The following is a 72,089-nucleotide window of genomic DNA, read 5'->3' on the forward strand; positions in this document are numbered from 1 at the left end:
TTTGACAATTTTAAAGACAACAGTAATCAGCATAAATAAAGTAAAGAAATCTTGCACACACCCCTGCCAGGCTGCCACGGTGAAGGCCGTCCTCATCTTCATCCCGTCCATGCCCTCTGTTGCTACAAACAATACAGAAGAATAAAAAAATACAATCTAATGTCCCCTACCCCCTTAATCATCCTAGCGGTTAGTAACCCCTATAGTAGTTAAGGGGTTAACCCACCCTCTCCCGCTACCCACAATAAAAACAATACACACAATGGGGGGTCTCCATGGGTTTCTGGGGGGCCTCTTGTGGCCCTCACGGTTGTCTGGTGGTCTCAGTGTGTTGCTAAGAATATTTCTGTGTCTCCCGGGGTACATGGAGATCATTCACATTAATTTAATTGAAGGAGAACCCATTATTGAATCACAATTAAGTACAATTGAATGACATCCATCTTCATAACTTCTAGTCTAACCACAAACGTTAGGAGGGGGTTAATATAAATTGCAGTGGTCCTGTGATCATAAAACAACCTGACAATAATCAAGGCTTCTGCCACACCTCTCTAGAAACAAAAAAAAATATTCTTGTGATTTAACACCTTCATGACTGAACATGTTGCATCCAAATGTCATGATTGTGTGATTTTTAACAACAATTAGTCATATTGGCTCAAATCATCGCTTTCACTGTGTATTAATGAAAGGTGTTTTTTTATGATTACAACATTTTATATTATGTGTGCAACACATCTCATTCAAACTATAATGACTGCTTTGATTAATACAATACACATGTTATAGATACTATACAACACATGTGTTTTCATTAACAGTTATGTGGTTGATTTGACTGCCTATTTAAAGGATACATGGAAACACTTACCTTGGAGGGTGAAATGGAGGTCATGGGCAATTACAGTATGCAGTGATTGAGTTCATATTGAGGAGGAGGAGGAGAGAGATTCTTTTGCAATGGAGGGAGAGGAGGGAGAGGCAAGAGAGGCAATTACAAGTAAGGCGTACATTGGCACCACGTAACTTCAAAACAAGATGCTCCCTAGAGGGGTTAAGTGAGGCTGAGGGGATCAGCCGCTATCGCTTGAGCTCAGCGGCTATCTTGGAACTCTATGGAGAGTTTAGAGAAGATTTAGAGCCAACAACAGACAGCAGTCATGCAGTGCCTGGCCTTGCTAAATTGCTGAGCTCATTACATTTTCTTGCTTCTGCGTCTTTTCAGAGAACTGTGGGCACAGTAGGCGGGGTCTCACAGACAACATTCTCGCATGTCCTTAGCCAATTTATATGTGCACTGACTAGATGCGCTAGGAATTATAGACATTTTCCTAGTGAGCAGACAGAGTGACAGGCACAGAAGACTCCATTTTATAATGTAGCAGGGCTACCCAATGTAATGGGTACTATAGATTGCACACATGTTGTGTTTACCCCGCTATGTGCAATTGAGAGGCGTTTCTGTAACAGGAAACATTACCACTCGCTGAATGTGCAAGTTGTATGTGACGCAAACATGAAAATTCTGAGTGTGGTAGCCCTTTTCCCAGGTGCCTGCCACGATTCCCATATCCTGCAGAACTCTTTAGTCTTCCATGCATGTGAAGCGGGGGAATTTGCGGAAGGTTGTCTATTGGGTCAGTCAATGTAATACAAACAGCACTTGTATCTAAAGTTCATGTAAAGGTTAATGTTTCATTCTGTTTTGATAATGTATAATGTAACAAAGAATCTTTTCAGATAGGTTTTTTTTATAAATACCAAAAATATAATCCATGTTAGGCAGCTTGAAATTTTCATAAATTATTAATCACCCAAGAATAGTGAATTAGTGGCAAAAACAGTCATTGCTTACATATTGCAGCATTCATACTATAACCATCAGGTTTGTCATGTTTAGAATGTTCAAGAGATGTCCTCGTGACACTACAGTATGTCAAAGCTAAAAAATTATTAACAGCAGCAGAAGTTCCATGAAGGAGGCACCGGAGCACAGCAATGAAAAGGAGGGGGCTACACACCGAATAAAATTAAAAATCCTTTATTCCATGATTGACATCATGGTAGTGGATGAGTTAGTGAAAATAAAGGTGAACAATAGCGCTTATGCAAACAATGAATTACAATGAATTACAAAAAACCTGTGATATAGAGTCCAAGGTAGTCCTGGAGCTGCCCAAAGAAGTGAATCTGGAATCTCCTACCCAGATTTGGTAATGTAGGGGAAAGACACCTCCTGTGGCGCTGAGGAATGGTTAAACCATGGTAGGGGATGAGTAAAAGGACTCTCTTACGCGTTTTGGGCCATCGTCCTTTGTCAAATTTTATTCGGTGTGTAGCCCCCTCCTTTTCATTGCTGTGCTCCGGTGCCTCCTTCATGGAACTTCTGCTGCTGTTATCTACACACGTGATGCACGCTGTACTGGGCTACACCAGCTCCCAACTGTGAGTTATCCATTCCACTCATTGTGTTTTGGAATTATACCTCTTTATTTTCTGTCTTTCTCCAGGGGGACGGCAATTTACTGTGCAAGGGGGCCAGATATTATTTACTGAGCCTCACCTTTAGTACACAGGTCCCCCACATATTGGAGCATATTTGGAGACAGATTTTTTAGAGAGGGGTGTTATTCAATCCAGTATAACAAGTCTGTTATATCATCCATGAGTACAATATACAATTTGGACACTGACTCTCTACAGCTGAGCTTTGGATTTTGGAATTTCTTTTTCCTGTTTGCTAAAAAATTATTAATATTGACATTAAATACGTGTGGAACATTCTTCAATCACTTTCAGGTACTATAACAAGTCAATAGGCAATGTTTGGAATATTTATTACTTATTATATCCACATTTGTGTTTTAACTGTCTTATAGGGGATTCGGGATATGGAAGCTAGCCCTGGCTCCTGACACCACTGGTTAATACTCAAACCCCTGCAGAGGAACGTTATAATGCGGCCCACGTCTCCACATGCTCAGTGATTGTGAGGACATTTGGACTGTTAAAAAGTCGATTCAGATGTCTTGACAGATCTGGTGGGGCCCTACAGTATTTGCCATATAAGGTTGCTGACATTGTGATTTCTTGTTGCATTCTGCACAACATTGCACTACGTCACAATCTTGAAGGCAACATTCGAGAGAATCTAGAGGAGGATCCTCCCGTGCCTACTGCAAGGGTTAGGGAGCATACAGCCAGTGGGGTGGAGACCCGGCAGACTGTTATCGAAAATTATTTTACATGTAAGATTTTCATTTACATATAAGATAATCTATACTCATCTCATGATGTGTGTCACATTTCATTGTGTTTATCTAATCATAGGATCCTGCTCTCTAAATTGGAATGCACATTTTCGAATGAATTAAAACAAGTTCACGTGAGAATGTTATGTGAGTGTTTAACACATTTGTCCTTCTCTAAATCATGTTTCCCCCTTCAAATGTGTGCATCATACAATGCAGAATGTTGTTCAAGAAGATTAGAGATATTGCTGTACTGATGAATATGCAGAGAATGTTATATTTAGACTTACTGTACCAAGTACTGTACATTTAAATATATGTAATGTTTATCACCTTTTCATGTAATAATTACTAATGGAAATATTTTTTTAATGGTTGAGGATTTGTGATCGCAAATATTTAGTTAATTGTTATTGTTCACATTCCTTACTTAAATGTATAATTGTCAATTAATGAACATTTACAAGATACATTATTTTAATATGCCTGCAGGAGTCTGAGCTGCTTACATGGGGTTATCTTGTATCAGAAACATGGTATGTGTCCCTAACAATAGTATTGTATTGTATGACTTTACAATAGTGAGATTACTTTGATGGCAACTTGACACACTGCAATGGGCATTTCATGTGAATGATTCATACAATTACTCCTGTTTAAGTTTCATGAATACAGTACTTGACATTTAGACCATAACACATTGTGTAGTCCTTCACACAATGTAAGAAAATATATTAGAGTATTTAAAGGATTTGACTGGTGTAAAGGGGAATGAACATGAGCTATCCGTAAAATGGTGCACAGACACAATGTTTATAATTCAAAAGTTTATTGTCATGTTCATAAAATAATTCGTATCTATTCTAATTATTTAGAAATTACGTTAATCGTTTGTATATACATTTTATAAAATACACATTAGAGAATATATGTTTTTCTTACCAAAAAAAGCTAAGTTAACATGGACAGTTTACTTTGCCTCATACAGTGATAATAAATTACTACTTTTTTTTTAGAGCACCATACAGCATTGGTTCTACTTTGTCTTATAGCATGAGTGACAACGTTGAGTATAAAACGGTCAAATTCATGTTTTCATCATGTACGCAGGAAGTAAAAGTTGTAAGTTGATCTGTGTTTGGATACTTCCATTCACATGATCTTCTGTCTGTAGAATGGAGATGTCAACATCTGTGAAAGAAGGAGATATGTAATGTTAATTATAAATGTACAAATGTAAAAAAAAAAAATCTTCGGCATATAAACACACGTGTTTTTGTATTGTTACAGTTGTCTATTACAGGGGGGCGCAAACTTTTTTCCCTGCGCCCCCCTGCCGACTGTCCCCTCACTCCCGCGCCCCCCTAACTCCCACTTACCTGCGCTCCGGCGTGGTGACGTCACATGAACTCGCTGCGTCATTTTGACGCCGCATTGCCATGGCGACGCAGGAAGAAAGCCGCCGGAGCCTAGTAAAGTAAAGGTTTACAGAGGCCCTGCAGCTCCCCCGGCACTTAATTTAAGTGCCTTCGGGAAGCGCGAGGGGCCTCTGTAGACCCTGCGCCCCCCCGCCGACAGTCTCGCGCCCCCCAGTTTGCACACCGCTGGTCTATTACACGTGACATTTTTAGTATTAATTTATTTTGGCACATCTTCAAAATTAATATTGTAATTCTGTGTGCTTTGTTACGCATGAATACGTTATCTAACAAAAAGATGAATTTTAAACAAGTTAAAATGCACAAACTGCCTGGACTCAAATGCATTGTGTCACACATACTATCACTGCAACAAAGTTATCTACACAATGCTGCTGAATCTCATCCTGGGAGTACAACTATAGCCTCACCCCATCCCAACACTGACTACAATTTTCAATTTGGCCCAGTATCCAAAGAGGAGATTACACAAGCGCTTCTCAAATTAAAACTAAGCTGCCAATGTGGACCTGACTTGCTATAATCTAGGTTTCTAAGACTTTGTGCCCCAGCAATTGCCAAACCAATTGCTTCCATTGTCAACTCTATCCTGTCTGTAGGCCATATCCCTAAGACCTGGAAAGCTGCCAGAGTTGTCCCAATCTTCAAAAGTGGGGACAAAAATACTGTCTCAAACTACAGGCCAGTCTCCCTTCTCCCAATCCTATCCAAAGTCATGGAAAAATGTCAAACCGCGCTCATGCTTCCTAAAGGAGATCTTGAAGTAGATCAACTCTCCCCTCTTGCTGCTGCTCTGATGTGAAGGCACCCCTCTTCCACCGATGGCTTTCGTAGGAAGACTCCGACGTCAGATGATGATAGAAAATAAACACAGAAGCGCACCAAGGGTTAAGAAATATGTAATACACAATAAGTATAATAACAAGTAAAAACTTACATATGAGAATATATAAGTCTAGTAGCGGCCAGTGCACAGGTATTATGTCCAAACGAATTGGTAGGCGCAGGAGGTATGTGCTGGAACTCGCAGATCAGTCCCGCGCGCTGGGGCTGACTTACTCAGCATAACTCAGTTGTTACTTCCGGGAACAACCTACCAGAGACTCTCTGTTCTTTCAAATCTAAGGCTGTCAAACATTTTAATCTGGTCTGTAACTGTTTCATACGCCCATAATATATATTATCTTTACTGTGCACGCAATGTCTTGTATATAATGTATACCCTGCTCATTTATGTAACTGTATTTGTAAACATGTATTATTTGTTTTAACTCTGTGCCCAGGACATACTTGAAAACGAGAGGTAACTCTCAATGTATTACTTCCTGGTAAAATATTTTATAAATATATAAATACATTAATTAGCCGTAACGATGTTACATATTAGTTTAAAATCTTACGCATTTCTGCATATTTATCTAAGTGACTAACACAGAATGAGCGGATCAAACACATCCTAATGTATCCATAGGCAAAGTACTCCAATATTTAAGAATATATCTACTGCATTTATGCACATACTGCTGTGCCAGCCTTTTTTCTAAAACTTCTCGGGGGCGTTGTAGTTGCATCTCCTGTATTGGACGCACAATAAATTGTGCATCCCCTGTGTTCATGCCGCATTCGCGCCGCTCGGCACCCGCGGTTGATGCACGGTTGATCTGTTTAACTATAATGGTTCGGATTTAATTGGGGGTAATTCTTCGCGTATCCACCAGGTGGCAGATATTCATGAATTGTAATGAATTCTATTGTGTACACTACTGTACATGTGCTTCAGTAATGTGTCGACTTGCAGGTGTTTAAAAAAAAAAAAAAATAATAATTTGTGCACTAAAAGCGCTAGTATCTACTAATAAAAAACTCTAATTAATAAATTAATTCATTAATGTGCATGAAAATCAAATCTAAATCAAACACAATAAGCAGAATAACTTAAGTAACTTAAAGTCCCATGTGGTAGTCCTGTGATAATGTCCAATGCAGCCTAAAAAGTCTCACTGGGTGTCTTAAGTCCAGTTTATATACAGGTATGCAAACAACAACAAACCTCTCTGGCGCTGAGGATCAGATATGATGAGGTCAAGATGAACTACATTTGGATCTTGCAAAGATGTAAACCTCAGAGAAAGGAGACAAAAAACATATACACTGCAATAGTGCATTACCCTATAAAAGAATAATAAGTTAGGTAAATATGGCAAAGGATAACAATTTAATGAAAGGTATGACAATAAAATAAAATATAAAATACATTGGTAAGCACATACTGTATGACATGCTCACAATATAGCAATGAAATGAGTAATGACCTTAGTCACTTTCTTCATATCCTCCTCCACCGTGGGTAAAAATTGAAAACCTACTCACATCAAGTGGCTAGGTCTCAAGTTTTAGTGTGCCCAATATCACTAGCAAATGGATCTTTCCCTGTCTGTAGAAATGACCAGTTACTAAGAGTCTAGAAACGCGTAGGATTGTGGCACAGCAAGGACACAGTAGTGGGAGCTCAGTGAGTGACATCATTGGAAACGACAGAACGGCGGCGGATTTGGAGGAGTTTGTCGCCACAAAGCTGTCCAGCAGACGAAGACCAACATCCACAGACAGGGAAAGATCCATTTGCACATTTAATTAACTCTTATAAGAAACCTCCAAAATAAAAAGTTATAATCTTTTATTCTATACAGTATGTATTTATTCTACAGTATATGTACAATATTATATACTGTATGTATTGTTTTAATACTGTTTTGATTTAATGCGCATGCGTGTATGACTTCTCATTCAATTAGAAGTTCAAGTCTGAAAAAAATCCCTTTTTTCGTTTCTCGACATGGGCTTGCATAACAATTTTTGATATTCTGAAAATCAATCACTGCTGTAGCTTTTTAATTCTACACTAGTCATGTACAATATGTACTCTATGAGGTGGGTGGCATACTGTTATTTTTATTTGGGTGTGTGGAGCTCAAAACATTATGATGACCTGTTGAAAATATTTATTTAAACTAATAATCCAGCATACAGCCCTCTCCTCCTCCCCCCCCCCCACACACACAAGGCTAAAGTATTTCTACTTCTTATCGACACCTCCCACAAACCATTCATTTGTAATGGGTGGCTTTGTGGCTTAGTTTAATAGTTTAATCTTCCCGAGAGTGTTATAACATTTATGCGCATGCGTATATGTCTCATTGGAACCTTGTTGAAACGCATATGCGTGGCATCCCATTTAGGCTCATGCGTGTTTGTGAACAAGAGACACCGCACATCCCCCTCTGAGCCATTCATTACAATTCTTACTGTGGAACGAATCCTCCCTCAAACACATTCATTCATTTTTTTTAACTAACTAATTCTGCACACACTTCCACAGTAGCAGTTCCCCACCAACCACCCATCTTACTAACAAGACAACAGTAATGTAACCGCTTATCAACAAATCTTTTAGTAAAACAATATTTTATAACTTTTGTACAACAGAACAATCAAGCAGCAAAGTCGATCCCCAACAGTCTGTCCTTCCAGGGGTGAGCCCTTATATGCCTCAAAAGGCCATTGATGGTGTCTCTCATGGTTCTCATTAAATGATCGGTAACAATAAAATACCGCTGCACTTCCGCCAAAATTGTACTCCTTAAATTTTCTGTCAGAGCCTTTTTTATTCTATTACCTCCGTAATAAACGTTGTGGGTGCACCCGCTGTACACCTCGTAACTGACGTGGTGTTTAAGGATGGACAGGGCATATTTCTGGGCTAGACCAGCACTTCTGATCTTGTATTTCTCCCTGACTTGCTGGGGCAGGTCGCGCAAGATGATGTCTGGCACCGTTTCAATGCATGCATGTGTGCTTCTGGGAGCGGGTGTGCTTCTGGCAGCGGGCGATGGTAGGTGGTCTGGGAGGATGCTTTCCTCCTGTCGTAGTCGCCTTGTCGGTGTTGTCATCTCCTGTCGTGGTCTTACCGGGGTTGTCATCCTAGCCTCATCAATGGCATACAAGTACACGTATTCTGCAGATGGAGGGGGTGCGCTTGGTGATGGAATCGTGAAGGTCACATCTATGCCACCATCCTGCTCCTGCGTCCGACATACAGGGGCAGGAACTCCAAGCAAAGAATTTATCCCCGCTATGTTACTCTCCATGTTCTCCATTTTCTTCTCCACCTTCTCCAAACATCTATCCATATTTAACATGGTCTCCAAAAGAAGATCAATCTTTTGCACCATAGAGTTGTCAGGGATATGAACACAACTTAAACCATTCAGCATGCGGGCGATCAAGCTGGATCTGGTGCGAGGAGTGCTGTCGACATCTGTGCAGATGGGTGCTGGAGTGGATGAGATAGGGGTTCCCAACAGCAGAGCATCGTAGGGGATGGGTGCTGGAGCAGGCAACCTGGGGGTTCTCAGGAGAGAAGCGTCGTGGATGGGTGCAGGAGCAAGTGACCTGGGGGTTCCCGGTAGCGCAGCATTGTGGATGGGTGCAGGAGCAGGTGACCTGAGGTTTCCCTGGAGAGCAGCGTCGTGGATGGGTGCTGGTGGATTCCAAATGTTTTTCTTTCTTTGTACGCCAGCGAATTTCTTCTTGACATAATATGTCCCAGGCTTCTTAGCCTTTGGTGTGGTCGGAACGTTTTCTTTATTCTCCTTTGCCTTTCGCTTTTGCTTTGCCTTGGAAAAGCCTTTCGCTTTTACGTGGTCGGCACGGCAGAAGCAAGCTGCTTCCTGCGTCTGTAGAATCGGGAGTGATCCATGGAAGCAGATGGCATAATGCACAATGCAGTATCTGGACAAGAGCAAGTTCAGATAGAGATCAGCGTGTGGTAGACTATGCAATTTGTGTCACCTTTTATACACTGTGTCCCTATTTGAAATTTTTCACGTGCATGGCCACGAGGTGCAGGTGTTAAAAGTGGGCGTACTGTGTACTAAACCTGTCGAGTGAGGTTGAGACACATTAAACTTTAAATACACTATCCATTTTGATTAATTCACTGCACATTGAATACACATCGACTACACATCGAATATACATTCTTGTGCTTCTATTTCTTTCTAAACACAGCGATGCCGATTAAAAAGATTTCAAAGGATCTCAGCATGAGAATACAGCATATGTACAAGAGAGGACAACAAATTTCACAGATACAACGCTGGTTAAATACTTCGGGCCTCGTTGTACCAGCAACCACTGTTAGCTATCATGCCCATGGTAAGGCCAAAAGTGTCAATCGGACACCAACAGTCACTACCGAGTAAGTATTTACAGTATGTTTTCTTTACTGTACAGTACAGATTAAATGCATATTTTTAATATTTGATCAAGATTTACATTCGTTTAATCAATTAATTTTAAGACACCCATGACACCCATTGTATTTCAAAGTGAGTTACGCTCCCCCCTTAACTCCGGCCGCAACCTTCCAGTCAGGCCTAACCATCCACCCTGGGAATACTACCCTCTTCAACCACCCCCTCTGCCCCCAATAAACAGGCTATTGAAGTCGAACCCCTTCATTGCCTTAGTGGCTAGCCGCTAAGGTAATGAAGCTGTTTTAATATAAATTGTATTACTAGGGTAGATAATCAGGGGGTCTCCGGAGCCGACCGCGTTGACTTCACGTCCAGGGACCACCTGCTTCCCGAGATACAGACCCCGTTATCTCCTATGCATTTAAATGTCTTGCGTCACATTAAAGTGGGAAGAAAATGCATATGAGATACCGGCACCCCATAACGGGGCCTGTATTTCGGGAAGCAGGGGGTCCCTGGACCTGAAATAAACACGGTTCTGCTCCAGACACTAATAATAACATTTATATTAAAAACTTTTGATCGCTGGCGAGATATACGCCGGTAGAGGGTCTCTCTCTGAAGCTGAATAAAATCGCCGGGTATGCCCTTTGCAGAGAGACGATCATCACGTTGGCGGCTACTCACCCTTTTTGGGAATTTTGCTATCACAGGTAATCGAGGATTTCTGAATACCGTGATAGCAATGCTCCAAAAACAGGTGGCGAAAACAGTCGGGCGATTTTTTTTTGAAGGCTTATAGAATAGGCCCCTATATATCAATATCAATATGTCATTGTAGACCAGGTCTTACCAACAAATTAATATTGGGATTCTGGACTGAGCAGCACAAGGCGGGTAAAATAAATTGTAATTTATTTCCTTTTAAGACAAACACACAATACTTCACAATTACAGTCAATAAACACTTACTGGGATGGGAAAATAAAATAAAATGTTCACAGAATGAAACAAAGTATCTGTGCCCCCTCCTTACTAAGCCCAGTCTCCGCAGCCGTCCCTTCCTCGGTCTTCCCTCCTGCTCCGGCGCGGGCAGCTACCTCCTCCTTCTCCGCATCGGCCGGGTCCCTCTTAGGTCGTGCACGCCAGCCCGATGGCATTACAGGGCGTGCGCGGACCCGCACTTCTTATGGGTGGTCTCTCATCTGTCCCTGCCCTCAGCCATTGCAGGACACCGCGCAACGCACGCAAGCAGTGCAACCGCTCCTAATCCTCCCCCTTGGTCCTCTTCCTATCCCTGCAGATCTGGGGACGCGCCTCCGCTCCTCCTCCCCTCCCATTGGCCTCTGCTCTCTATTTAGTTCCTATCCCCACGTTCAGTCAGCGCTCAGCATAATCATCTGTAGCTTCGTGCTGTCTGGTTTTGTGCTTGGCTCTCTCTTGTGTTTCCATTCTCCTTGTTCCTGACCTGGCCTGGCTATGTACCTTCTCTGGATCTTGACCCCTGGCTTCGGACTCGACTACGCTTCCCTCTCTACTACTCGGACTCGGCAAATTGACACTCACTGCGCGGCTCTCTCTACTCCCAGACCATTGGCTTATGGACTCGACTACGCTTCCTTCTGGAACCCAGGATCTGGCAAGTACCCAACTAACCTTTCTCTATAGCCCAAGACCCGGCTACGCTCAATACCACACTACGGGCATGCCCCTGTTGCTGCGGGTGTGTGGGTTCTTCCTTCTCCACCCCAGTACCGGGGTCTTGTCAGGTTTGCGGGCAGCACGAGCATTACAATGCGTTAACCTCACACCTTAGCTACTTAGCATACCGGGCCCAACCTCTTACCTGGCGACAGTAAGTCTGGGGTTTGGCTACCAAGTGTGAAGCGCTGATACTTCACACAGGCATCTGGTACTTACAAATATCACAGCCACCCAAACACCTCAGGTCTCGGAGGCTTTTCAACTCCGGACTTCTCTAGACACTGAGGCACCACCTTAGCAAGGTGCCCTTTGAAGAACGGAGATGAAAAATCCCTCAGCTCATTCATCCATAACAGATGGGCATTTTAATGGATTCATTGCCAGTCTGGCAGGAAAGGGTTCCTGTCTGTACATTTTTAAAACACCATTGCAATACACTTTATTTATATATATATATATATATATATGTTCTGCATATGCAGCACTTATAAAAATATGTATGGTGATGTTTCTTTTTACCTAGCTGCACTCCAAAAATTTAGAGTGCTAGCTTTCATAACGCAAGTTATCCCCTTAATTGAAGGGGCTCAGTGATGTGGGTTGCGGTTTGACCTATAATCGGTCTGGGTTACAAGCCAGCATACAATGTATCCGTGCTGGCTTTGATCGGTAACCGCAAACGCGCGCCACCAATTCATCTCAAGTGGATAACGAGACGGCAGGATACTATGTATTAAGAAGGCACTTCAGCTTAACCGCAGACAACTTATTCAATTGACTTTGCGGTTTCAACATCTGTGGTCTGGAAACTGATACTTATCCTTAATACAGCTACTTATTCCCAGGCACACTTCTCCAATTTAGCGTTTGGCACAGCGCTACAAGCTCCCCCTTGTGTCGCGAATACAGATAGCACATTTCTCATTCATTCATTTAACTACAGCTAACTGCTAAGCTGCAAAACAGGGACAATAAAGGTAGTGTAGGGGAAAACATGGTGTTATGTTAGCAATACATTTTAACTCCTTCTGTCCCAACACAGTTTAGGGCTAACCAGCCGGGCATAATAACTTTATTATTGGCCTAGTTAACCCTTCCACCGCCACACAATATCAATAGCGTCAACACAAGCACAAGGTCAGTTCTCTATGACCATGATATAAGCATAGGTATACAAGTAGTGGTTGCAGGGAATCAGTTAGGAAGTGTGTGGTTAGTGGTATTGTAGTTCAGAGTACAAAACTATTATGGTATATTGCATGATGTATATTGCAGTTTCAAAATCCTGTCCCTGCTGTCTCGTTTATTTACCCAGATATATAAATGACATCACAAAATTTCCATCTCAAACGTTTTAATCAATTTCTGGGGTTACAAGTGCAAACCAGGATTCTATAGCCCCTAGTATCCCATTACCAATGGGGTTGACCGGCTGTCTTATATCAGCATATAAAAACAGAGCATACATAAACCATGTGCAAAATTCCTATGATTTTTTCTTTGGGGGAGGAGGGTGAGTTTTGCATAGCTATTTAATCCTAATGCTATACAGCCTCTGCCCCTTTTATTCTCCAACATCTCCGAATTTGCCGAACACCTTGCAGGTGTTTAAAAAAAAATACCACAGTGGTCCACTGTAAATTGGCCTTGGGAATGAAGGAAGAAGTTACAATAATGTATCAATTTAGGCTTTTCATATTAAAAAAAGACAATCACTGCTGGCTTTCAACACATTGATTTAAAGGGTTAAGTTGCTCTGGGTATCTTTCATGATAAGACTGGGTGTGTGTTACTTACCAAAACACTAGCAGATGAGCAGGATTAATAGTGTCATCACATGACCACTGTGCTCATCATCTGCTGAACATCCCCCTATCACAGACATCTCTATAGATATAGCTTGTCTACCCACGCTTCTGTGTCAACACGACTGACACTGGTGGATTAAGTTATTGATATTAAGTTATATCGTGCTCACACTACTAGCAAGTTCAAACAGCAGCAATATATTGCATATACACTTGCTTATCTCCACAGCAGCGTGTCTCAGTTGCTAGATCATTCCATTCCACATCCCTTTCACTGGTTTCAATTAGGAATAGAGGTGGGATTTATACAGATAATACATATATTTGTGTATTCGAGCCTTACGCTATTCAAGTGCCATTTTATTTTAATCTGTGTTAATGTTCATAGATCTTGTTTAATAAAATGTATTTATTTTTACTATTAGTATTAGTAGAGGCTGTGTGTGTCGAATTAGGGTCTTCTCTCTGTCATGTTATCCAATATGTTTTTACCCTGATAGCACCACTCTAGTAAGGTTTGATCATATCGGTATGCTGAGCAGGCATTTCTGTGTGTTTTATGTGTGTACAAGCAGAGATATTCCAAAACCATGCTAGTGGCTCATCTGGGTAGACAATGGTGCCCCTGTGATGCAAGCGAGCTAGGGAAGCAGTCTGGAATACCAGGATGTCAATCCTGGGAACTACCACCATTACATCCTTGAGAGGCACTTCTGCATTTTCTGCCTCATCTTCTCTAGGATGCTCCTCACTAAGCTTATGGGAAGAGCCACCATCTCCACCACCAGTGTCACCGTCAGCCTCTCTGAATTCAACTGAAACACTCCATGGAACAGAAGGGATTTCTGACTGCTTGATGAGCTCCCTGGTTCTCTACCCACTCCTGATACCATGTTTCCAAATCCTGAACACCCACACCCACACCCACACCTGATGATGCCTCCATTGCCCAAGCTAGATCAGAAATAGCAGGAGTACACGTGTTGGGCATAGCCTACTCAGAGGTTGCAGCTTAAACAAGATCCAGTGAAAACGATTGAAAACCCATCACGGTGGACCATGAAGAGGCTAGAACTGTGCCCTACCTCAGTAACCCCCGACACCAGCCTGACCCGCTTATGCACACAACACATGCTGCTTCATTTCCTCCTGCTCACACACCTGTATAAACAACAGCTGGGTCTGGGCACAAGAAGCCTCATCAGTTTCTGTCACACACAAATTTTTACGAATAACAATAACCGTGTACACAGGAGGTACATAAACACACACACACACACACAGAGAAATAAGATGTCGGCCTGTGGACTGCACCCTCAGAGCCAACAGGAGAGAGATCTGTGACAGGAGCACCATGTCCGGTAACAGCGGGATCTCGGTGATGGAAGTAGCATCCGGCTGCTGGGCTTCCTTATCCCCTGCTGGTGTTGATCTCTTCTTGCGTGCCGGAAGAAGGGCCGGTTAGAAGACCAGAGGCTCACCCAAGGAAAGATATGGGACAGGGGTCTATTGTCGGGGAGGGTTTATAGGTATGTATGTACGTACACACACACACACTTGTGAGGCCAAATTTAAATAAGGACGTTGACACCCTTTAAATGTATTTATTCTCATGTACTGTATATTTTCAAACTCATGTGGCCAGTATTCCTATCCATGTTTTTCAGATCTAAGGCAGATAGACAGGTTGCGATTATCAGCGAGTGAGATGTACCAGGTCTTATTCACAATCCTCCCTTATCGCTGCTTCTCCCTGTTATATACTTTTTACTGTTCATCTGAGGCTGTATTATAATGATGTAGCATTTTGGAAAAAATATGCAAACAAGGAGCCCGGAGCCTGAAGATAAGATGGCAAACACCTCCACAGCCACCATGTGTTTGCCTTTGGTGCTGAGATAAGCTGGGATAAATGTCAACCAAACACTGGCAAAAACCAGCATGCTGAAAGTGATAAACTTGGCTTCATTAAAGGTGTCAGGGAGCTTCCTGGCCAGAAATGCCACTAGGAGGCTAATCGAGGCCAAGAGACCCATATAGCCCAAGACGCATGAAAATAACACTTTGGATCCCTCATTGCATTCAATAACGATGGTTCCAATCTCTGCTGCCATATTGAGCTCTGCAAAGGGGGGAGAACTGATTAGCCAGACAGTGCACAAGATTATCTGGATCATTGTACAGAAAGGAACAATGTAAATAGGAATCCTGAATCCCACCAGCTTTGTTATCCTGCTGTCCGGATTGGTAGCACTGAACACCAGGATTACAGTTATTGTTTTAGCCAGTATCACGGAAAGGCAAACAGAGAATATGACCCCAAACACCACCTGGCGTAGCATGCAGGTCGTCATGGTTGGGCGGCCAATGAATACCAAGGAGCAGAGGAAGCAGAAAATGAGGGAGATGAGGAGGAGGTAGCTCAGCTCTCTGTTATTGGCCTTTACTATGGGAGTCTTGCGCTTTATTATGAACAAGCAGAGCACAGAAAGTGTGAGCAAACACAAAATTAGTGAAATACTAGCCAAAGAGGCTCCTAAAAAGTCTTCATAGGAGAGGAACTGGATGTGTTTTGGCACACACACCTCTTTTATGGTATCAGGCCATTTATTTTCTGGGCACCTGAGGCATTCATTGTTATCTGGAAAAAAATAATGAAAATAATTATTACATTAACACATTCACTGCTCCTGTCTTGAAGATGAAGTTTTCCAACTTTGAAAGAGTTCACACATTTAAGATTTTAATATGGTTTCCTAAATCATTGTTTTCCAATCTTTTCATACACAGCAAACAATAATTTATATTATGTCTACAGTATACTGATTTTTTGAGAATTTGAATTTAGGAGCAGAGCTACAGACCTCTGCATTCTATTCCTACAGTATGCTGCTAAGTAAGATGATACGTACAGAGATGTTAATGATCTGTGGTTGCTGACAATTCATACCCAGCCTTCAGATATAGGAAGGATTAACCATAGATTTGAGGGTAATGAATTGCTGATATTTTTCAGTAACTAAATTAGTAACACATGTTGGAAATACAGTATTTGTACAGTAAGGGTAAGTATTACACACCTGCAGGGTTGAGGATCTCGCCTTCGGAGCATGGTATACAATCAAAACAGCAGACCTTTTGCCCTTGGCGTGTGGCTCTTCTTTTGTCTTTTGGGCATGGGGCACTGCAGACAGAGAAAGGAGTCTGAAAGAAAATGAGTTGAGAAAAATGATGTCACGTCCATTGTACAATACAATGTACTGTACAGTAGTAGATCAGCCATATGATGTAGTGCCTCACTCACAAGTCTACATACACACATTATGCAGGGCATGGTCAATTGGGTATGTCTATTGAATCTATAATTCAATTACATGCAAAAGGTCTGTTTTCTAGGACAATGATAGGTAAGCATGGGTATACAAGTAGTGGCTGCAGTGAATCAGTTAGGGAGTGTGTGGTTGATGGTATTGTAGCTCAGAGTACATACTGTAGCCATTATGGTATAGTGTATGATGTATATTTCAGTTCCAAAATCATATCCCTGCTGTCTCGGTTATTTATTCAGATCTAATAAAGACTATTCCCCAAATTTTCATCTTCAACCTTTTACTCCATTCCTGGGGTTACCAGTGTAAACCAGGATTTCTTCTATAGCCTATAGTATACCATTACCAATGGGGTTAACAGGCTGAGTTATATCAGCAGATAGTAACAGACCATACATAAACCATGTGCAAAATGCATATGCTTTTACCTTTGGTGGGGGAAGGGGGAGGTTTGCATAGCTATTCAATCCTACTGTAATGCTATACATTAGTGGATGTTCCAGTCGTGCATATCAAAATATGTTCTCATGCAGTCTCTGATCATATATCCTTATATATAAATGACTGCTATACTGTAGTTGGAAATCACTGAGCTCCGATAAGGGGTATAGGAGCTCCATCCCACAGTAACTGCCAGTGACTTTAACGAAGGATCTAGCTCTGATATAACTTACCAGAGCTTAGTGGATCTCACATTATTACTCCTTTTAATTGTGTCAGAAACATGGTTCCCTGCTGTTCAATACTATTTTGGACACACTGAGGTGGTGAAGAAGGGACAGAGATAGCAGTACAGTATGTTTCGTGCTGGTCCTTTTTTTTAGGCTTGTGTACAGTACAAACACATCACTTTATTTGTAAAAAAAAAAAAAGAGGAAAGAGTCCCAGAGGAGCGCACAGGTTTACCCAAATACATTATTACAAAAATGTATTACATTTCACATAGAGTTAAAACACAGAATGCAGGAAATGGTTAAAAAATGACATGGACACCCTGCACGGATCCTCTAGAGATCAGTGATGCTAGATCCAAATTGGATCAAAGTGAAGCAGATGACATATAAATGCTCACAGTGTGCGGGTTAGGGTAGAATACCCAGATGATAATCCCCATAAGTATGTTTGTCTAGTTATATATCCAGATATAAATTGCTAAATAGCCACTGGAAGCAAACCCAGACCAGTCAGTAGTGTATGAAAACACACAGGAGGGAAAAGAGAGGAGTCTAGGAAGGTTAGGTAACTATAAAACAAGAAAAGGACTATGGGCCTCATGCAGTAAGCGTCGATTATGTGAAATCGGCAATCTTACCGATTAGTCATGTTATTGGCGATTTTTCCTCTCCGTATGCAGTAAGTGCCGAATACATTCAAAATCAACCCGAAAACAAATCCGCCCACTCTCACGATGATTAGCCGATCACACACAGGTGTATCGGCGTGCGTGGCGGGGTGCTGTTAGGTTGCCCAATCACAAATCTTGCTGAATCAGGCGAAACAAGCATGTATTGGATTGCGCGCCATATTTAAAGGCAACGTGTACTGCTAATCATTCTCTGTGTTGTTGGGAGTGAGAGAGAGAGAGACGCACAGAGCTGGCTGATTGAAGATTTGCATATTGACTGAGAGACTTGTTGTGTATTGGGTGAGCTTTGTCCATTGTTGTTTTGTTTACATCTTTGTCTTGTTTTATATGTGGAAGTGTTTCGTGTGATTGGCTGTACATTTCTTGTCTGTTTTTTGTGAGTGCTGGAAGTATGCCTGCAAAGCGTGGGAAGAGTGATGCTGGTGGGAGTGGGAGTGCTACTCATGGGAGTACGCGTCGGAGTGAACGTACTGTTCAGGGGAGTGATGTTGCTGGTGCACCGAGTGGTGTTGCTGGGAGTGGGAGTGCTGTTGCTGGGAGTGGGAGTGCTGTTGCTGGGAGTGGGAGCGCTGTTGCTGGGAGTGGGAGTGCTGGTGCTGGGAGTGTGAGTGCTGTTGCTGGGAGTGGGAGTGCTGTTGCTGGGAGTGGGAGTGCTGTTGCTGGGAGTGGGAGTGCTGTTGCTGGGAGTGGGAGTGCTGGTGCTAGGAGTGGGAGTACTGGTGCTAGGAGTGGGAGTGCTGGTGCTGGGAGTGCTGCTGGTGGCGCAGTTGCTGATGGGGTGTCTGGTGGTGGCGTGCTTGCTGGTGGGCAGCTTTTGGAGGCTCTTCCATTGGAAGAAGGAGAGTCCAGTCAGCACCAGCCAAGCTCTGACCCTAAACCTGCTCGGAAGAAACGTGTGGAGAAGCCACGTAATCCTCGCTTCAATGACCAGGAAAATACAGCTCTTGTCACTGGCATTCTGGAGCACTATGACAGTATATATGGACATTTACATTTTCAATGACCAGGAAAATACAGCTCTTGTCACTGGACATTTACATTTTCAATGACCAGGAAAATACAGCTCTTGTCACTGGCATTCTGGAGCACTATGACAGTAAGTGTACCTTTACATTTATTATTCAAATACATGTGATCCTAGGTCATCTGAGTTTTGTTCATATGCAAATATGGGTTCAGAATATCTTTCTATGTTAATTAGTCTGGAAACACAGCTTTTTATCATGCCTTACAAGGACAACTAAACACAGGCGGTCAATTTGCCATAACTGCATACAATATGAATGCAATCTTGCTTACATGTATAGGTTTAGTAGTGAATGCTCATGTGCTTCACATATTACACCTAAAACAGCATGTTTGCTATCTCTTGGAACAGCTAGCAGTGTAGGAAACTGGTGCTTCTATTATTATTAATTTACCTCATATATTTTATATGTTTTTCAAGGGCGGACAAGTTCAGCAAGCAGAAAAGAAATGTGGGACACAATAGTCATTGGTGTCAATGCGTGTGGGAATCATGTGAGGGACAAGCGGAATTGTCACAAGAGATTTGATGATATTAGGTCCAAATTGAAAAAGAAAATACAACACCAACGCGTGCATGCTACTGGCACTGGAGGTGGGCCGACACCACAACGTCTCATATTAAGTCCATTGGAGGAGCTGCTTCAGGCAAAATTACTTCCCGTCGTCGTGGAAGGCTTACCTGGTGACCGGGATATTGGAATTTATCCCTCACAATTTCCACCAGGTGAGAAATATTACTGTACTAGGCGTGTCGTTGCTTACAGTTATTTTGCATATTTACACTGCTTTTTATACTGTCTTCACAATATAAGCATACCTGCATCTATATATGTATATGTCTGATTCTGTATATATATATATATCTCAAAATAGACATATATGTTGTAGTCCTACTAAAAGCAGTAACTAATATAGCACGTGCCATTGCGTGCTCATTTACATGTGAATTCCCAAAATGCATTGCTGCAGTGGAAGCAATTGATGGTGGGCGAAGATGGGGAACAACAGGGTAGTACACATGTGTAACACATGTTAATGAGAAATTATTACTAGCTACAGGTACAGAACAGAAATATGTATAATATTATTGTGTATTTTATTTATTTTACTCCGACAAACATGACATTACTGCCTATTTTAAGCATGCATCAAATATATTGCATGCAACGGCCTACAAACATCACTTGCACTAACACATCTATAGTTGTTAATGAAAAGGTCCATTTTTGCTTTAAGTCATATACAGACAGCATAATGAGGCACACGTATCATATGTTATGTCATTGTTTTCATAACTTAAAAACTGCACACGACTATTTAGCTCATCTATCATTGTGTTAAAGCAGCTGCAATTAATATCTCATCACAGCATACACTTCAACAGAGGGGGTGGGGTTCAGCACACACACTAATTACAGCCTCATTTTAGGGTCAACTTAGTTCACACCATTTTCACCTGTTTCAAGTAATTGAAAGGTGTGGCTGATTAGGCTTTTTGGGGAAGGGAATACCGTTCTTACAACCTGACTAGCACAACTGAAGTTAATCACACTCATTTGAAAGCTTCACTTTAGCTACTAAATGCCCCAACAACTCATTACTTATCAAAGCGTACGTCACACATTAGTTCACTCATATCTATAGTTGAACTACTATCAACGACACATTATCACACACTGCATGTGTTGTCTTGTTGAGTCACAGCCACATTCAGGTGTGCCACATCTTATATTAATGTACCACACATATCCTCTACCAAAAACAACACTTTTTGCAATATGACCACCTTCATGATAACCATTGTGAATGGTCATCTCATGATAGTTATGTACATTATGATACTGATATCACTACACAACATATGATTTTTATGTACAAATTTAATCTATTTATCCTCACGCATTACTGCAGAAACATAGTATGTTTTATGTTAGGGAACTCAAAAGTTCTAAGTACACAGGCATGTACATTGTTATTACAACTATTTATGTTCACTTTCACACACACATTTTGGGTTAAGGTACTGATGCTGTTAGGTACTCATAAATACAGAACATACAATAACTGTTTGTTCAATATTTACACATGTAAATGTAACACTTATGTTATTGTTATATATAGTTGCCCCTGAAGGACATGTGTCACCTGAGACGGAACAAGTGTCTTCACCTGGGTCAGCCAGCTCAACACACCTAGAAGGTGAGTGTATCAGTTGGTGGCCATATAATATGTGCTCTTCTATATGTTATGTTGTCATGTTCATTATTTGTTTTGCACATGTTCTTTAAATAGGATTACTTAGTGTCAGTGAAAATGAAGTGTAAGGCAACATGTATTGTGTTAGTGATGTTAACTATCATGTAGGAGTTGTGAGTTTACAGCAAGTTTTCATTCACTCATATTTCATACTGAGTCCAAACATTATTCTTAAGTCAAGGTAGTTTTTAATGTGAGGTTATAAAACGTATGGAAACATGTTAGTTGTTACTTATGACACAGTAGAATTACATAGTAACACAGCAGAGATTAACATGCCATTTAATAATGTGTACATTTATTTGTAGAACATGATGAAGAGGATTATGATGATGATGATGATGATGATGCCGCCGCCGCCATAGACACACAAATACAAGCAAGTGACCATGAAGAGGTTCCAATTGAAACTGTTTTACCGCCAAATCGTCCAGCAAATACCACATACGATGCAATTGTAGCTTCTGAGGGAAAAATTGTGGAAGCAGAAAATCGTCGCCATTCTGACCTGATGACAGTGCTGGAAAGGATGATTGCACTGCAGGAAGAAACAGTTTCACAATTGGCACATCTCCACAGAGTCTTCATTGAAGTGCCTAAACAGTTGCAAAAAATCAACACCTCATTCGAAGCATTAGTTGTTCAGCAAACACAAGCTAATTACTTGAGAATGACTAATGTACCACAATTCAACATCAACACCTCACAGGCAGGATCTGTTCATGCAGGTCAGTTTTCACCACATGCTTCTGATATTCATTCACCAGGCCCGAATGTTACCGGTCAAGTAGCAGACATTGCTGTGCAGGTTCCTGACGACATCCTACCGCTGCCATCTGTACAAATTCAGCAGCTGACACCTACAAAGGAGGCCACAAAAAGAAAACACAAGCAGTTACTACTGACCAGTTTTTGGTCAAAAACAACAAAAGACACACATGAAACAGACCAACCATCACTTGTGCAGTGTCTACCAACTTGCTCACATGTGTCAGTGGGCACAAGCCCTGTCGGTGAGTCACTGGCCACAAGCCCTGTAGGTGAATCACTGCCCAAAAGCCCTGTAAGTGAATCACTGCCCAAAAGCCCTGTAGGTGAATCACTGCCCAAAAGCCCTGTAGGTGAATCACTGCCCAAAAGCCCTGTAAGTGAATCACTGGCCAAAAGCCCTGTAGGTGAATCACTGCCCAAAAGCCCTGTAGGTGAATCACTGCCCAAAAGCCCTGTAGGTGAGTCACTGGCCACAAGCCCTGCCCGTGAAGTGCCAGAGGCCACTCAAAGTGGCTCTGTTGTGGCTAAAGTTGGTGGCAAACGAAAAAGGAAAATTCAAGAGACAACAAGCAGGCCTGTTACTCGCTCTCAAAAGGAACAAAAAAAATAAATTTTTTAATTCACAAAATATGTCTTTGGCCTTGTTTTGTTGACTTCAGATTATCTAATTAATATTGTATGTATGCTGAAGACTGTGTTGTTTCCAAACTTTCAAATATGTTCTTGTACACGTGAAGTTTTGGAAATGTTAACACTCCTAATTAATGAATAGTGTTATAAATATTTATGTTTTAATCGTCTGTTCAGTAATGGTCCACCAGGAGCCAGTTGCTAAGTTTAGAGAAGCTGCCATTGACTTTGCAGCAAAACATTGCATTTGGGTGTGTTACTTGATGTAATCATTGCATGTGCATATTATTCACATGCAATTATAAAAGCACCTATTTAACTGCAAACATCTTTCTTGTACGTGTACAGCAGGATTTTGTGTTAAATATTACTTACCTTTGCTGGCCATTGTAATGTTGTCCTTTAATCATTTATGTGTTCTTGTTTCAAGAACATCTCTGAATTTATACTAATATATATGTAGTATGTATGCATATATGCACACACACACACACACACACACACACACACACACACACACACACACACACTGTGTGTGTGTGTGTGTGTGTGTGTGTATGTATATATAGTACTATCTAAACTGGTATAGATGTATTTACAAAAAACATACACTTCATGCTTCCTTGTGAAAACACAGTATTTAAATAATACAGGCCTAATGTTTGAGAACTATACTAAGTGTGAGCCTCTAACATTGTGCGCAAACAAATGTTTATTACTTAATTCACTCATGTTTATCACCATTTAAATAGGTTTCATACAAGGCCTACTTACTGCCATCAATATGTTGTGTGTACTCCTGCAATATAAATTTTTTTTTTTTTTATATATATATATATATATATATATATATATATATATATATATATATATATATATATACACACACACATACACATACACACAATATACATATAGTACAATATACACTTTATATATATATATTTATGAGAGAGATATATTTATATATATATATAGATACACACGTATTTAAACTCATGCAGACAGGGAGTTAACCAGACTTTCAAATACACACAGAAATGTATGTGGGAAAAAAACATTTCATTTTGCAGGTGTGTGTATTTACTGATATGGCTGTCTAAGCACTATTTTCACACAGTGCTCTTTGTTATTTTTCAAGAAAACTCTATGTTACTGAATTAAAAGTGTAGGAATGTTTTCAGAAACGAGATAAAAAAAGGATACATGTTTGTCCCACATGCGGCTATCACAAACCACAAATGTTCAAGCAATTAAAACTACAAATCCAATTGGCGTTTGAAATAAGGAGTTACAGTTTATAGTTTTGTTGACCTTGAAAAGGAAACACAGCAATTTGTTAGCCATTGAGCAGTTTCATTTTGATGAGCAAAGAACAGATACCTGCACACATCTTTTTAGCTAATTTGCAATGGCTGAAGAATTCGTGAAAAATATGAATCCGAATTTAGGCTATAAATACATGGTGTCAGAAGCTATTTTGAGAACTTGCGGACACCAAGCGAGCACACGCCAAATCTATGATTTGATTATAGCAAAATATCCTTATTACCAAGACCGTCGGCATGCGCGCAATTTGAATTCCTCAATATGATTCACTTTATCAACTAATGACTTTATTGAAGGTGTGCAGGATAAGCTAGAAGACAACTATGGTTTCTGGAAGATTGCCAAAGAAAAACATTTCACCGTGAAAGAGGGCACATATATTGTGGTTAAAGGCATATTTATTCCTAATGCCAATAGCAATGGATCCGCTACTACTGTTCCGTGTGAATCGATACCTGCTGCAATATCTGCACCCTCCATTCCTGAAACCCACATTGTACAACAACAAAAGTACTATGATTATGTACCAAGCCTTTCAGCTGAAAATGCATTGGAATGGGTACCCGAAGAAATGAACCTACCTCCCGACCAATTGTTTGAAGAAAGCAGTGGCGATTCCTATGAGCGCTTCATGGAGGAGATGTGTGTCATACTGGATTCAGCGGGTGGGTCAAGCGTGGATGAAAAAGCCTTGCATTTCTGGAGCGACCAGTTGCAGCCAGACGAAGAGTTAATTCTAGAAGAATGGTAAATATAACAACCGTTATGAGTTGACTCTGCGTTTAAATGTTTTTTTTTTTTTGTAACCACCATTTTCCCTTTCAATGCGTGGATACAGCGTAACATTGCAGACTGCATAACATGTAGCGATCACAAAGAAATTGTTTCCGAATACAATATAGTAGAACCTGAAAGAGTAGTACACATTGCTGACGGAATAAATATACGTACTTTCCTATCACTTTAAACATATTAGCAACATTTTACCATAACTCTAACACATACCTGTTTTGTTATCATGCTACATCTACAACATTTAAAAGCGGGTCCACCACGTATGATGTGGGACCCTTGTCATGGCCCAAGGCGTCCTTAAAAAGGATTACGGATGTAAGTCCCGCCCCCAAGCGACGTGCGCGCCTCAAAGCCTATTGGCTGTCATGTTTTGTTATAGTAACGGTAACTGCAGTGTGTCATGTGTGCGGCTCAGTGTTTGTAGGCGTCAACTGGGCGTTAGCCGAATGTTAATTGAGTGGGAGGAGTGTTAGCGTGCGTTTCACGCTGGTTTAACATGACGTCACACGTATTGCATTTGCGCATTGTGTTATCGGCCGTCCTTTCTGTCCAAACACGTCTGTTTAAAAAGAATACAGATGTACTCGTTTAGAACGAATGTAGTTTCGTATTCATTGTATTTGAAATAAAGATTTTATGTTTAATGGTATTTTCAAGATGTATTGAACGCACAACGTACGCTTTGTTTTGCGCATGCGCTAACAGTTAGTGCAGCCAAGCGTGAAGTGCGTGCGCACACTAAGATGTGCGCGCACATTTTTCAGTATACAGGCAACGTTCACATCTTATACATAGTTATGCCTGCTACAAATTTAAAGAAACATTACATACTGATGTACACTTGTAGTTCTAACATATAAGTGAGTGACGTGTGTATGTACACAATCATATAGAGCTGTGTAACGCGTTGTCACGGATACATATATAGTAAGGTGCCATATTTGACCATCATGTGTTTGCTGTATTTCAGAGATGTCGGGGAAGATACAATCGGATCAATGTATGATTTCAGAAGAGTCTACCTTTATATGAGATGATTGTGAGGAGGAGCCACCGACTACTATACTACATATGGAACTAATTTTATATTTCTTGCAGCGCTTATTAACAAACAATTAAAAATGTGATACCCTTATGCCTATATTGCATAAGCACTTCATTAACATAATGATGTTGCAAAATAGTGCCTCATGAATTTTTATTGAGTGTTCTTTAATGACTACTATCATTTTATGGCATGGTGTGTTTTATATATAACAACCATTCCCACTCTGCTAACACATTTGTGTATTCTATTGTGTAATGGAACGTATGACTGTCGAAACTATGTAACAATAATAATAATAATAATAATAATATGAGCATGTTCATGTATAGCGCTGCTAGTTGTACACAGCGCTTTACAGACACATTTTTCAGGCTGAGGTCCCTGGCCCGTGGAACTTACAATTTATTTTTTGCCGCCTGAGGCACAGGGAGATAAAGTGACTTGCCCAAGGTCACAAGGAGCCGACACGGGGAATTGAACCAGACTCCCCTGCTTCAAACTCTCAGTGCCAGTGTGTGTCTTTACTCACTGAGCCACTCCTTCTCCCAATGTAAAGGACACTTACAACCAACTAGCCATTTATTGTTTAAAATCTCTTGTTACATGGGTATGTTGATAAAATGGTTTGGGACTGTAGCAAATAATGTTATTGGCCAGATGTTGTGGTCCCCTACAATGCATGATGTTCTGAATATGACATCAACATCATGTAATGAAGTACGTTTCTGTGTATATTTCATTAACCTAACTAACTATAGTTTACTGTGTTTATTAAACGTTCTAAAAATACATAGTATAGTCAATATGATGATATAAGCTACCATAATAAAGCTGGTGTTATCATTTGTCGGTGTTATACATGGATCCTACACAAATTGATACAGACACAAACAGTTGTCTTAAAAAGTGTGTCTATGCTAATGTGCACGTGATTGACGTTACAATTGTGAGAATACTTGATAATTATCATCATGATAATGATGAAGTGACGTGATTTATATTCCTAAAATATTACCAACATTGTCATATTGGTAAATTAGAAATGCTAAATGACAGTAACATTTGCGACAAAATTGTGTTTTCTGTTAACAGTTTTACACTTGGTACATGTAGGACACATCCACACACGTGTGACTTATACATACACATGTCACAAATTTAAATTAATGTTGACTATTAATTCCTAGCATTAAAAAACACCTACATTGCTAAATATAAGATGTAGTACGCATTGTTGTGATTACAGGCATTCATGCATGGAGTGTTATGATCAGTCAATTTCATCCGTGATGAATGAGCTCCCGTAAGTAAACAAATAAGTACAGTTATCCCCTTGTCTCCAAACACCTCTATATTACATTAATGGAATTTATAAGGAAACATACATAAAATGTGATGAAATGGGAGTAATCATTTTCTAATACAATGCACATGAAAGCTCAAGAGTAGCTAAATGCATATACATGATACAGAAAGTACATATATGTTACATTTGTGTTTAAACCAATATGTTGGGTTTTGACTTCAAATAATTATAGGAAGATTGATGTAGGCACATCTTATGAGAGATGTCAGCAAATATACATACCATGATCAGTCATACTGGAGATATACCTATAATGCAAAGGAACAATATATAAATTGCAAACATTGACATGCCATCTTCAGTACCGTAAACAACACAGCAAAGTGTGTATTTGGTGTTAAATGTGCAACACCATGTATATTTAATCACATTCAAAATGTAAATCAGCCTGGTGTACACATCATATGGATGTACATGTTACACTGCACCAATAACATTGTATGTAAGCATACTAGAAGCATGAATGAGTATGGGCATAATATGTGTATTGTGTTAGCATAAGGAACAACACAATGCTAAAATATTAGTGCTTTGTTACCCCAGTTGTATTCACATACACACAACTAAAGTAAAATTGAAGAGGGATTATATAACCTGTGCAACAATAACATACCGGTGCCACATCCCTTTGTGCACACAGCAGAGAGAAGAAAGGTGTGCAACCCATATTCATCTGTGTCCTACCAGAAGGGTATATAAAAAACATTATTGTTAAGATAACATAATGTAACTATAAAAGTATAACTTGGAACATATATGTTTTTACTTACAAGAAAAAAATGAATTGATGAGATTCTGGCGTGTCTGGCCACCACTGGCTGTTTGTTCATTTTAAGCAGCTACATGGGTGGGATGCTCGTCTACCAAAGGCTCAGCTAGGTCTGACTGTACATTGTGCCTCAGTGCAACATTGTGCAAAATGCAAAAGGCAAGGATAATATCAGACACTTTTTGAGGCTTGTATAGAAGAGCCCCACCAGTTCTGTCCAGACACCTAAATCTGGTCTTGAGTAGGCCAAATGTCCTCTCTATAACAGATCTTGTAGATATATGGGCTGCATTGTACATGTCCTCTGCTTCAGTTTGAGGGTTTAGCACCGGAGTCAAGAGCCACGGCCTAATTCCGTATCCTGAGTCACCTATAATGAATGGAGCACACATAAGCTGACATTAGTGATCAAATTGTACAATGCCAACATTCCTAAATAAAAATGTGTTTTGTGTTAGAACATGTAAATGTGTACTCACCCAGCAGCCAACCATGTTCAAAATGTCCCTCTTCGAACGCATGGAAGACTGAAGAGTTCCTCAGGATGGAGGAATCGTGACTGGAACCAGGGAATTTGGGTACCACATGCATTATCCTCATCGTCGCATCACATACCACCTGTACATTGAGTGAATGGTAGTGCTTACGATTGCGGTACACATGCTCACTCTGACTAGGTGCAATCAAAGCAACATGTGTGCAATCGATTGCACCCAGCACACATGGTATCCCTGCTATATTATAAAAGCCAGTCCTGACTTCCAGCCACTCTGTCGCCTCTGTAGGAAAATGAATATAATTCCTAGCGCGTCTATTGAGTGCATAGAGAAACTGGGTCAAGGCCCGCGAGAATGTAGATTGCGAGACCCCGCCCACTATGCCCACAGTTGTCTGGTATGACGCGGAAGCAAGATAATGTAATGAGCACAGCATTTTAACAAGCCCAGGGACTGCACGACCTCTGGCTGTGAAAAAATCTAAATCTCCCCTTATCTCCTGATAAAGAGATAAGATTGCTGCTGAACTAAAACGATAGCGACTTACAATCTCCTCCTCACTCATCCCATCTAACAGGGTTCTCTCCCTGTACAGACGCGGACGAGGCACAACTTGTCTCCTCTGTCTTCTCCTCTGATCTCCTGACCCTCTACCTGTCCCTCGGCCTGTCCCTCTCCCTGTCCCTGTCGTATCCGCGTGACTGTCCCTGTCACTGTCCCTCGGTGTGTCCCTCCCTTGCCCTATATGATTCTCTTGATCATCAAGCATGTCATAGAAAAGAATGTTCCTCCGTCTCCTAAACAATCTCAACATTTTGAAATGAGTAGCTGTGAATGAGCAGGTAATGGGCGTCCTTTAAATAGGTATGTGATGATGTCAGGTGACATAGTAAAATGCAAGGTGTTACATTAACATAATAAAGTACTTCTGTGGCAAGCTGTGTGCAGTTGTTGTTATAAGTATTTGTTGTGTGTATTCTGCAGGGAATGATGATATTTGCCAATGATGTGACGTGAAGCTTTGTACAAACATTGCTTGCAAATAAATAGTTGCATGTGCAATGCATGTAAAACTTCTGAACGCAACAGTCAGTCATGTAATTAGACAAAAAGGCTGAGATTGACGTGGGAAAAGTTTTGTGTAACATGTGTAATTAGCCATGTTATTGTGACATGTTGACAACAATGAATAGTCGTGTGCATATGCATGCATTTCTGTAAGGAGGATAGTTGCTATAGAATGAGTTTACAAGGTGTCCCAATGATGAATTACTGTACATGTGTGTATAAGTTAGGTTGAAGTGCTTGTAATGCAACGGTTACAATGTAAACATGCAATGTGATTGATCGTCCAATAAGTGACGTCATGAAAATAGGGAGGACCAAACGTAGATGTAAACATGAGAATTTAGATGTACATGAACGTTTAAAGATGCGTGACACATTACAAGCATTGTGTAATGTAAAGGAACATGAATATACTGTGTATGTGTGACATGTGTGACATGTGTAACATCATGTAAATAATTGTCGCTCAGTTCAGTAAAATGTGTGATATGATGTGAGGTTCTCCTTTAAGAGTTGAGTATAGTATTTTCCCTTGGCACATCATCACATGATGAGTAATGTGACCCGCAAATGCTGAAAACATGTAAAAGTATAATGTTATGCAAATAATACACGTCAGCTGTGACACAATGCAGGGAATGCACCCACACTGTAATGCAAATGACGTTTGTATTGTGAGCAATGAAACGTAAACAGTACTATACTGTTATACGTCCCCGCTCCATTGACTCCATTGATGTACAGAAGAATTTTTTTTTCTAAGTGCCGTTCCGGCAGCCTTAGCGATCGTTCTCCCCTCCAAACTGCCAACTTTAGTTGGCGGGAGAAATTGGCCATAACATCTCAATTTCGTAGTGCCGATCAGCCCCGATAAGCTGTTTTTTTGTATTTGAATCCAGCCGATTTAAAAAAGTGGCGATCAGTGGCGAAAACAGGCTTATCGGCAGCCGACTGGCCATAACAAAATAATCGGCTCCGAAACATGGCGAAATCAAGCACTTATCGGCGCTTACTGAATCTCAAACCCAATTTTGGCTATAAAATGGCGATAATTCCCTTATCAACGCTTACTGCATGAGGCCCTATGTCCAGATGTAGCAGTGTACTATGAATACAAAACTCCTAAAGATATCGCTAACTCATATAAGATTAAATAGAGTAGCTGTTGCCCCCTCAGGGTTGAAAACTCAGCAGACAATATACTGCAGTAGCTCACATAAAGATAATAAAAAAATATTTTACACATACTGTATTCTATTTTGCCCTGGAGCACCGCCGGCAATCAGTATGCTACATTTATTAGCCGGCTTAATTGGGGTACGGATTGTATGTGGTATCTAGCTTTTCCGTTTCTTCATCACTTATATACTGTAGTACAACTTATTATAAATGAGTTTATTTATGAATTTACAGTACAAATAGAGATCTGTACTTACATCAGGAAGCAGCTATAAGTTCATTCAAACACAGTTAACACTTTAGGCCTGTAATATAGTACGCGCGCACGTCAATGATAATTGCCTGTGTGAGCCTGATGTTGCTATTGTTGAGACACGCGTGCGCACAGCCATGAGCGTTGGCGCGGCAGATCTGAGGAAATTGCAAGAAATTTGTATTTTCGCACTGTTGCCGCGCCATGTGACAGTGAGCCAATTACAGTGCGGCCTAACGCTGTGATGTCATAGCCACACCTCCAAGCCGCACACATCACCGCTTGCTCTATAGACACAAATGCCATGTGTGTGCCCGCACGTGTGCCAGGCGTACAAGCCTTATTATGAGAGCTGTATAATAATTCTTACGTGACTCTGTCCTCCATTCCATAATATTCTGCTATGGTCAATCTGCAGTTTGTGGCCTTCTGGAGAGCGGGCATCATAGCTGCCAATGTGGACATATTGACTGCTCCCATTAGGGAAGAGCTGCCAGTTCAAGATATCCACATACATGGGAGCATCACCATTCTCATCAAAAAATATCGTCTCCCCAGCAGTGTTGTTGAACTTTACTTTTTTGACATAATGAAGAAGCTGAAAGGCAAAACATCATCAAAGCAGGGATTATTTTCTGAAAGATAGTACAGTACTTCTATTTCCAAAACTGAGCTAACTCTGTGTTTTGCTCATTTTTGACGTCTTAAATAACTTGTACTGCACACAGACAAAAATAAATGTATACCAAATTTTGATCCCTGTAACTGGTTTATCATAAAAGCCTTTTATAAATTATGTGACAAAATAATGGAATAGACAGCAGTCAAAGATTGGGTGAACGTAAATTTAAATGGTGCAGCGTGGAACATGAAGGACCCCAATTCCTCCCAAAACTAATGTTCCCAGCACTCGTAGGCAAAAACGATGAAAAGGTATAAGCCAAATATTTTAATAAGCAAAAAAAGCACAAACCCTAAATGGGGATTAGTATAGGCCTTTGTTGTTGCTTCCCATAGCATATTAGTGCCTATCTATTAACTATATTTAGGTGTGCACTCTGGATACCCTGGAAATTCTTTGGCCGTAGACTTTTGATTACTGATCTCTATATTTGAGCTATATATTGAGGGGTTTGCTGGAAGCTCTAGATTAGTGTACTATATTGGCTAAACAGAGCACACTTAGAAGATTCCAAATAATGGCGCACTGCCGACCAGAATATTGCTATATTAAGGTCGAAATATGCGACTAAATGTATACAGTTAAAATAATTTTATTAGTAAACATAATGGTTAAAATAGAAATACAGATCCTAATTCGCAGGAATAGGATATATATAAAATTCCCTAGATGAAATTTGTGTATGTATCTAGTAGTTTGTATAAACAGTCAAACAAAGTCAAAGTTCAAATACATATGGACATTGTTAATCCTATGTACAATGATAATCACTGTGTAGGGAGAATCATAAAAGTTCCTCCTATAAACGTTCTCTACATGCCATTCTCTAGTACGTGTACAGTGGGCATATTCTTTTATGGAGATAAATTTCTCCTGTTTGAAGAAAATGCTACTTGGTTACAATGAACCCTTAGTAGATAATCCGTACAATTATGGACGATACACTGTGCAGTGATATTAATTGGTGGCTGTCGTTGTATACGTACTGTGCTTCTGACTACTCAGGTCATTAGTTGTGTCAATAATGGTGTATTGTGTCAATAAGATCTAGATATCCACTACATATAGTAAATACTCAGAAGGATGCCAAAGAATGTCGGGTATATACTATGCATATATAGTAACCATTATCCCATATTCACTAGTATACTGGGTCGATGTAGACCATGGAGATGTTCTGCGCATATGCGGTGGATTCCGTACTCGTTTTCCTACGTGACGGTAAAGTTGTATACTTATAAACATAGGTTGTGTCCCCAAAGGAAGTGGGGGAAATGGATATTTGTATTTCACTGTGTATAGTTGGCATATGGGAGAGAGTGCTATTATCCTAATGGTAATGTGTGTTTATTACATACAAGTCCCATATACGCTGCAGTTAAATACTGCCGTTATCATATGTTGTTGTACATATTATTAGTGTCCTCTGAGTCATTTACTATCAATATGTTAGCTCGTGTCTCTTTGTAGTTGGTATACACAGATCAGCTTGTTTCATTGTTTTTAATTGTTTTTTTATTATTTTTAAATTTTTACTTGGATATACTGTTACCGCAAAGTACACAGGTTTAACCCCCAGCGAAATGATAGGCAGAAAACAAGACAGAGTTACAAGGCAAACCTCTATGTTAAGCTTCAGGGGTTAAATATGTTCTTGTTGCAGTATGCTGCTGTCGGCAGGCTGAGCCACCAGACAGTGTAAGATCACGGAGATCACTGTATGTTTAGTGTACTTGAGGCATATAAACACGTTGTGTACAAATGATATGCTGCTCCGTGATCTATAGATATTTATTATATACAGTGTGTCTCAACAGTATCTGTGTATTTTATATGTGGGAACCGAATCCCACAAAGCGGTGTTACAGCAGTTCATATTGATCGAGCCATACTGCTGACCACTGAGAGATCTGGAACAACGCTGGCTATGTAGCCAGTAAAGTGAGATAGGAGGGAGGACAGGAGGTCCTAATCTAGTACAGTATATACAAATTACAAATAGTAGGAGCTGTAGCGTTTAATGCCACCATGTCGGCTAAGACCCGACGTACGTTTCGTCGCTCTGCTCGCGACTTCTTCCGGTATTACACGAAAATGTTTGTGAACTCCTTTGGATTTTCACATACAGTATTTCTAACCTAAAATGTTAATAGATCTTAATTTAAGTCCTAATAATAGATAAAGATAACCTGGTCAAACAAATGACACAAAAACATGATACTTTTCCAACATTTATTTATCCACAAATGATTAAACATTCAATATCAATGTGTGACAAAGTAAATAAACCTTTATATTCAGTCAGGGCCACCAACAGAAATCGTGGGGCCCCGGACAAACATTTTAAGCAGCTTTCCCCCCGTGTCGGCGGTATTGCGAGCCGCTCCCCCGTTTCACACCTCACGATCCCCTCTCTCCTCCCCCCATGTATTTCTCTCCTTTCCATCTCACTCTCCCGCCTCGCATGTATTTCTCACCCCTGCATCTCACTCTTACTCCATCTTTTCCTCACTCACTCCCTCTCTCCTCTCCCTCTGTAAATTACCCCACGCTCACTCATTCCGTCACCCCACACAAGATATATACCAAAAAACTTCCCACCCCCAAACACATTTAAAAAAAATCCCCACCCTCCAAATATATACAACCTCCCCCAACCCTCCAAATGCATACACAAAACCCACCTACCCAAAACACAGAAAAAAAATTATGCATATAACCCCCGCATATATACATATATACACATATCATATTAAAAAATCAAACCTCTCCAATACATAGAAAAAAAGTGTGTGTGTGCCGAGCATGCGCATTTTAAGTGAAACTTCTTTGTCTTTTGTCACTGTTTTGTCAAAGAAATTGTATATGTAATAGTGATGTTTTTAATTAAAAATTAACGTATTTTAGCTATTTGCACTTCTATATTTATAATAACTGTGAATTCCGTTTGTGTCAGTGTGTGTGTGTGTGTGTCAGTCAGTGTGTGTGAGTGTGTGTGTTTGTGCGTGTGTCAGGCCGTGTGTGTGTGTCCATCAGTGTGTGTGTCAGTCAGTGTGTCAGTGTGTGTGTGTCAGTGTGTGTGTGTCAGTCAGTGTGTGTGTTTGTGTCAGTCAGGTTGTGTCAGTAAGTATGTGTGTCAGTCAGTGTGTTTGTGTGTGTCAGTCAGGTTGTGTCAGTCAGTGTGTGTGAGTCAGTCAGTGTGTGTCAGTCAGTGCGTATCTCAGTCAGTGTGTGTGTGTGTGTGTGTGTGTGTGTCTCTGTGTGTGGCGTGTTATTGTCAGGGCCCTGCCCCACTCCTCTCTCTCCTGACTCTTCGCCCTCCCCCCCAACCCTCCCTGATGCTGCCGTCAGGCCAGCAGCGAGCGGAGACAGAGGAGGACAGAAGAGAGAGAGAGACTGCCTGCTGACAGAGGGGGGAGGGAGGGGAGGTCCGGGCAGCTGCAGTGAGGGGACAGAGGAGGTAGAACCAGTGAGGAGAGAGTGTGAGTGTGGCAGTAACTGTTGCTGATGGCCTCTTCTGCCAGCAGTGACATCACCACTGACTTCTGTTCCCATCAACTCCATTCACTGCCACAGACTTTTGCTCAGGTGGTAGGTGCCGCGAAAGAAGTTTCACTTAAAAAAAAACCCAACCCATATAAAAATACCCCCAAGCTCCCAATATATATAACAATATCCCCAAGCCCCCCAATACATATAAAAATTCCCCCAACCCCACAATACATATTAAAAAGAACCCCACCTCCCCAATACATATTTTAAAAAAGTCCACCCCCAATACATATAAAAAAAAGACTCCCACCCCTCCAATACATATTAAAAAGACCCCCACAATACACATTTAAAAAAGACTTAACTTGTGGATGATCAGGCTGGGTCCAGTGGATGTTGGGGGCCCGGCCGGCCGGCACTGCAAGTTGGACTCGACCTCTGGCCAGGCCCAAGGATCGCAGCCGGACCCATACTCTCCCCGGTCACGTGACTCGGGACATTTTAACATTGCATGGGGATACCGGCACCCCATAATGGGGCCTGTATCTATGGAAGCAGGGTGTCCCCAGACCTGAAATCAACGCGGTTCTGCTCCGATGACCCCCTGCTCACACACACTAGTATTAAAATTTTAATTAAAACAGCTTCATTACCTAAGCGGCTAGCCGCTAAGGCAATGGAGGGGTTAAACTTGAATAAATATATATATTTACTCTTCTCCGTGTAAGGAGCATGCTGCTGGTGAAAAGATTAGCAATACAGTACATATGTGAAAAAATAGAAAGTGAATCCCTGCGCTTCTCCCATTGGGCTAACAATAAATGGGGAAATAAAAATACACAGTGATACCTACAGTAAGTCTGTAAGACAAAGGAGACTTTTGGTTACATCCTTTGATCAAATAATGACAAGCCTGCTAACCAACGTCAAGGTAAGTCTCAATAGCAGATGCTTGGGGGGGATTTCTATCTCCAAACACGTGGGACCGCAATGGGAACATGTTTTGCACCATCCTATGCCAACATTTTTATGGGTTGGTGGGAACAGTCCCACGTGTTTGGAGATAGAATTCCTTTCAGACATTTAATTATATCATATCATCGCTACATACAGTAGATGATCTTCTGATTGTAGGGTTGGGCACTATTGAACAGTTGCACTCATTCATTCACATCCTCAACACCAATCCTTTCAACCTTCTATTCACATTTCACTACAACCACCATCACATTCACTTCTTAGATCTGTGTTTATATGTCGACATGGACATGAAGGTTTATTCTGATATCTTCAGGAAACCAAATGCTCATAATACTTTATTGCACGCCGATAGTTGTCACAATAAAAGTTTGTTCCGAGGCATACTGTACCACAGGGACAATTTTTACGTCTTCGCGGCAATTGCTCCACAATGGTTGATTTTTAAAAAAAGATCAGTGGAGCTACAGTATTTGAAAGCTTGAAAGCCAGGGGATATGATCCTCCGACACTTAATGAGGCCTATCTAAGTGCAAAATCTCAATTGAGGGAAAATCTCATCAAATCCGATCAAATATCTAAACAGAAGGAAGAAAAAGACTATTTATGGGGTTAAAGTATTCCACGTTTCATTCTATATTAGACTGGTATTGAACAATTTAACTACCATAATTACAATAATAGTTCCAAAATATATATTCTTTTTTTCCTTATAATATAGGATCTTTTTTTCCCTAGCCTCCATAGAAAATGCTCAGACTCTGTTTTGATGTACAGAATGTATGATGCATGTGCGATTATCCTAATTAATTATACAGTAAGGAAGAAATTATCCCAGAATGCAACACACTGGACAAATGTGTTCTTTATTCATATACCTATAAGATTTGGCTTTCATATATATTATATATAGTTTTCCAATCTATATCTCATGTGTGACAGCATATATATATTTAAATTTTATTTAATTATGATCTAATTGATTGTAAATACAATGGGTTTAGTTGATTTTGCTTTTAATTTTTTTGTTCCAATGTTTGACTGCTTTGGTTAAGATACTTAAATGTTTTATTTCTGGTAAAGAATTTTTTGATCTATTACCAGGTTATGCAGCTGTATGATAACCCACTAATACATGTTGGGTTGCTGCATGTTTCAAATGTCTATCTAAGCATGTCAGCCTGGGACTTATGACTATATCATTTGTCTCTTCTTCTTTACTTGCATACTGTCTCTTACCTGAATAATAGTTCATTTGCCCATTCGAAATAAAACTTTATCCAGCCAGCATAATGTAAATAAACTCCTACTTACCCCTGCCAGGATGAAGGCCACACTCATCACCTTCATCCACGTCCATGTCCTCCGTTGGCAGTAACAGTACAATAAAAACAATCCAATGGCCCCTAACCCCTTAATCACCTTAGCGGTTAGTAACCGCTAAAGTAAGCAAGGGGTTATCCCCCATTCCCTGCTAACCACCCGGGCGACCTAACCACCCACCCTGTGGGGTGGCATTTCTTCTAGGGTACCTCAGGTGTGCTCCTTTTTGAGGATAAGCATCGAAAGAAAGGAGAGAGCGAGAGATGCAAAGAGGCACTACTAAATTGAACTCCTCCTTAGTTTGGCCCATGTTTTCCAAGCAGTCACTTGCAATAAGACACCTGCCAGTGATGGAACAAACCTTACAGCCAATTGATGTCAAGGGATGTAAGGTATCTGATGGCAGAAGACTTCACATAGTAAATAAGGGCCTTAATGATCAGAACTATCATTTTAAATCATTATCAGATGCAGCCAATAATTACAGCTGCTGATACACATTGCGCATTCATACTGTAAATCATAATAATGCTTTCAAAGAGCAACAAATAACAGAAAGATCTTCTTTGTTATTAAATCAGGAGCAGTCACTGTGCAATGTGAAACGTTCAATGTAAAATCCCCATATCTGGCATGCAATGCACACATGTTTTTTTTTTTACAGATTCTTCTGTTCAAAGGGAAAAGGTGACAATTCTCCACATTTTCAAAATAAACATACAGCACTCTATATTTATTCTAAATCCATCTACTAATAGCAGTGCAGGTATGCTTTTGGAAATAAGGATTCTCTTTTTTTCCCCAACCACCTTGAGAATCCTCTTTAAAACAACAATTTCACAGTTAATTTAACAACTAAGGCGAAATAGTGTTTGAGATTGTAATGTGTATTCATTTTTTCTATTTTGAAATGAGTATTCATTTTTGGTTTTCTTCCAGATAATGTGTATTCATTTTTTCTATTTTGAAATGAGTATTCATTTTTGGTTTTCTTCCAGATAACACAACGTATTCTAGTACAGTATATACCAAAAAATCTAAGCTATTCTATAGGGTTCAATGACATTGCGGGTGCACAATATCATAATATACAATATCCCAACATATCTCACCAGAGGGAACAATAAAGCATGCTACTTAACATCTGTATTTATGTGCTAGGTTGTACCTGCCAAGGTTCATGATTGTAAATATCTGCACAAGATCCATTTTTGAATGGTCCTTGACCTGGCACACAGGAGTTCATGTGGTGCAAAGCATGAGCCAATGCAAAAACTGCGTTGTGAGTTTTGTATGTGTATCTGAAGTTGTTGACATCATACACAGATGGATCAATACTGTCCAGCCTCTCCTTGCCGGTGCACTGAGGGGTTCCTTCCACAGATGGTTTTGTAGATGTATAATTGTTGGTTTCCTCCGCTGGCCAAATACAGCCAAAAACATTCTCCCAAAATATTTTAATGAAGATGTCATCTAAAAACTTGGAAGGATGGATGCTGTGAAGAAATTCCTTGAAGCCTGGAATCTTCCCGCTCTGAGGAGCGACCCCCAGGCTACCATTTAAGGTTTTTAAAATATCTTTTCTGGGAAAATCTGAAGAAATGGACCAGCTGCCACTGCCAACCCACACTTTGTCAGTAATATTATGAAAGGAAGCCTCTTCCATTAAAGGGATGATGTTCTCTATGGTGGAATACACAACAATCGCTGTGGCTGTTGATTTTTTAACGACGTCTACAATTCTTAAGACAGACTCCATGGAGCTGTAGGTAGGAAGAGTTTCCAGGAATGCAATGCAGCCACCGTTCTTTTCAATCTCTTTTATTAGCAGCTGACTACCTGACCTTCCCAGGTCATTGTCTGAAGTGATGACACCCACCCATGTCCAGTTGAAGTACATCATCAATTGAGCAAAGGCAAAAATGGCATAGTTGTCATTAGAGACTGTCCGGAGGAAGGATGGGAATCGTATTTTATCACTGAGAAGGGGGTGAACTGAGAAATAGCTGACCTGACAGACAAGATAATAGACAAAATATTAATGGTTTCATTAACCTCTCAGTGTGTTACATATTTGTGATATACATACATACACATATACATACATAGTCATGTGAAAAAGAAAGTACACCCTCTTTGAATTCCATGGTTTTACATATCAGGACATAATAATAATCATCTGTTCCTTAGCAGGTCTTAAAATTAGGTAAATACAACCTCAGATGAACAACAACACATGACATATTACACCGTGTCATGATTTATTTAACAAAAATAAAGCCAAAATGGAAAAGCTATGTGTGAAAAACTAAGTACACCCTTACTGCTTCCATAGGAATTAAGATGCTAAGTAGCAGACATGTGCTGCTAATCAAATGCCCTTGATTAATTGATCATCAGCAAGTGTGACCACCTCTATAAAAGCCAAAGTTTTAGAAGTTTGCTGGTCTGGAGCATTCAGGTGTGTGTTAACACAATGCCAAGGAGGAAAGACATCAGCAATGATCTTAGAGGAGCAATTGTTGCTGACCATCAATCTGGGAAGGGTTATAAGGCCATTTCCAAACAATTTAAATTCCATCATTCTACAGTGAGAAAGATTATTCAAAAGTGGAAAACATTCAAGACAGTTGCCAATCTTCCCAGGAGTGGACGTTCCACCAAATTCACCCCAAGGTCCGACCATGCAATGCTTAGAGAAATTGCATAAAATCCAAGAGTTACATCTCAGACTCTACAGACCTCAGTTAGCATGTTAAATGTTAAAGTTCATGACAGTACAATTAGAAAAAGACTGAACAAGTATGGTTTGTTGTGAAGGGTCGCCAGGAGAAAGCCTCTTCTCTCTAAAAAGAACAATGCAGCACGGCTTAGGTTTGCAAAGTTGCATCTGAACAAACCACTAGACTTCTGGAACAATGTCCTTTGGACAGACGAGACCAAAGTGGAGATGTTTGGCCATAATGCACAGCGAAAAACAAACACCGCATATCAGCACAAACACTTCATACCAACACGGTGGTGGAGGGGTGATGATTTGGGCTTGTTTTGCAGCCACAGTACCTGGGATAAAGGGAAGGGAAGTGGACCGGGCGCGTTTTAAAAAAATATTACAATAATTAAGTGATCCAATAATAAAGTGAACTGTGATGATTCTTGAGAAAGCCTGTGCGAAACTCGTAGAGTCTATAATACTGGGAGGACTGGAACCATGGAAGACTGGCAGTGCATAGCTGTAAAGATCGTAGAAGCGACTTCCGCCCACAGCTGGAAATACCAGAAGTGACGCACACGGATGCAAGTGCTGTTGCAGCGGTGTACAGCGGTGTGGAGACTCGAGCGGTGAGGCGTGCTACAACCCAGCTAGTGTCCCATCATTTCTCTCCCATGCTCTTTTGATTATTCACAATTGTGAGGGCAAATATATGTGTTCATTGGTAGAATAAAAATTTTCCTACAATATTGCACTATTGTATTATCTCTCTTCTTTGCATGACTCTCATCCATTGAGTCTAAGTGGTATGCAGCAAATGATGCACTAAACAACACTAGAACTACACAGTAAAAGCCTCCTATCAGAGAGAGATGGATCTCTGATATGCTATACACCATAAGAAGAACTGTGTGAGTGAGACCAAGACTTTATTCATAGATAGGAACAGCTGATATCATAGATTGCACTATCATTGGTTCTGTGTTCTTTTCCTTTCATATAATCACATATTCACCAAGCGCTCCCCCCTTACCTGGAAGAAGACAGTACGTGGGAACCTTGCAGTCATTGAGTCGACCATGAACTCCTCTGTAAACCAAAGTATTCTAGAGTCAAATGAGAGGCCATCTGTCCGACAGCTAAAGCTTGGCCGACATTGGGACATGCAACAGGACAATGATCCCAAGCACACCAGCAAATCTACAACAGAATGGCTGAAAAAGAAAAGAATCAAGGTGTTGCAATGGCCCAGTCAAAGTCCAGACCTCAACCCGATTGAAATGCTGTGGCTAGACCTTAAGAGAGCTGTGCATAAACAAACGCCCACAAACCTCAATGAACATGATGCAACGTTGTAAAGAAGAGGGGACCAAAATTCCTCCACAATGATTTGAGAGACTGATAAAGTCATACAGAAAATGATTGCTTCAAGTTATTGCTGCTAAAGGTGGTTCTACGAGCTATTGAATCATAAGGTGTACTTAGTTTTTCAAACATGGCTTCTCCATTTTGGCTTTATCTTTGTTAAATAAATCATGACACAGTGTAATATGTCATGTGTTGTTGGCCATCTGAGGTTGTATTTACCTAATTTTAAGACCTGATAAAGAAGAACAGATTATTGTTATTATGTCCTGATATGTAAAACCATGGAATTCAAAGAGGTTGTACATTCTTTTTCACACCACACCTCAAGGGTCCCTACACTAATATAAGTTCTTAATAACCTGTGCATTTCCAGGAAGAATGATTTATAATAAATCTGTCAAAATTAGTTGCAAACTTCTAAGTATGATTGATTATATTAGTGTAGGGACCCTTGAGATGTGGTCTGCCATGCAGTGGCTCAGGGGTTTACAACAATTTGGCCAAAATGTTAAACTAAAAGACCATTTTATTTAATAGATATCAATACATATATATTTAGGCACTGTACCGTGTATAAAGTTTCGCTGGATGTGCATTGAGCTCTGTCTGTGTTTCATGTTTGTCTTTGGTTTTAAATGTATGTTGCCATGCTCAGTTGCACTCCTCTGTGACACTTATACGCTTATATATATATGTTGTGGTTATTTTGGGGGTTCAATGTGAGCTTGTGTGTGTTCTATATGTTTTACAGCTTCTGTTACAGCAATAGGAGAAAGACGAAAGAAACAATAGATAACATCCTGGAGACACAAGAAATAGACACAGACACATGGAGAGCACTCCAAAAATTCCATGAAAAATGACTGAAGGGTCTAATCAGCAACAAGGAAAAGAAACTCCAAAGACTGAGGCTAAGAATGAGATACTAAGCAGCAGCCAGCACAACCCCAAATAATATAAACATTGACAGTCACCAACAGCAGGACTGCACTGCTAACATCTCAATACACCAAATCAAGCAGAGACATCGGTATTATCAAAGGGTCTCACATTCTGACCTACCATGCCCATGGACAAGATTGAGCTGGGCAGTGACCTGGAAGAGTTCACCAGAAAACTGCATCTTAAGGAGTTCTTCCATGACAGACACGACCAAGATCGTGCCAACACTTCAGAAGGAGGACCGCTGCACATGAGCAGGGAGAAACAAAAATCCAACTGGATCCCACATGCTGGGCGCAACCCCAAACTGGACCGGTACATCGAAAGTTTTAGACACAGAGCCAAAACCACCATCCTAGACAAAGTGAGGAAACAAATGTATAATCTGACACTGATCGAGAGGAGAGCCATAGAATCGCTAAAGGCCAACCACAATAAAGCAATCAAACCTGCGGACAAGGGAGGAGCAGTGGTCATAATGAACACCGCAGACAACGTGCAGGAAGCTCTGTGAAAGTGAGGAGGTAACCAGGTCAAAAATAAAGATATTATGCCCGGCTGGTTGCCCCTGAGCCTTATTGGGGAGTCAATGTGTTAACTGTGAATCCCAGGAATGGCTGTATATACCACTGTAACAACTGTACCCCAGGGCCTCACCAATGGGAACACCGTGTTTTAGGGACCCCCAGCAGATAACCAGTCCCCCAGAACCAAGTATGTGGGTTCAGCGTATCTTTCACCGGGGTTAAGGTGAAAGGTGGGAAAATGTTTCTAAGTCCAGTGCTCAGAGAATAAGAAGCTGTGAAACTGTCCCTGTGCGTTTTTTAGAGCTGTTTGTGCAAACTTCTGTTAGGAAGGTCCTAGAACTCTGAAATTGACTGTGCGTGCAGTTTAGCCAGAAACATAAAAAATGGCTATAACTCAATTTTATAATGTTTCATAAAAATTGATGAATGAAAGTCCCCTTATATTTGAGTATTAAACATGATAGGAACAGTTGGGCTTTCATTGTAAACACCGGAGACAGGGAAACACACATTTTATGATTGTACTCTACAGAATGCGTGTAATGTCTCAGTGTAAATGAGCTAAGGATTTTCCAGCCCCGGACTTCTAAGGCATCCCACTGGCTTCATGCCACAATGTCTGCAAAAGTCCAGGGTTGAAAGGCTCAGAGTTTCTGAGGTGTCAGTCCGGGAGGGGTAGACCAAGTATCCCCATCCTGGTGTGAGGTCTGGGCCTTTGGCACATGGTTACCAAGTACAGACTTACTGTCACCAGGTAAAGGGGCTGGGTCCCATATGCTAAGCGGCATAGATGCTAGGTTAACGCATGCCCTTAGCAGAATAGGAAGCCATCCCTGCCAGGTTTGTCAAGTACTGGCAACTCAGGGATAGGTGGGAAAAGTTATTCCCACGGAGAGATTGGCTGCATGGGTTAAGTATAGGGTTCTGAACCCTATAAGAATTCCTGCAGCCAATCGGGAAACAGACCCAACTAAGATTCCAAGTGCCATACCATCAGCGGCAGATTTGAGAGTGGACCAAGTCTTTTGCGAGTAATTCCCGCACCTAGGAAATTACTCATACAGACTTTATTTTACAAGAATTCATTCTGGAAACCAATTATTTTGTTTGCCCCCATCCCAGTATGTGTATTTTTACTGTAATTGCGGAATATTGTGTGTCTATCTTTTCGTGAAATAAATTACAATTTATTTTACCTCCTTCTTTTGCTCAATCATACGATCCCGGTATAAATGTGTTTAATGTCCTGGTCTCCCATGACAAGCGCACAGACAACTCTCTGATGCAAAGTACTACTACAAACTACAGGAGGATCCAACAAAAAATACATGAGAGAACTGAACAGGATCATCAAAACACTCCCGATCCACACAAGACAACACATTCTGGACATTCAATGCTCCCTAAAATTCACAAAGAGGGTAACACTGGGCGCCCTATTGTCTCTGGATCTGGCACACTGACTTAGAATATTTCTGGCTAGGTGGAAGGCATTCTAAAACCAATTGTCAGGAACACACCCAGCTATATCCAGGACACCACAGACCTGCTAAACAAACTCAATGCCATTTGCTCCCTCCCAACAGGAACACTACTAGCAACCATGGATGTAGAATTACTTTACAAAAACATCCCCCACAAAGATGGGATTTCAGCCTGCAGATACTTTCTGGGACAGCAGGAGCCACTCACAGAGACAGTGACTAAATGCATCGGATTTATTCTGACCCATAACTACTTCACATTTGGAAATGACACATACCTCCAGACAACCGAGACCGCTATGGACATTCAGATGGAGCCACAGTATGCCAATCTGTTCTGCGCAAAACTGGAAAGTGACTATCATGGGAGACCAGGCAAAATACACCTTTATATTTAAGGGATCAATTATAGGGCAAAAACAGGCAGTGAAATAAATTGCGGTTTATTCGGATAATACCTCAGAAATACACAGAAATACACAGAAATACAAACAATATACACACGTTGGGGATGGGGGTGAAATCTAGCCATTTCCTAGTTGCAGGGAGCCTGCTTCAGCAAAAAGGCATTACCCTGTCTGCTCCGGTTGGTTCCAGCCTTCTGGCAAGGGCTCTCCATGCTTCTGTGCTGGTGCGATAGCTCTTTCACCCAGGAGCACACTTGAGAAGCCCGCCTGCAGCTGCTTGTCTTCTTCAAATCTCCAACAGAAAAAATGGTTATCTGCTACACTGCTATTCATTATATAGGGCTGACTCCATAGCTAATACACTAAGGGGCCTGGCAGCCAATTAGAGCATGGATTGTGGTTGTGCATCCACTCATAGGAGGGATAAATTCAAAACTTGCCAATGGAAATTGTGCATTAATTTGAAAACCCCACCAACCGTTTTCCTGGCTTGCCCCATACCCCCTGCTGTCAAGGCCCCTATATGTCTAGGGGAAACAAAAGCTTTCCTGAAGATAGCCAGTCCACAGCCCTTCCCCCCTCGCCATGTGCTACAACCTGCATGGCTTTGCACAGGAAATCCCATTTCTTGGGCTGGTTGCTTTGAAATGCTAATCAAAATCTGGCTGCCTTTTATCCCAAACAGTTTTTTCCTCACAGGACAAACACAAAATGCATTGTAGTTTTAAAACACAGCAAAACGAACCTTTGGTCCCTAGAGCATGCACTCTACCATTTCGACCTAAAATGTGGGGGTTCTAAAACCTTGCTGGCAGGCAATACAGGTTAAAATATTCCCCCTTTCCCTCATGTTCCAGAAGTCTCTGCCCTGCAGCTATTTCTCATAAGAGGTCACCCATACAAGGCAACCCACTTATAAGCTTGCACAGATAGCTACGGAACCATGAGTCAAAGGGAATACACATAGAATGCATTAACTAGCCCACTGGGCTTACATAGTTAACCACACACACACAGTTCCTAGCTTATAACCCTATGGGGGGCAGTAAAATGGGAACAAAATTACAGGGCAAAATGGTAAGGTACAATATTAGATCCAAGAGCTGACACTCTCAGCCCTTGCCCTACGGTGTCAGGGGCAGCCAGCCGGCTCCACCTTTATTAATGAAAGCCATGTTTTACCCATATTTTGGCCACATGATGACTTCCTTAGGATGGTAGTGCCTCCTATTGTACTTCATTAGTTAAATTGGTGATGTAAGGTGTACATGTGACCAGTATAATTTAATCCCAGGTCAAGTTATAGTGCTATTACAGTATTATCAAACACTGACTACTGCTGCAGCCCTTTTTATTCTCCTACATCCCCAAATTTTTTCGGGGATTTTTTCCGAATGTCACGCACTTTCCCGCGTTCATGCCGCATTCATGGAGAGACAGCGCTAATAGCGCTAATACAATGAAACCGCCCGCGGCGCCTAAAAATACCAGAACATGCCGCATCAACACTGCATCTGCCCGCGGTTTTAAAAGTCGCTCTGAATCGGCCGCATGAGGCTGCAGGCGGCCACCACTGTAAGAACTACCATTAGGTCCTTTAGAAGATAAGCAATATATTTTGTGTAATATAGTGTCAATATCATGGTTAATTTCATGGGTTAAATGGCTTACTCTATATCCACCAAAGTTGGTATTTGAACCATTTTTGGCAAAACATTAGACAAAAAATGGCTCAATCAGCTGATTCGGTGGATATAGAATAAGCCCATAAATATTTGGCACTACCAAAGTGCATGAAATCAAGTAGCACTAAGCAATCTTTGTTCATTTGACTTCACTTACATGAAGATTTCTCCTGTGTCATGGTATCTACCAACATTCAGACTTGTACAGTGTCTACAGCAGAATGTTCAAAGTGATGAGTTATTTCTTGCTTACCTGAGGATATCTATGAAGGCCCAGGATTTGGGCTATAGGTATTGAGGCCTTTGATGGCATGTCTCCGACTATAGCAGATGGCATGAATTTCTCATAGCAATTAAAGTTTGGCACAAAGTCCGTCTTTCCTGATAAGATCCACGTTGTTCCCATTAATGACCTCACTTCATTGTAACAGGAATCAAAGATTTTGAACCCCAATGTGACATTGGGCAGTAAATCCGGTGTGTTGTTAATCTCCATGGTGGCGTATACCATGGATAGGAGGTAGCGGTAATACCGGATATGAAATCTGAAAATGGAAAAAGGTTTATAGAATTTGAATTCCAAATTAAATTATTGATGTTTCCTTATCTCGGCCTTCAGTCTGTACATGCTCCTCCTCTGCATCAGTGGGACGGTTTCAGAGTTTGCCTCACAGTGGGCATCAGGCGGGGTGCTCTGCTCGGTATCCCCCACTTTGGATTATTTTGTACTAACCCTTCACTTTGTTTTCTTTACAGTGCACTTGTTGTTGGTTTAATTTAAAATTTGTTTTGCTGGTTTTTCTTTGTTCTGCTTGATTCTAACCAAGTAGAATTGCTGTTCAACTGATTGGCCAGCAAACCCAGATCAAAATAGATCTCCTCTGCTTCACGGTTCCTGCTTCTCTTTCCAATTTCTCAGCTACTTCTGTCCTTCAACTCCTCCAAATACTGCAGCAGAAAACAAGTTTATCCCATAACCTTGTAACGGGATTATGGTCCCTGCACGGCCACATGCGATCGAGCGCGCAACCGCGCACACTCCTTCAGCCCAAGTGATTTGTGAACTTGGCTGCAGAAAATTGAAGAGGCAATGTGGGGGTGTGGCGGGGCATGGAGGACACATCACGAAGCTGGTTTGACCTCATTGGCTGAACCAGCTCACGTGCGCTGATGTCACGCGACAGCCGTCTGAAAAGACAAGATTTTCTGTCTTTTTTAAACGTTGCCGTGTCAACGCGCATCTTTGCCGGCAGGCGTGCAGGCACTGGGGTAACTTGAATAGCCCACTACAGAAGTGCTAAGTGTTCGATGAATCGCATGTAGTCAGTGTAAACGTCTATAACGCGAGTGTGCACGGGCGCATTGGCCGGCTAGCTGAATGCAAATACAAATCATTTTTTATTTGCCGCGCGATGGCTGGGTAATGTGAGCGGTTTGCCCTTCATGACGTCATGGCCACGCCCCCAAAACGCCCCACCGCGCGCAACATGTAAGTCCAGGAATCGCCCCTGGATGTAGCTTGTGCTAAATGGCAGCATGGGCAAAGCCTTATGCTTCTTCTCCCATAGAGACAAAACTTCCAAAATGTTGTACATTGAAGCTTTAGTCTCTGCAAATAGATGTTCTTTACAGGGTATATCCTGGGGTTCTGGAGCTCCTGTCTTGCTGTGTGCATTATAACTGTATTTATGTGAATACATGGAGGGGTATTACAGGTTTCCCTCTGGCTATGGTAGCACCATCCTGCATGATAAATGTACTATTTCCATTGATTGAGCACAGATTTCAACTAGTACTTTGTACACCCCTGTCCACAATGGAGGGTTATATTCTCCTAGCTTAAATAATGTATTATCCTTGAAGACACATAGAGAGTTATAAATAATACTGTTACGGTGCGATTGGAGCACCAATTGGTAATAGAACTGTATAATGAATAAATTCCCTAGCCCTGGTTTAACTTAGAGGGGCCTTGACCTAGAGGGGTGTGACCTCATCCAATTTTTTGTTTTAATAAATGTAGCAGTTCTTTAAGGTAATGCAATTATCTAAGCTTCCGATAGATCCGTTCTCCCGTGATAGATCAGTGAAGTCACTACTTCCTAGAGTATGCAATATGGCCGCCTCTTTCTAAAGAGGAAGCGGTGTAGCTTCCTAAATAGTTGCTGTAGCAACCCAAGGAAGCTTAATACATTTTATAAACAAACTTTCAAAAAGCTATAAAGAGTGAAAAAGTAAAGAACCAAAAAAGTATTCTCTAATGCTACACAACTGATTAATTTAATTTAAAAAATGCACTTTGTATTTTGAATGAAATCCTGCTTTAACCATGAAAGTTTCCTCCTCAGTAAATTAGATGTACTGTGCACCCTTGACCTTCCCAATTCTGCAAAATATATATAAATATACATTCCTGCAGTATATCTGTGATTTATTACGTATTCTGCTTGGGATCTCTGCTCACAAAGCTGAATTTGAAAAACGTATGTGTGTCTAAAACAAGCGAATGGAAAAAAATTACAACTTTATTTCATTTGTGCTTCTTGAGATCCATGTGATGTGTTGCATCATCAAGCACGGAAAAGCAATCATTAACAATAAACACCGACTGTCTCCCTCTATGCCTTTGGTGTGCAATAGGTGGCCTGGGAGATGCATGTTGCCCTTGGGGGCTTCACCTGTGGCCCTCATCCTCTGGCCGCCCTAGCAGCCTGCTCTCCCACTCTTCTCAGTGCAGAGGGACTGGAAATGTTGCTGGTGAGGATCGTAGCTTCTCCCATGTCCCTCAGCATGTCATTGCACTAATAAATACACAGAGCTCGACAAATACACTAACCCACTCACCAGGGGCGAGTACATTTTGCCCACTGTCGAGTGTTACCGGCGGCGTGGTGTGGCATCTCCCGGCATTTTCTGCGTCTCTCTGTCCAACTTGATTGTCTCCCCCTGCATCTTTCATGAAAATGGTAGTGCGGCGTTAAATGATGCCACGTTGCCATGATAACGAGATGCTACGTGATGTCATGACATCAGGTAGCCATGGCAACAGGGCATCATTTGACGTTGTGCAGCCATTTTCACGGTAGATGCAGGGGAAACTGAAGGTTGTCAGAGAGATGCAGAAAATGCTGAGAGTAGCCGCACCACCCCTCAGCAACCGCCAATGGTAACACTCGACAGAGGGTAAAGTTAGGGAGGTGAAAGAGGGATGGGGGTCACATCAGGGTCGGCGAACTAGTGGCAGCATCTAAAGCAAGCCAGGGTGTGGGTTCGCTTTTCGCGAACGTGATTATCAATGCTACGTCAGTGGCATGCAAAATTCACAGGTCTAAACCAAGCAGGAAAAGGAGCGTGGGTCCACCTCACGAGGAACCGTAATGAAAGTCTGTGCCCAGTGGCATTGATTAAGCGCTACGCAAGGCATAGGCCCAAGGTAGGGGGCAATTTCCTCATCCATCAGGATGCAACGCCACTCACAAGGTACTAGTTCCAAAGCGGTTTTAAGGCGGTGCCTGGCTGCTGAGGGGATGGATCCTAGTGTATTTGGTACCCATTCCTTCATAATCGGTGCCGCTACAGCTGCAGCTGAGAACATCTTAACTCCAGAGCAAAGCAAGAAACTGGGCAGGTGGAAGTCCAGTGCCTATAGGGCTTACATCAGGGACAAAGGGCACAGCAATGTGTGGACGCAAGATTATTAACATGTTTTTCGCACCATCAGTAGGTAGATGCACAAGAATACTGGAAGTATGGATCATGGGTCATTCCTTCATCCATTGGGCACATGAATAGGCGAAGGATCAGCGGTGCGGCCAGCAGCTGGGTTTTGCGGAGGAGAGGATGAATTTGCGTTGGTTTGGGAAGAGAGGAATGTGCTTGTTTGACTTGCAGTCGGCTCTGGACAAGGCGCTAGCAGAATTTCAGGTGAAACCAGATGTTATTTTGCTACACCTCAGGGGCAATGACCTAGCCAACACCAAAACACTGGAGGTGATTTATGGGTTACAGCAGGAATGCGCCCGCTTGAAGGCGCTGTGGAGTGAGGTCACGATCATTAGGTCCGAAATTATTCCAAGGTGAATTTGGAAGGGGCCGGGAAATGGATCGGGAAAGAGAAAGCTCGGAAGAAAGTAAATAAGGCCATGGGCAAATTCATCCTCTTTTGCGGCGTTAAAACTCTTAAGCACAGAGAGATTAACGCCAAGGACGCAGCTGGCACCAAAGGGACAGCGTGCATTTATCGCCAAAGGGTTTGGAGGTGTTCCTAGGTAACATCAAGGGGATTTTGTGGGAAGAAGTAAGGAGTAAGGTCAGAGGTCGCAGCTTTGGATGGGTGTGTCAGCCCCAGGGTAGCCAGTGACCGGCAGACGGGCCTTCGGGCGACAGAGGTGCCACGCCAGCCAAGCTCATTAGACGGAGAACGGGCAAGGACTTTAAGGTCCGTCTGTCAGCTGGAGCCCCTAGAAAGGCATTAGGGCTGGGCCAGCCTATGCCCAATCAACGCTGGTTAAAAGCTGGGCGCCAGATTAGGAGCCAGGCCTAAGCTGACCCTAGGGGCGGGAGGGGGAGGGAATGCAGCTCAACATCGGCTGATAAGGATCTCACCCTCCCATTTTACTGTGCTTTGGGTGGGGGGAGGGAGCGTGGCCAATTGCTGGTTGCTGGGCAAGGATCTTCCCCCCATTCACATGATACGGGCGGGGGGAGGGAGTGCTGGCTGCTGGGCAAGTATCTCCCACCCCCTTCGCATGGATCATGCTGGGCTGGCAGACAGGCTGGTAGATTTTAACAGCAGGTGTTAAAATAAAGCTGTGACCTTTTCTTCCAACCTTGTGTGGTGTCATGTTATTTGGTTTAGCGTTACAAAGGAGGGGCGGCACTTAAAGCCTTTAAAAGTTTTAGCACTCGAGTAACAGAGGAAAAGGCATATTTTAGTACTGTAATATTGCAGAGGAAAAGGCGACAGGTTTTAGATACTTTTTGAATGTCAGGGGACTATGTGAGAGAGGAGTCGTGTGTGACCCCTAGGCAGCGTGCTTGGGCTACTGTGTGAATGATGGAACTTCCAACAGTAATTTGGAAGGAAGTAGTTGGGCCACGTTTGGGAGGAAGTATGAGGAGCTCTGTTTTTGCCATGTTAAGTTTAAGTCGGCTTTGGGCCATCGAGGATGATATCGCAGAGAGACATTCAGAAACTTTGGTCTGTACAGCAGGTGTAAGGTCAGGGGTTGAAAAGTACATTTGTGTGTCGTCAGCATAGAGGTGATATTTAAACCCAAGATATGTGATTGGGTCACCTAGATAAAGTGAGTACAGAGAAAGGAGAAGAGATCCCAGGACAGAGCCCTGGGGTAACCCCACAGAGAGATCGATAGAGGAGGAGGTGGTAGCAAAAGAGACACTGAAAGTATGATGGGAGAGGTAGAAGGAGATCCAGGATAGAGGTTTGTTACGATACCAAGAGTACAGAGAATGTGAAGGAGAAGAGGGTGGTCCACGGTGTCAAATGCTGCAGAGAGGTCGAGTAATATGAGCAGAGTGTAATGACCTCTATCTTTGGCAGCATGGAGGTCATTGGTTATTTTAGTGAGGGCTGTTTCAGTGGAGTGAGCAGTTCGGAAGCCAGATTGTAGAGGGTCCAGGAGAGAATAGGTGTTGAGAAAATGGAGCAAACGAGAGAATACAAGATGCTCAAGGAGTTTAGAGGCAAAAGACAGGAGGGAGACAGGTCGATAGTTAGAAAGACAGGTAGGTTCAAGGTTGCTGTTTTTGAATAATGGTATAACTGTTACATGTTTGAAGGAGGAGAGAAAGGTACTAGAGTAGAAGGAGGAGTAAAAAATGTGTGAGAGTGTAGGGATTATAGTAGGAGCAAGAGGTTTTAGGAGATGGGATGGAATGGAATCAAGAGGGCAGGTGATAGAGGGAGAAGAGGAGATCAGCAGTGACACATACTCCTGCGAGACAGCGGAAAAAGATTCAAGGAAGGCAGGAGGAGAGTTAGGAAGTGGTGTAGGATGGGAGGAGGAAACAGAGGGGATGTTCTGACGTATGGATTCCACCTTTTCCTTAAAATAGTCAGCAAAGTCCTGAGATGAGATGGTGGAAGAAGAGGAGGCAGCTGAGGGTGGTCTGAGTAAAGAGTCAAAGACAGTGTTTTAGACACACATACTTGTTTTTTAATTGAGCATTGTGAGCAGAGAAGCCAAACTATATACATGATAAATCATAGAACTGCTACAGTAGTATATATTTACCACCGCTTTTATCTGTAGACTTCTATCCAGTCAACATTTTAATTTCATTATTATTAATACAATCTCAACCCCCTTATAACGCTGTGCTTGGGGTCCAAAGTATCACATAATAGGGGTGAATATTTTCTCTCCCTCCTATTTCCCCGCTCTTTCATTCCTTCTCTAACTTATTTGCCCTCTTTCCCTTCTCTCCCTCCCCATTTCTTTCCTTACCACCCCAAAGCTACAGTAATATTACCTTCTAAAAATGTCAGTGTCATTTTTTGTACCTGCTATGTGTATCACCCCATACTGTAACTGTATCTATATCTGTCTATTTCTCGCTTTTTGTTATTTGAACGCTATTTGCAATTCTATATTTTTTTAATTAATTCTATTTTCAAGTCCCGATCATACAAAAAGTTACAATTTTTTTTAATTTGCAAAAAGTGCAAGTGCTATAAAGTTCACAAGCAAAGATCTACACTGCGTGGAATATGGGTTTTGATAGATAAACGGAGGCCCAAATACACAAAACTGTGCTAAGCTATCGCATCCAAATGATTAAGAGCTATGTATGCTGAAACTTTATCACCCATTTGTTGTTATATGCCTGGGAGAGAAAGAGACTTATTTGGGTTGAGTACCCATGTATGTATATACCTCACAGAACACTTATACAACACATGGAGATGTTCCTGTGAGCACATCTGAGATATCTGGGAAAATAACAAATTTGAATATGCAAAGTATATTAAGATAATTAAAATTAACACATTTCCCAGGTTCTGTAACGTATATATTGTATATACAGTATGAGTGTTTCAGGTAAAAACGTCTCTCTTAATTTGACAAATTTGTTTGAAATGTCAATTTCACCCTCATTTTTTGTGCTAAACAGCTCTATTGAAATGAAATACAGTGAAGATGACACCACTCCAAAAAATGGGATGTTGTTGGAATATACCAAATAAATTTTGATTATGAACTGAAAATACCGGAATTATAATAGGTCATACACGTGACAAAATATCACAAGGGAATGCAGCATAAGGAGGGGGAAGGAACAGGGTAAGGGAAGGTGGGGGGGAGGGGGGGCAAGGGGAGGGTATGGGCAGACAAGGAAAGGGGAGAGAAAATGAAAAAGGGGAAATAAGGGGGGCAATGTTTTGGGAGTCAGCCCCTTCTTTAGGCCTGTTCCCAATGATCAATAGATCAATGGTACTTCCCTTAAACCCTGGAAATAAAAACACCTTTTATGTACCTCCTAAGTGTCAGAAACAATCCTAAGAGTACCCTATATTGTGAGATCAACACTCAGAGGCAAGCAGCTGACCAGACGCCAGTGGGAGAAATGTGGCAGGGTAGGCTTATATTAAAGCAATGCTCCAATGTCTAAGTCAGAATTTAGACCACCTGGACTAATAGGGGGCGATTCACTAAGCAGTGAAAACTGCTTTTAAGACCGATAAGTGCCTTCACGGCACAATATTGCGCTCAGCGCGATTTACAAAGCAGTGATAAAGCAGTTTTATTGGTCTTAAAAGGCATTTTTCAAGACAAAAAAACCTCTGTGAAAAAAAACCAGTGCGATCAGGCAAAAAACAGCCAGTAAGCGCGATTCACTAAGCAGTGATAAGTGAATCGTACTTAAAAAACACGCCAGATTGTTACGCCAAGATAGAGACATTAATAAAATCATTGTTTACCTTTTTTTCAGTACACCTTTAATACAACAGGCCGGCTGGGGTCCCCGGGTGATACCCGCGGGTTTCCGGGGGTCCCCGTTGGCCTGCGTTACCAATCGTGTGCCCCAAAAAAACACAAACGCCAATACTTTTAAATAAATACACCCCCTCCCCCCCCCTCCCTCATAACAGATACAGTAATGGACAAAATTACTATTATCCAGATATGGATAATAGTGCATTTGCCCATTTAAAATACAACATTAAGCAGCATAAATAAAGTTAATACATTTTGTACTCAACCCTGCCAGCCTGTCACGATGAAGGCCATCCTCATCCTCATACCCGCCCATGTCCTCCGTTGCCATAAACAATACAGAACATAACAAATACAATCTAATGTCCCCTAACCCCTTAATCACCTTAGTGGTTAGTAACTGCTTTAATAATTAAGGGGTTAACCCACCCTGGCCGCTACCCACCCGGGAGGCCTAACCACCCACTCCAAGCAACTACCCCCACCCTTCACCCATTCATTGGTACAGTGGGTACATCATGGTCATTTAATATGAGTATGATTTACCACTATATCAATAAATGATGAAGGGATAAAAAACCTGGACCAAATAAAACACATGACATTGCAAAATCAACACAAATAATGCCAATAAAACAATTGAATGGCACAGTGGGTACATAATGCCCATATAATATGGGCATTATTTAACAGTATGCCAGTCAATGGTCAACATACAAAAAACAATCAGAAACAATACCCAAAGCAATCAAACTAATCACCAAATTAAACAAAATAAAGAAGTAAACAGAACTAAATTACCACCAATCAATGAATCCAATCCAAAATAAAGACAAGAATAAACTATTAAAACACCAACACAAATGTATGAATAAATAAAATAAATATCCAAATAAATTACATCATTCAAAATCAAAAGCAAAAAAAGAATCCAACATTAAAAAGCAAACACCAATCAAAAGCCAGAAATAAACTATTTAAAACACCACCAAAACTTTGTGTAAACTTTGATTGGTGGTACTTTTGTTCTGTTTACTTCTTAATTAGTTTTTATTTTGTGATTGTTTGGAATGCATTGTATCTTGTTTCTGATTGTTTTTTGTATGTTAACCATTGACTGGCATATGGCTTCAGTCTATGAATCCAGACAGTCTAACTTTGGGCTAAATCTTGGGCTCTGTTTCCACGCCTGCAATGTCACTTTAAATGTTCAATCCCTCTGAAGGCGTGTTCCCCAGAATAGGAGTTATGGTGAATTTCAAAGTGCTTCCTCCCTATGTTTAATATATTCCTGCCGCATTTCTCCCACTATCCACTTCAACTGGCTTTTGTAGCATTTTAACTCTGAAGAAGCACTGCCAATCATTACATTCATGCAAACATTAAATTTAACTCTGAACACCAATCCATCCATTCCAACTACAATATCAGGTTTGACAATTGATGCAGTCTTTCAATGCCATTTAGATACTTTACAATCCACAATATATGTATCTTACTTTAGTTATCATGTCAATTGTATCATGTATTACAAATGATTCTGTGGAAATTTGTGGCCTAAACTAAATAAAATATATTATACTCACAACAGTCTTTTATTCTATCAAGAACATCACTAAGAAAATACAATTTCAGTGACAAAACACAGTAAGTTTCACTTACAACGCGCGTGCTCGGCGCACCCCCCATTTTTTGTACTTTACACTGTCACATATAATTGGGTGATTGAAATGGGCAAGAATATGGGGAGTGAATAATACTACATTGGAAGGGGCATTGCATTAAGAACCGAAAAACGTTATTCACAAAGGTTCAATCCCGGGTAAGAGACCAAAAACTGCATTTTATATATATAAAAAGAGAATCTAATTGCCTTCCTGAACCACACGTAAATAGAGAACAAAAACAAGGGCGCTACCTATGGGGATGGTAAGTATGGAATATGGGTGATATAGCAACCTTGGTAGTGGGCAAGGTATCCCTCTGCTTCTTTTCCGCCTGTGACTCAAAAGACCCCAATAAAGGATCTACCCAGGTTCCTTCAACAAAAGAGACAAGAAAAAAAGGGGGGATGGGGGAGCACTGGTGGAAGGCTGGTGTATAACCTAAATTGGTTGTATAATGCTCTATGGCAATGTGGAGGGTTTTGTAGGTGTAAAATGGTTTTTAACACTCACACGGCCTTGTGCGAATGCTGTCGCATCAAGGTATCTTTTGGACTCCCTTTTCTTTTTTCTTTTTTCTTTTTTCTTTCTTCTTTCGTCTCCTTTCTGTCTTCTGGATTCTTTCGCCGCCTTGCGTCTGCGTTCTTCTTCTCCTTCTTCTTTGATATATGTGAGCAGTCTGTGATTGTATCAGGAAGGTATCTGGATATACAATAGGAAAAAATAATTAAAAAAATAAATAATCCCGTGTGAGTGTTTTATTTTTTCCTATTGTATATCCAGATACCTTCCTGATACAATCACAGACTGCTCACATATTTTGTGTATATATTTATTCCGAGGGTGAGACAAACATCAAAGAAGAAGGATAAGAAGAACGCAGACGCAAGGCGGCGAAAAAATCCAGAAGACAGAAAGGAGACGAAAGAAGAAAGAAAAAAGAAAAGGGAGTCCAAAAGATAACTTGATGCGACAGCATTTGCACAAGGCCGTGTGAGTGTTAAAAACTATTTTACACCTACAAAACCCTCCACATTGCCATAGAGCATTATACAACCAATTTAGGTTATACACCAGCCTTCCACCAGTGCTCCCCCATCCCCCCTTTTTTTCTTGTCCCTTTTTTTCTTGAAACACACGTAACTCTGATTAATGCTAAGATATAGCTGCATTTGTTCCTTTAGAAATTAAGCACAAAATCAATTTCTTAAAGGGATAGTGTTTGTCTGTGAATTGTTTCCTCTAATCGTATCCCACATTCTGCTTATCAGAATATATATAACGTATAAAAGAGAGGATGGGAGGGGGTTTGCCTGTCAAACTCATGTTGAACACACAGGATATCATATGAAAGGAAGTCGCCAGAGGAAATCAAACCCTTCTAAGTTTCAGCAATTATAGTTCATTATACAGTTACATATATGTATTAATAAGCACAGTACAGTAATAATAACTTTTCTCCAAAAGGGACTCAAAGCGCTTCACAATTACAATATAGTGCACACTAGGCAGCAGATAGGAATTTTACAGACACTCTTCCTTTGCTGATGAGCTAACAATCTGAGATATTGAGACACAGAGATAACGGGACTTGCCCAAGGTTACAAGGAGCTGACAGTGGGATTTTATTTGAACCAGGTTCCCCCAATCAAACTCAGCCACTTTGTCTCCCAGTACTACAGTAAATAAGGAGTCCAAACAGAACAACTCACGTGCGGCATTGAAGAGGCCGTGGCTGTTCTCTGAATGTTATTTTTGGGTATTGTACATTCAAGTGGACAGCAAAGAGTCCCCCCAGTGTGATGTCTCCAGCCGCAGAGTAGCCAGCAATGTCAGCATTAGAAAGTTTACACCCTTTCACTGATGTTCCACAGACACCGTCACAGCACCACAACAGCAGCAGCAAGAAGACACGCAGAAGGCAAAATGGGAGGGAGCATGCAGGCAGCCGCATCTTGTTCTGGAATAAGAAGTTTATCAGTTAGTCAATGAATGTTTTTATCAACACACGGACTAGAATCTAGGAGTCAGATATTTGTTTCTGCATCTCTACCACTGATCTGCTGTCCAGTTTGATGCAAGTAAGATAAGAAACATTGGTCCATTCTTCTTACCTCCTGGAGACCTTCCATTCATCAAATATGTTATGTTTTTGATCCCACCAGATCATGCAAACATTGTATTAACTCCTGAAATGAGTATAATCAGTTCTTATAATTGTCCTCGCCTTCTGCCAACCTTTAAGTCACTGAAAACTCTTCTTCTTTCTTGAAATACATAATTCACTTACTTTTAATTGTACTTTCTGCATTCAATCAATGTTCTTGTTTGTGATAAATAAGGACATATTATGAATTTTACACAGAAAATATTTGATGTACTATTACCTTAATGTATTTTGAAAATTGTATCATATGTATAAATATCTTGTTTGTAATTTGCTTTTAAATACAGGTACCATATTATTTTAAACATAATGTAATCAGATATACACATTTCTCCCACAAATTTGTTTTCATTTCCATACTGTCAAACAATTAGCCCTTGGACAAATCAACACTGCAAATACTGTAGCTACTTACCCTGCAAAGAGGAGCAGAATCCTTCATGATCTTACTCCATATAATTAGACAGGCTTATTGCTAGAAATATCTCAAATAGGCTAAAGCTTGAATAATACACAGATTACACCTTAATCTAAACAATCAGACTCAGTTTATCTAACGTCTTAGTAATGTGCGTCCCTACTGTTAATATACTGTACTTAGTAAGCTTCTGTGTTCTAGTAACTGGTCCTACAGTATAATACTGTACCTAAACAATACCTGCACAGCTCAAAGCTCTAGTGAAGGGGATGGTTTGCAGTGCCTTTATATAAGCCCAGCTTTCCTCAAACAGAGAAGGATGTTGAGGCTGCTTGAAAGCTATAATTATATATATTTTTAAAAGACATTAATAGTGTGACCCCTGTTATTCGTTGAAATCATTATAATTAAAAACTTTACAATAGCAACCCATGATTAAGAGCATCCTTGTGGGGACAAGACTAAAATTATGGTTTTACTAATTGTGACCGTTTTGATTGGCTGAGTAAGCACATTCTTCTTGGAGAGAAGCAGATATTGTTATACTGTATGTTGTTAGAATGGAAGAAATTCCTGTAGGATAAATAGGTGACTTGTTCTCTTTATTGTGATTGATATTGCAAGGATTTAGCTTTGTTCTACTGTAGAGGCTTAGAAACATTTGTCTCTTTTATTAAATCATACCACTGTGTTGAGGAAAAGTGCAGTTTAGTAATAAATCCACATCGGATGCTGAGTATTTACATAATCTAGCAACACCGCCAAACCTTGCATTGCATTAAAATAACAGAAGCATTGTAAAATACAGTGCAATGAATAATATTTTACACATGCGGCTGCTGTTATTGTCCCTACTGTGATAACTAAAGATGGGCAACATTTTCACTGGAATTCGAATTCTCACTCTCAAAATCCGGAAGCAGATGCTGAGGTATTCGGACCGAGGTTTTAGTGCCCAATCTGCCTTCAGATTCTGGGGTGCAGATCAGATTTTGGTAAAATACGTGACGGAAATCCGCTAAACTGATTCCTACAGGTTCTCCCAACCCTAGTGATAACACAGCATATAAAATAGTGATCTCATGAATAAGGGTTATTTAGTAAAACCCTTTGGCCAAAGCATTATAAGCCTGCAGGCCCGACAAGGCATAACCAAATTTGCTGGTACCTACACTGAATATATGTAATTATTGTCCCATGGACTAGTGAAAAATGTGAGAAAGCCCTGAAGGGGTTAAATAAAATCTGGCCAAAGCCAGTATCATAGTTACCTTTCTATAGACGTAAACTGTGAGTGCACAAATTCCCTGGTGTCAATATAATAAAACTTACACATATTTCTTTCTGTCATCCTTACACATTCACCTACTCTTCAATGGAGGGTGATGTGCAAACTGACACTGAGGTGTATTATATATCAATAGAAGCGCAGGAATCATTCTTTTTGTTTTTCTATATGTAAGGCCTATCTTTTTACCAGCAGCAAACTTCTATAGGGAGGAGCGCGGTAATACTGTATGTACAGTTTATAGCACAGCCTATCCCTGAATAGCTACTGTACAGTACATGTATATCACAGAGTTTCCATAGCACACGATGGGCATGCTGTGTCAACATATTGAGACACCCCAACACTTCTCCCCAAAGAAGAGCAATGAGGCTGCATCTGTAATTTATTCAATCTATGGTTTCATGGCACTGGTATAAGAAAATGTGTTCAAAGGCCACCTCCAACCCTTACATTGTCATAATATAGTGGTGGAAATCTTAAAACTTTATTAAATAGATTTATTGTCATGTAAATGGATGATTCTTTCCCGTGATTCCTTTCCTTGTAAGGCTGAGCTTATAGCGGTGGCGCTATGTGCACGCGCTTGTGTGCGCGCGCACTTCAGGCTCAATTCAGTACTTGGCTATAGTGCTTGGGAAGTGCCTGCGTGCCAGCCTGCGTTAACATGGCAGCGGTTTGATAAGACAATCAATTTTGTCTTCTCAGGGGGCTGCCATGAGACGCCACGTGAACTGGTTCAGCCAATGTGGGCGAACCAGCTTCGTGATGCTTCCGCCGCGCCCCTGCCAACATTCCCACAGCTGAACAAAATGTTAGCTGTAACATCTGTAAATTGCTGGTGTAAAGCTAATAGTATAATTATATATTATTACATACTTGAATTAACAGTTAATTGTCTCAGGAGACAAAACACATAATGAATAGATAAAGTGAAAAAACTCAGCAAAATCAAGCTTAGGTATTAGACAATGAAATATACAGGTGTATATGGGGGTCATTAGACATATGTCAATGTTTCAGTGGAAAGGTTGGTGAGGTTACTGATTTGGGACTCAAGTGTTAGTATTGTATCTGCGATCACATTTTTAATGGGGAAAAGGATTATTTCTGTCCATAGGAGTGAGAATATATGCGAAAATCTTAAAAAGCATTAAGAAATATCTAGTATATTTATTTATATGACAGCAAACAAGACACAGGGGGAGCGCGGGTGAATTAGACAATGAAATATACAGGTGTATATGGGGGTCATTAGACATATGTCAATGTTTCAGTGGAAAGGTTGGTGAGGTTACTGATTTGGGACTCAAGTGTTAGTATTGTATCTGCGATCACATTTTTAATGGGGGAAAAGGATTATTTCTGTCCATAGGAGTGAGAATATATGCGAAAATCTTAAAAAGCATTAAGAAATATCTAGTATATTTATTTATATGACAGCAAACAAGACACAGGGGGAGCGCGGGTGAATAGATATCACCCGCGCTCCCCTTGTTTCTTGTTTTCTGTCACATTCTCTTGGGAACAAGGAAAGGTTCCCCAAAGGGTTTCTGAGCTGCGGACAGTGGACTCTGTAGGCGTACACCTGCATTGTGTTTCACGCAGGAGTCCCCTAAATATGGTAATAATATTATTTCATTACTTGTTCCATATATATTGTGGCAGGACGTCCTCGCGGCGGGGTCAGTAAGACGCTTGACACGATGGGAAACTTTAAACACTAGTGGTTTATTAGCCACAACCAAAATAAGTACGGGTGCACTGTCCCTTTAAGAAACTACTTTCTTGCAAATTAAAGCCTAGTCCCGTTAGGGACACTAACTCACTTCTTGAGCCCTTACTAACAGGACAGCCAGCTAATCTGGTCATGCCCAAAACATGCTACACAAACGATAACCAATAAGCATAATAAGAATAAAGTCTTATCTGTTTTGCAGCTCCAACAGCAAACAGGAACACGGTTCCAGGGAGCAGGCTGTGTCCAGCCTCGCAGAAATCTGTATCTTTATCCTGGGTTGGGGTCCCAGCTGGTCCCAGCAGCCTAGCTCCTCGCAGCACTGGGGGACCAGAGCAGCAACAGCTGCTACGGCTTCCAAGCTGGGAGAGTTCTCTCCACCTTCCTGTGGAAAAACAAGCTCACCTTGTGTGAGCAACTTCCTGCTTTTTAAAGCACTTGTTTCAGTGATAGTTCAGCCCCTGTTTAATTAGGCTGCACGTGTGCTTCTTTCTGTCTGAGGAGATTAACACTCTGTGAACTGGCTGCAGCGTCTCTCCATTCACTATTCCAGCCTACTGAGTCAGTGACTCTGTCACATATCCTTCTCCCCAGCAAAACATTGTCCTGTGGAGCGGCCCGTGCACCATTCCCGTGCACCAGCATCTTCGTCGAAAATGTCTGACGTCGGCCCTTCCCTCCCCCTTTTTTTTTTTTTCTTGCCTTCCAATTTAGGCATTTTATTTTTGGGGTAATTACCAGGCCACCTGGGTCTGAAGACTGGTACCTCCCTATCTCTTTGTCTTGTGCCAGTTTCAGTTTAAGGTTGATGCTCCGCTTTTGTTGTATCTCTTCTTGACAAGGTTCCTGAGCATCCTGCTGTCTATTAGCTCTCTCTGCCAGGACTCTACGCCTCGCTGTGACCTTGATCTGTAAATCCTGAAGATGCATTGTTGTCCTTGTCCTCTTGTGCTCAGAGTCTCCCTTATCCTGTAGAAGAGCATTGACCTCGGTCAGCTCATTGCATACACTCGCCAGTGACTGTTTGGCCTTCTCTTTTGGACCTTTCTTCCTCAGTGTACCTTCAGTGCTGGGTTTCACACCATTTATCTTCAGTACTTCAACTTGGTCGGGATTCCTTTTAACCCGAAGTACACCCCATGGCACCTCCCTTTTACGGTCAGCAGACTCATAGGCTTGGGCCTTTCTGTCTTGACTCTTTAACTTACTCTGTTGGGAGATTTGCTGGACTATCTGTGCGGTCTTTCTCCCCTTATGATCACGGGCACACTTCCATCTCATTCGCGGCTGTCTCTTCACAGTGGCTGCCCTCATGGCAAGGAATCCACTTTGTTTTATCTCTACCGCCACCTTTTCCTTGGACTGCTTCAGTAACCCAAACGTCTGTCTTGGGGTTGCAAGCTTTTCCTCCAGCTTCATCTGAGAAACCTCCTGCTGGTCAGCCGTAGAGTCCAACGTAGCGTCCCGCTCAGTCTTCAGAGCCTCAAGCTCCTTGACCAGGTCACACTTTTGTTTCTCCACCATCTTGTGGCCAGCACACTCAGACTCCAGGTCCTTCCTCAGGTCTTGAAGCAGTCCTTCTGCCTTTCTTCTTTCACTCAGTGTGGCTGCTAGTTCATCTTCATTAGAATTGAGTCGCGATTCTACGTCTCCTAGCAGACTCAGAGCAAGGCTTAAATCTGTCTCTCTTTCTTTATTCTGGACCTGCAGCTGCTGGTGCTCCTCCCGGACCTTGTCTAGCTCCAGCTGTAGCCGGGCCCCCTCATTGGTCGTGTAGTCCAGCCGCTTGTGGATAACAGCCATCTCGGTTTCATGGTGCAATATCAGGCAAGCCACCTGTCGGACGGTCACCTTCTCCCGCTCGGCGAGCTGTATCTTGCGCTCAGCAACCTGCGTTTGCAGCTCTTCAATCTGATGCTGCCAGTCCCCTCTCAGGGCCTTCACCTCTTCCCGGTGCTTACTCTGGGTTTGCATCAACGCCTCCTCCATAATTTTTATTAACATTACGTTAAATAGAGTAACGGAGCTTCATGCTTCTGGGCCTCGGATTATACTGTATATCCTTATATATTTCTATAGCTGGAATTCCCTGAGCTCCGTCCGCATAAACTGCCATTGACATGAATGGCATTTAACGCAGGATCTAGTTCTGATAACTCTACCAGAGCTCATGAATCTCACCTTTAGTTTTTAGTCTTAACCCTTATAGATAACTCCTTTTAATTGATGTCAGAAACAGGTTCCCTGCTGCTCAACACTACTTTGGACACACTAAAGGGGTGGAGAAGTGACGGAGATAACAGAACGTTTCGTGCAGGTAATTTTTTAAGCTTGTGTAAGTGCACATATATAGTACAACTTATTATAAATGACAATGATTTTATTTATGAATTTGCAGTATAAATACAGACCTGTACTTACAGTAAATCATGAAGCAGCAATACTGTAAGTTTCTTCAAATACAGTTAACACCTTAATATAATGAGAGCTGTATAATAATACTTACTTGACTCCATTCCATAAGATTCTGCTTTGGTCAATCTGCAGTTCGTGGCCTTTCCCCAAACAGGGGAGCCAGTTTGCGCACCCCTGCCCTATGGAGCAGGTCAAGCGGTCCCCGGACCCTGCGACCATATAGAAGCTCAAAAGATGAGATCCCGGTAGACTCTTGCGGTACCTCTTGGTACGCAAACAGCAAGTGCTGTAAATGAATCTCCAAGTCTTTCTGTGCTACTTCTACAAAGGCTTGCAGCATCTGCTTCAGGCTGCCATTGAACTGCTCACACAGTCCATTTGTCTGGGGGTGGTAGGGTGCAGTACGGAGGGCTGTCACCACACACGTAGCCGAGACACTGGAGCAATTCAGACATGAATTACGCCCCTTGACCGGTTAGGATCTCACTAGGGAACCTTACACTAGTAAAAATCAAAGCTTCTGCCAACTTTCTAGCCTCAATGGATGAAAGTGCCACAGCCTCAGGGTACCGGGTCACAAAATAAACCAATGTAGTGCTTCCTCATCCTGCTAGGGACCAGGAGGGGTCCCAATATGTCTACGGCTACCGTCTAGAAAGGCTCAACGATCACCGGCAGTGGCTTCAGGGGGACCTTCACATGGTCGCCCGATTTGCCTACTCACTGGCAGGCATCACAGGAGCGGCAAAAATCTGCCACTGCTGTAGATGTCCCCGGCCAGTAAAAATGCTGCAATAGCTGGGTTCTGTGCGGGCGTACCCCTGATGTCCTGCTAGTGGGATGGAGTGGGCTACCTGCAATAACTGCTGCCTATACTCCCTGGGTTTGACTAGCTTTCTCCTACCTGTCCATACTCTGTCTGGAGCATCAGTGGCGTGCTCTCTGTACAGGAGCCCACAGAATTGATACTGTGGGTAGAATAGAACCCCAATGGAGAGCACTCTGCAGATGCACAATATACAGGGGACAGGAATAGGGTGTATATAGTGATGAGTGAATTGTGCACGTTAAAAGACTTTATTAGAGTCTTGACTCAAGGTTAAAATACAGACGCTAAATACCAAAATAAGTGAGACTCATGTGAGCCAAAAAAGCGCAGCGAAAGTAAAATATATGTGCCAGGTCTCACGTTGGAGTGTAAGCTGATATCCCTGATGATATGTGCGGGTTACAGCTTGGTGGTATCAAAACCCCATTGGAATCTGTGAGTGTAGTGTTCAAACGCAGACACAGCCACTAGTGGCTGAATATATACACGTTCCGGGTAGTGGTATGTGTGATAGTAGTCTTAATCACACAATATACACAGGTTGGTACACCAAGTGAGTGTGATAATAGTCTTAATCACACAATATACACAGGTAGGTACATCAGGTGGGTGCACATATAGTATACACGGTGGAGTATAGCAGGTAAGTATATCTGCTTCTGTGCTCCTGATCAGCAGGTCACTTCTGTGTTGCCTGTGTAATGCTGCAAGTCTAAATGCTGCAGCAATATTAAGAGCACTCACACATACTCTCTAACCACTACCGTTTTGCAGCTGTCATAGGGGGTGTATCTGCAACAAATTAGGAGGTCGTGCATCCAATGGGTGGAAAAAATAAAATTGTAGTACACAAGTAGTGTCTACATACACTCAGAACCATAAAAGCGTGAGGAGCTGGTCACATAAAAAACGAACAGAGATCGTGGTAATGCTCAGTGGCTATGCATACATGGGCTAATGCTCCGTTGCTCAATAAACCCACAGTCTCTGCTCGCGTGAATTAGGTAGAGATATAGTCTTTCATGCTAACTCTCTGTATGGGAGTTAGTTTGGGTGCAGGACACGCTCCGATCACGAGCGTTAGTCCCGCCCCCTTGACGTAATGACGTCACTGCCGACGTACGTTTCGCTTAGGCAAAAGCTTTCTCAAGGCTGAGCGGGGCATAGGTACTGCCCCCACCTTTTATTAAGGAGCGTGGGCTCTGATAGGTTGCTCATGTCCCTATTCTGGTATGCCAGTTAGGTACTTAGCGTACGTAGGATAAAGGTTAGGTTCAGAGTCCTGAGTTAAAATAGACTGCTGCCCCTAGTGTCCATGACGGTAATGGGACAGGAGCCCACAGAGCCTGAGATACCGATCTGACCCACTCTCAGAGGCAGACTCGAACACCAAAAGTCTCATGCCTTCTAAGCTGGATTGCAGCTGGAAGCTGCTCCTCTGAACTGTGCACCTTGCACCGGCCACTCATTCTTAATCACTAAGTCAGGGATGGGGGGACAGGGATGTTGGCAGGGATGTCAGGACACAGTGTCGACTAGGTCTGGCTTACCTGCCCCGTCTCCGTGGGGACCTCAGGATTCGGTGGTCCCAAATACAGGGGGACGATGATTCCTGTGATGGTAGGGCGTAGCCAGCCTTCGTAATAAAAGTGGAGCCCGGTATGGCAAGGGCTGAGAGTGTCACCTTTTGTGTCTAATATTGTACCTTACTGTGTTGCCCTGTAATTCTGTTCCCTTTATACTGTCCCCCATAGGGTTATAAGCTAGGAGTTGTGTGTCGGGGGTTAACTGTGTAAGCCCAGTGGGCTAGTTAATGCATTCTATGTGTATTCCCTTTGCCTCATAGTCCTGTAGCTGCCTGTGCAAGCTTTTAAGTGGGTTAAACAGAAAGTGAATCCCTGCGCTTCTCCCATAGGGATAGCAATCAATGGGGAATATATATATATATATATATATGTATGGTGTAAATACCTATAAGAAAAAAGGAGACTTTTGGTATACATCCTTTGATCAAATAATGCCAAGCCTGCTAACCACGTCAAGGTAAGTCTCTTTAGCAGGTCCCTACGCTAAATGCATACTAGTGTTATGTGAAATAAGCCCAGAAGGGGTTAAAATATCAAAGCATATGCTTGTATAACCTAGTGCAATTAAAAACTGGTATATACCAGTACAGATACTCACATGTAAGTGAAGTGGAATAAGGGGACCTTGCTAGGAGATTAAATACCTAAAAGAGGAGGGGCTGGCCTGCCACAAACTGCTCAATAAGCAGTTGCAGGTGATTGGCTAAATATATTCAATTACACCATAGTAGTGTTGCCCTCTAGGAGCGTGCTGCAAAGGATTAAAATCGGCCCAACAAATAATGTAAAACAAATATAATCACTGCGCTTCTCCCTGTAAAGAGCATGCAGCTAGTGAAGGAAATGGCCATACAAATGTATAAAACAGAAAGTGAATCCCTGCGCTTCTCCCATAGGGATAGCAATCAATGGGGAATATATATATATATGTATGGTGTAAATACCTATAAGAAAAAAGGAGACTTTTGGTATACATCCTTTGATCAAATAATGCCAAGCCTGCTAACCACGTCAAGGTAAGTCTCTTTAGCAGGTCCCTACGCTAAATGCATACTAGTGTTGACGTGGTTAGCAGGCTTGGCATTATTTGATCAAAGGATGTATACCAAAAGTCTCCTTTTTTCTTATAGGTATTTACACCATACATATATATATATATTCCCCATTGATTGCTATCCCTATGGGAGAAGCGCAGGGATTCACTTTCTGTTTTGCACATTTGTATGTCCATTTCCTTCACTAGCTGCATGCTCTTTACAGGGAGAAGCGCAGTGATTATATTTGTTTTAAGTGGGTTGCCTTGTATGGATGGCCTCATAAGAAATAGCTGCAGGGCAGAGACTTCTGGAACTTGTGGGAAAGGGGGGATATTTTAACCTGTATTGCCTGCCAGCAAGGTTTTAGAACCCCCACATTTTAGGTCCAGGGGGGTGGAGTGCTAGCTCTGGGGACCAAGGATTAGTGTTGCTGTTTTTTAAAACGACACCTCAACCCTGTTATAACGCGATCCTTTACAATGCGAATCCGCTTATAACGCTATGCAAGCATGGCTCCCAATTTTAGTTTTTATGAATACTTTACAACACGATTATTGGTATCTTAAATACTTTTATTGTACAATGCATACAATTGTACATTATTTTAACGGGATGTGATTCTTTGGACACCAAGCATAGCGTTATAAGGGGGTTGCGCTGTACAATGCATTTTGTGTTTGTCCTGTGAGGAAAAAACAGTTTGGTGACAAAAGGCAGACAGAGATTGATTAGCATTTCAATGACATTTCCAGGTTGTAGCACATGGCAAGCGGAGAAGGGCTGTTGACTGGCTATCTTCAGGAAACCCTTTGTTTCCCCTAGACGTATAGGTGCCTTGACAGCAGGGGGTATGGGGCAAGTAAAAACGGTTACTGGGGTTTTCAAACTAATGCACGATTGGCAAGTTTTGAATTCATCCCTCCTATGAGTGAATGCACAATCACAATCCATGCTCTAATTGACTTCCTGCCCCCTCAATGATTTAGCTATGGATCCAGCCCTATATAAGGGAGAGCATTGCAGCAGATATCTCTCTTATTCTGTTGGAGATTTGAAGACAAGCAGCTGCTGGCAGGCCTCTCAATGGTGTTTCTGTGAAAGAGCTATTCACACAGTGAAGCATGGAGAGGTCCAGCCAGCAGGCTGGATTTCAGTCCAGGATGTCCAGAACTAGGATCCTATCAAGGTAAGCCTTTGCTGAAGCAGGCACCTTGCAACTTGGAAAGGGCTAAATCTCATTCCCCAGACCCCAGTAAGTGTATATTCTCTGTATCTTGTATTTCTGTGTGTTTCCAAGGTCTTATCCGAATAAACAGCAATTTATTTTACTGCCTGTTTTGCCCTATGACTGATCCCTTAAATATAAAGGTGTATTTGGCCTGGTCTCCTGTGACATTTCCGAAGTAGGCAGGGGTACCAAAGGCTCCCCTGCCTTGGCAAGTGCCCGACTTTGGCTCCTGGTGACCGCAGCTACTGGAGCATCTTCATTTGCAAACGAACAGATGAGGTGTCAAAGGTTGTCACCGAGTAGCACCTCGGTATCCAACCCTTGCAGGACACCCACATCCCTCACTCTTCGACCGGTACCCCAGTCGAGTTACTGGAGCCCACAGTGCCAGAGATACAATCCAAGCTACTCTCAGAGGCAGACTCGGACGTCCAAAGTTTCATGCCCTCTATGTTGGGATCGGTCCGCACTGCTTCTCTGATTGGTTGACATTGAAATTGGTCGGAGTGTGTGCACAATCAACATCAACACAATGTTTAACCATTACTCATACATAGTTTACAGACTAAGAAGAATAAATAACCCCATTGTGGAGAACACTCTGACGTGGTACCATGACAGGGTTACTGTGTAACTAGGTACTCACAGAATATGATGTGGTGAGATATGATAAAATTAAAATCAATTTTAATGGGGAGCTGTGCTCAACTAATAAAATAAAGGTACTAACACACTGTGTGTCTGTGTTGTGTTTTGACGCAAAGCCCTGATGAAGAAGCGAATTCTGCTAAAATGTGGATATATAGTGGATACAAAGTGTTTGAGTCTAGTGGTGATCTCTTTGGTCAGATGTAATGACAATGGGCTATAGCTCAGCTTGCCCTGGTGGTCACGAAACGAATACGGAGGAGGAGCTTAGTGTTGTGTGTGCCTGTCCTGATGCCATAGCCGCCCGACGCCGGAAGAGAGACGCCTGAAAGTGACGTCACCACCAGCGGGTATTAATTTCCGGGTACTTCGGGTAGGATACAGGCTGCGGACGGCATTCGTGAGTCGATCAGTTACCACATACACATTGTAAGTGTGGGTGGTTTGTTTTTTATTGTTATTAAAAGTGTAGTTATGTATTACACTAGGCTGTGTCCTTTTCCCTTCCTCATCGGGTGTCACTGTCATAGGCGTGCACCGTGAGCCCCGAATACCATCTGAAGGGAAATCATCCGGTCAGACCACGTGGGGTCCGTGGAAGATCGTGGTGAAGACGTGGCACAAGCACAGATTCTATCCCCTGCCTGAACAAGAGTAATTCTTGTAAGTAGGGTTTTTTAAGTTTTAGATAAGTGTCCTTGTTATAGGTACTGCGCAATTGGTGTGTCCTTTGTTTATTCCCTAGGATAACCCACGGAGACACCCTACAAGGACACATTCATTTGTAAATGACTTTTCTTGGAGAATCCAACATCTGAATCCGGAGTCCATCTATTATCTATGGACTGACATTTGTTCTATGGTACATTGGACATTATATAAATTTTATAGCGCCGGAAAATGCATATTTTGTGTTTGTCCTATTTGTCCAACAGGTCCTGGGAGTATCTGTTTTATGAGGTTCTCCTTGACAGCTCATCTCTTCCAGTAATTTGTTTACATCACTTCTCACTGGAATATTCACGTTATGTTATATCTAATTATCACTATTTAGTTTAATTGCACCTCACATTGTTTAGTTTAGCTTAGCGCTTGTAGGGAGTTTATTTAGGTAGTTTGTTTGAGCATATCTATCTTGTTTAAATGTAAATACCAAATTATCATCATTCAGTTTGATATATGCCAAAAAATCGGCGTGGGACACAGAGTGAGGCCTGCATCTGATGACCGGTCGCGGACGGGCCCCGACTCTGCCGAGCCCCGACTCTCTGCCGGTCCCTGCAGCCACCGGTTCCAGCAGCCACCGCAGTCCTAGCAGCCACCACCGGTCCCCGCAGCCACCACCAGTTCCTGCAGTCACCACCGGTCCCCGCAGCTACCGCCGGTCCCCACAGCCACCGGTCCTGACCATCCCCAAGGTATGTCTACTTTTTATATATATATTGGGGGGTAGTGGGGGTCTTTTTATATGTATTGGGGAGGAGTGGGGTTCTTTTTATATGTATTGGGAGGAGTGGGGGTCTTTTCATATGTATTGGGGGGAATGTTGGTCTTTTTATATGTATTGGGATGAGTTGGGGTCTTTTTATATATATTGGGGGGAAGTGGGAGACTTTTTATATGTATTGGGGAGAAGTGGGGGTCTTTTATATGTATTGGGGGGAATGTTGGTCTTTTTATATGTATTGGGGGGAGTGTTGGTCTTTTTATATGTATTGGGGTACGTGGTGGTCTTTTAACAGTATTGGGGGATTGGGAGTCTTTTTATATGTATTGGGGGAGTGGAGGTCTTTTTATATGTATTGAGAGGAGTAGGGGTCTTGTTATATGTATTGGGTTATTGGGAGACTTTTATATGTATTGGGGGGAGTGGGGTCTTTCGATATGTATTGGGGGGAGTGGGGTCTTTTTATATGTATTGGGGGGCGTGGGGTCTTTTTATATGTATTGGGGGAGTAGGGGTCTTGTTATATGTATTGGGGGGAGTGGGGATCTTGTTATATTGTCACGGGAGACCAGGTACTTATACATTTATACCAGGATCATAGCACTGAGCAAAGCCAATAAGTAAAATAAATTGTGATTTATTCTGTAGAAACAGGCATACACATATTGGATTACAATAGGAAGAAGAAAATGCACTTACTGGGGGTTTGGTGTTGAGAAACTAACTTTCCTGATTGAAACAAAGTCTTTAAATAGTCCTTTGGTTGACTGGGTCTTAGCCCGAAAAGTTCTGGAGCTGAAATCGGCATGAGCCTCCAGCAGCTCCCGCACTTTCCACTCCAAATGGTACTGAAAGTGTGACTTATAAACTTTTCTGCTTAAAGTCCTGTGGCTGTTTCCTTGCCATCTCCGCAA

The 72,089-nt window shown here is 41.6% G+C and overlaps 2 protein-coding genes across 2 annotated transcripts; one reads left to right on the top strand and one right to left on the bottom strand.

Annotated features, from left to right (window-relative positions):
- Window positions 1–4,341: 4,341 nt before the first annotated feature.
- On the bottom strand, window positions 4,342–47,260 carry LOC142499952 (vomeronasal type-2 receptor 1-like). Its single transcript, XM_075610010.1, has 9 exons — window positions 47,003–47,260; window positions 38,792–39,634; window positions 31,519–31,746; window positions 16,544–16,667; window positions 15,192–16,104; window positions 14,160–14,417; window positions 8,627–8,875; window positions 6,744–6,814; window positions 4,342–4,445 (listed from the first exon to the last, which is right to left on the bottom strand). Exons 1-9 carry the CDS (start codon window positions 47,258–47,260, stop codon window positions 4,342–4,344), a joined length of 3,048 nt encoding a protein of 1,015 aa, XP_075466125.1.
- Window positions 16,864–22,824, top strand: LOC142498595 (uncharacterized). Its single transcript, XM_075606802.1, has 4 exons — window positions 16,864–16,870; window positions 19,780–19,911; window positions 21,309–21,386; window positions 21,752–22,824. The coding sequence occupies exons 1-4, from the start codon at window positions 16,864–16,866 to the stop codon at window positions 22,822–22,824; spliced, it is 1,290 nt and encodes a 429-aa protein (XP_075462917.1).
- Window positions 47,261–72,089: the final 24,829 nt, after the last annotated feature.

Source organism: Ascaphus truei, chromosome 7, assembly GCF_040206685.1.
Source record: "Ascaphus truei isolate aAscTru1 chromosome 7, aAscTru1.hap1, whole genome shotgun sequence".
NCBI lineage: Eukaryota > Metazoa > Chordata > Amphibia > Anura > Ascaphidae > Ascaphus > Ascaphus truei.

What these genes read in the sequence shown, in the direction of transcription:
- LOC142499952 (XM_075610010.1), bottom strand. Translation starts at nt 47,260, where the DNA reads ATGGTATACGCCACCATGGAGATTAACAACACACCGGATTTACTGCCC. An exon ending in GGAATGGAGGACAGAGTCAC is followed by an intron (nt 16,668 to 31,518) that starts GTAAGAATTATT and finishes ATTTTCTTTCAG; the next exon opens with ACTCCTTTCTCTGTCTGCAG. An exon ending in GAGATGACAACACCGACAAG is followed by an intron (nt 6,815 to 8,626) that starts GCGACTACGACA and finishes CCTTTCTCTGAG; the next exon opens with GTTTACATCTTTGCAAGATC.
- LOC142498595 (XM_075606802.1), top strand. An exon ending in TCCCTCACAATTTCCACCAG is followed by an intron (nt 19,912 to 21,308) that starts GTGAGAAATATT and finishes TGTTATATATAG; the next exon opens with TTGCCCCTGAAGGACATGTG. An exon ending in CAGCTCAACACACCTAGAAG is followed by an intron (nt 21,387 to 21,751) that starts GTGAGTGTATCA and finishes ATTTATTTGTAG; the next exon opens with AACATGATGAAGAGGATTAT.